A 61508-nucleotide genomic window follows, 5' to 3' on the forward strand; every position below is an offset into this window, starting at 1 on the left:
CACCCAGTGAGTCTGAAGCTCCTGCAGCATCTGGAGAGCTTGACGACTCTTATGAAGGTCAGCTGCAGATGGAATGGAAGGAGCAAAGCACTCATCAGGGTGAAGAAGTCAGGGAGGAGAAAGGTCACAGGGTTTCAATTGGAAATGAAGAAAAGCAGCTAGGGTCCCAAGAACCGCAGACCAAGACTGTGTTGAAGTTGTCTTTTAGCGAGGATCAGAGTTTCTCCAGAACACCTTTCGGTGAGGACCAGCGTGTGTCAGAGTTGCCTACAGGCGATGAGCAGAGCTTGCTAGAATCAACTCACCCAGAGCAGGTAAACATAAAAGAAACAGGTGAGGTTTCCAAAGTAACTGAACAGGGCAGCTCTGAGGTGTTTTCATTTGAAGAAGTCGAAGAGATTGATGGTTCTTCATACAGTGAAGAGGGTATTGAGCCCTCAACAGATGAGGAGTTAAGGTCATGGAGATATCCTAAAGATAAGGTGTGTAAGGAGGCGGAGTCTATCATAGATGAAGAACAGGAGGAAGGGCAGTTGGAATCATCCAGAGTGGAAAAAGCTGATGGAGGCAGTGTTGCAGATGACAGTGAACGCTCTGACATCCAGGATGGGGAATGTTATTCCGGTAATGTCTCTGCTGAGATTGCTGGCTCCTCTGAAATGCTGGAAGATAAGAAACCTAGACCCGAGGAGGACATTTTAGAGTCCGAGAGCTGGTTAGATGACTCTGTGAAAGACCAGTCTACTTTAAACAGAGACCAAGAGAACGTAGAGTCCTATGAAGGATGTTGTAAGGGAGCAGTTACAGGAGATATTTTTGCAATAAAACAAGACACAGAAGGATGTGCTCATGAGGACAATATATGTCAACAGTCAAAGGAGATCCAGACAATCAATATAAAAGAAGAAAACATGGATCTAGAGTCAGACAGAGGAGTAAAACAAACAGAGGCATCCCATTTTGCTCTGAAAGAAACACAGACTGGGTATACAGAGCTTGGAGGAAACACTGAAGATGTAGCGAAACCTGAGGTAGAGACTCGGAGTGACGGAGCCCAGTGTTTGACAGAGGTCCAGGCGTCCGATCCCCTTCTAGAGACGGAGGAAATGGAGCAAGATGCAATAGATGAAAGGCAGGGTGTTGTTTATGGGCTGACAGGAGAAAGCTCAAAGAAAGTCACCTTCATCCTGGAGCCTGAGCTAATTAATGACTCGACCCTGTCTGAGACCAATACCTCTATGGAGTCCAGGGCAGAGACCAGTATGTCAGGTGAGAACAGTAAGAAGATAGACGTGAGCACCTGGGCTGCCTGGACACCTTTTTCTTTTCTTTTTTTTTTTAAAGAAGTGGAGCACATGGGTGAAGTCATTTTGTTTGCAAGACAGAAATCACTGGTAAACTGCACCCACTGTGTTTTATATTAAGAGCAGCATGGTGCCTAAAGGTTTTCACACACACAAGCAAACATGCACAGGTGATGTTTGGATGACTTGTTTGATTTTGTGGGGCTGTTTTTGTCTTACTCGAAATTAAAACAGAAACATTCATGTGTGTCTTTGTAGAACTATGAAGTGACACAATACTTGACACAAGTAATAAGTAGAGAAACCAATATGGGGCCACAAGCACACAACTGGTATTGCACAGGTGCACTGTAAGCCTGAAACAAGATGGATGGTACCCATTTGTTGTGTGGTGGTGTTGTTTTTTGTTTTTTTTCACACTTCCTCACCAGCCATCTGCCTTTTGTTGAAATCGTAGTCCTTATTTGTTTCAGAAAGTTGACTTGACGCATATGTGAATGTTTGTAACCAAAGATGCTGAACTGAGCTCTCACGATGAGACCAACACCGCTGAGATAATCGACCAGATGTTTGAGGAGGTGCTGGAATATGCCGGAAGGATGGAGGAAGAGAGGGCGGATGATGAAGACACCGAGGACCACGACAGTGGCATTTGCGCCTGCTCTGGGGACAAAGACAAGATGGACACCGAGTCGGAGAAGGAGAAAAGTGAAGAAGAGGGGGAAGCCAAAGAAAAAGAGTGCGATGAAGGCAAGAGGCTCGAAAGCAACGGAGATGAGCTGCTGACCTTTCCTCCCAGCGGCATCCTCTCTCCCCTCAGCAAGTCTGTAGAGGCTGTGGTCACCCCGCTAGTAAGATTAAGTCATAATTTCAGCTGTTAATGCTTGACTTCCGTTAGGGGAGCGTTCTGGTTTAATAAGTTGTGGGAAAGCTGATAAATTCAGAACCTGGAATAATGTTTATTTTGTGTTAATGTTCCATATTCCACCAACAGCGATTGGCAGCGAGCCAGGAGTCCAATACTCCATCTCTGCTCCTGACTCCAGAAGAGACCACCACCACCACCACCCCTGCTGCTGAAACTGCACCTCTGTACAGGTATAGCTATAACGGTAGCAACATAGCCATTTGTACAGAAGGAAAAAAAAAGAAATTACAAGCCCAATGTTATATTTGTTTAAGTTTTTTTTTTTTACCATTTGAAATCTTCACACTTGTGACTTGACTAAGAAACTTAAAGACATATTTCAATCATGCAATTCTATGAACATGTCATATGGTTTGTTCTGTGATTGACAGTATTGATGCGTACCGCACACAAAGACAGAATAAGCTGCCCACCATTCAGAGTGTCACTCCTGGGGTTCAGAGACGAGCTCCAGAGAAGTCCCAACCCCAACCCTCTGTCAACACCAAGGAGAAAATCACGGTGTGTAGCACTGTTTTTAATTGAAGAAGGCCAACCCATGAACTCTTGTCATCGTTAATCAAATAATTTCACAGTAGGTCCGTCAGTATTCAGAATCACTCAGAATCTATTCATTCAGTCAGCTGTGAATGTAAACGGCTCCACAGCTGCCGAAACGTACCTCTTGTCGATTGCATTAAATCCAGTACAGACGTCGAGTAACCCTCAATCTTGCACGTCGTCCAGGCTCTTAATGACGACGCAGGGAAGCTGCAGACTGTGGTCAACCAGACCCTGCAGGCTCTGAGCTGCTGTACTGATGAGGAGCACGGACGAGGCTCGCTGGAGGAGGCTGAAGCTGAGAAACTGCTGTTGGTCTCCTGTATGTACACGTCACCATTTCTGGTTGAATAGTCCCGTCAGTGTAGCACAGATAAGAAACCGTGCTCACACCATTCTGTTCTCATAGAAAGTGCATTCTCTCTTCTTTCAGGTGAGAAACGCTCTGCCCTGCTGGCAGAGGTGGCCAGACTGAGGGCAGAGAGGAACTCCGAGTCAGGGGAGGACAGAGACTATGTTTCCCAGCAGCCCTGCAGAGGGACTGTCAGCATCACAAACATCCAGCTGCCTCTCAAGGTTGAATTCGTCTGCTCCTCATACAACCGCTCAGGTAGCACAGCAAGTAAACATTTCTACACGTTTTGGTTTGTTTTTTTTTAATTCATTTTCAAATGACTCATATTTAACATTATTAATGCGGAAAACCCTTAATTAACACAAATGCAGTTGGTTGACATCCACATTTGAAAGGACTGATTTTTGCCTGTGCACTCGTTTAGGTCGGCCAAGTCACTACTTCTTCGTCCTGATCCGCTACGGGCCCTGCAACATCGTCGCCACCCCGCTGGCCACGGCTGCTGACGCTCAGAACGGAGACACCATCTCCTTCCCTACTTCTGTCACTCTGTAAGCTGCAGCTGGGTTGCGGTTACTTCGTTTGACAAGTCTCATGTGCCGCTTTCTTGCACAAATTAGCTGTGTTTACATTTTCTTTCTTTCTTTCTTTCTTTCTTTTTTTTTTAAATTTCTGAATTGACTATGTGTTCCAGTGATGGACAAGTCTGATAGCCATGTTGGGACACTATTAGATCTTTTTGTTTCATGCTGAGGTTCTAAAAATCTGATTGCATTTGAAGAGCATTGTGACCATCAATGTGATCATGTCAGTGGGAACATACAGACTAATGCGTTGCTCGCTTTGTCTCCTCGGTGTTTCAGGAGGGATATTCGCTCATCCTTTGAGATTGATGTGGAAGTCTACAGCCTGGTGAGACAACATTTGACGCTTTGATTTGCTGTCGTTCTTTGTTACATATTAATTGAAATTAAATTAATAGAACAGCAAAGTGGTTTGGGCCGCAGCTTCTAGAAGTATTTCTCCCCATTGACACATGAGAGTATTTTAAATAACCTTCTGAAAGATCATGTTTATTCTGGCTATGACTGGTGATGTTATAGACAGAAGTGTACGGTGGTTGGCTGGCGTGTTTGGTGGGTCGATGGCAACATGCTAGTTAGCTTGACATATTGTTAGCCGGTGATTATGGCAGACAAAAGTGAATATAACGTGCTTCGGAGGGCTGTATTGAGTGTGTCGTGGGTCCAGCTCAACAAAACAGTAGTTATTGAGAGGGCGCCCACGCAGCCCACCTATAGACTTGCACTGCACTCTTACACGCAACCCCATATTGAAGCTAGGGCTGTCACAATCAACTTTAGTTGTATGTAATTGCGATTAATGATTTTATTTTTCCCTGTGCTGTTGTGTTTGGCTTTGCAAGTAGGCCTAAATCCATTGTTGTCCATTTCGACGGCTGCTCATCCAAACGGTGCAGTTGCAGCAAAGGAGTGCCAATTAATCCTTCAATTAATGTTTCACCTCTCGCTCTAGATTTATTTTAAACAGCTTGTTCTAAACCCGTTGTGTGGCTCACGTAATGTAACCAACAAGTGGTTCAAGACAGTTAATTAATGCAGAAGGACGCTTGATTTTATTTTCAAAAGTTAATATGCCACGGGGAAGCCATGTTTCCAGCCAAGCATTTTTATGCAAAAGATCTTATTAGAAAAGCTGGATAGAAGCGACAGTATTCCACAATATCACTAAAAATGTTTTACAGTCGCTTGAGGTGTTTGTGTTTTTTTTTTACTTTTGCCCATAAAGAGTTTATGCCACATGTAGGTGTTTGGTCTGTATGATCTCCAGCAGAACTTTCCCCAGAGCTGTCAAACGCACTGCTGCACCCGTAAGGGAGACTCACTATAAATCAAGAGACCTGTTATTGGCAGCTCTCTGTCGTCATCTTACTTCAGAAAGCAAGAAGTACGGTCTCATATGAGCTGAAACAAAAGAGCCTGTAGCAGTAAGGTCCAGACGGCAAACTTGTGCTCAGGTTAGACGGGTTTATTTGCCTCAACCCAGCTGATGAAAACCCACCAAAGGATCCACAAACTTAAAATAAAGCCAGTGGCGGCAGCTTATGCAGCCCAGCCAGATACAACGTACTTCTAACTACTAACGGGGCCTAATGACAGGTCAAAACATACATCATTTAACATGAATACTGGGCTTCCATAGGAATGTTCACCAGACTTTTGGCACATTTGAATGTGTATTGATGACTTGTCATTCTTCTCTCTTTTTTTTTATTTTTTTAATTTTGTTAACATAACTTTGTTTGTTTGTGCCATCTAGTCCCACACTTCGGGTAGTAACTGCAGCACGGACCGGACCACCACCAAGTCACGGGTAAGAGGGTGAGCCCAATAATGAACCAGGTGTATATTTCTCAATGAAAGTCTAATTCTTTTATGGTGTCTTTTACACATTCAGGTCACGCCAAGAAAGCTTCTGAATACTCTCACGGTGAGTATCCAGCTTTTAGTTCATGCCCAACTGTTACAGTGTGCCTTGTTTTTGTTTTGTTTTTTCACCTGCCATGGAAGCATTACCTAAACCTTTTTTTTTTTTTTTTTTTTTTCTTCTTTTTAACAGAGATCCAGTAACAGTCTGACATGTAAGTCGAATTTTATTTTCGTCAGTATTTATACATGTCAGAAAACATTTGGTTTACAAAAAAAATAAAATGTGAATCCGATATGGAGGTCATTCTCTTTTGCATCAAATAAACTAATGGTCATGTATATTGCTGACTGACCATTTCATGTCCTTCAGCTGCAGCTCTTCCCGCTCTCAACCCTCGTCGCTCCAGTAACTTCTGTCTGGTGGGCTCCCACAAGATTACCTTGGCCTCACTGGGACACAGCAAGTTCCCTCTGGATAAGGTAATAATCCGTCATGATATTGTTGGGAAGGACTGCTCACACTGTTTTTGGCACCAGTAGAATCTACAGGGAAGTTGCGAATTTTAGTTACATGAAACAGACCTTAGCTACATCAACTTGGATATCTTTGTCAGTTTGGCAAGTAAAAAAATAACATTTCATAAATGCAGTTTGGTAAATACTTTTTGTGGTAAGTATTAGTTGACCTCACAGCCACAGTGGCACAACTATGCATCCCTTTGGTGTTTTTTGTTTTTTTTCTGTTGGAAGTTTCTACACATGGGTGGGCTCACTGGTGATGTAACATGTCTGCCCCCCCCCCCCCCCCCCCCCTGTCTCGCTTCCCTCCATTCAGATGAAATTTGAAGGCAAAATCAGGAGGCTGCTGGGAGATGAATTTCAGGAAAAGGTTTCACTCTTTTTCACAACACTGTCAGCCTCTCACCTGTCACCACTTCCGTCTGCTCCTCTGCAAAAAACAAACCTGACTCATGATTTCACTCAGTCCTAATAGTATTAATAATAGTTGCAGTATAATTTCCTTTTGTTAGTTCAAGCTCTTTCACGTCTGATTTCAAAAATCGAAGACCGTATCTGTTATGTTAGTGCATTTGTTGTGAAATGACATGTTGCTTAAGGCCAAAATAATAAGAAAAATAATAATACAAATATATATATATATATATATATATATATATATATATATATATATGAAATGTTCTTGCATCATTTAATTTTGGATTACATGATATCTGGGAGGAAAACAACATAGAAACGACACTTTTAATCAAGTCACCATGTCATTTCACAAGAGTATATGTGTCTGTTAATTGTCTAATTATACAAGAAGACAATACTATATAGAAGAATTTCACTCCAAAATGCAGTGCGCTCCGTGGCTACTCATAATGGCACATTTAGTATATCTAACGGACACAAATGAAACCTCTGAAAAGTCACAAGTTGTGACCACATCTGGTCGCCGTTTTACAGGTTAGCTTTTCTTTACAGAAGCGGATGTTGGAATGAAATTCTTCAAAAGATTTGTTTTCAGCTTCTTGCTCCTCTACATGTCTTCCACATGGTACCAGTTTAACAGCGTGCCCCCCTCCCTCTTCCTCTCTGGACCACAGGTCCCTTTTCTCTCTCCTCTAGAGGGCAACGTCTACCTGCGACTGGACAGCGAAAGTCACTCTAACGTACAGCACCAAGGCTTCCTGGTCAGTGATGTGGTGGCGCTTATTTGCCAGGCAATGTAGCATCTTTAAGGTCTTTAAATCCTAAGATTCACAAAGTAAATTGGGTGAGAGAATTCCATTTTGTCATACTAGTTTAAAAACATCTTCTAAAACCACTCAGAGAAGAAGCAGATTTGCACTACACTCCGGCTAAATTCTACATATAGCAGACATGTATGTTTCCTAAAATGTTGCAAACACTTTTAAACTGCATTTTTTGTTGCATTAAATTCACTCTTCTCTCTTTCTGTGGTTCTCTTCCCAGACAATGTTTGAGTTGCTCAGTGGATATGGAGTGTGGCATCGCCGATATTTTGTCCTGGAAGGATGCAACATGTACTACTGGAACCACCCCAATGACAAAGAAACGAAGGTAATGGACAGACTTTCAGACTAAGTCACAAAGTGACTTCTTTTTTCTTTCTTTCTTTCTTTTTTTTACCGTTTTCTGTTTTTAACACACAACACAGGAAGCGGAGGGCAGCATTTCTCTGTCCAGCTCTCCCAGTCAGTGCGTCAGGCCTGTCAAGAGGGACTCGTGCGCGCGGCCTTTCACCTTTGAGCTGGTGAGCACCACCCAGCAGCAGCAGCAGCAGCAGCAGGACGACAGCCAGGACGCTTTGGCCAAGTAAGTTTGAGTAAAAAACTCACTTTTTTTTGTGTGTTCATGGATTGTAATCAAACCTACTTTCAGTGCGTGAATCCCAGACCTCCTGTCTTTAAGGCCGGGATCAGTGAAGTTGCCATTTCTCATGACAACCTATTCCAATGTAATTGCACTCTTGTTTACAGTAAGCTTATGGCTGCAGCCAACTATTGATGTCAGGGAGGGTGTTTTGACAGCTGATGGGGGAAACGCCTTCTGTGACATCAGTGATTGGGTTGTGCCTAGGAATGTATTTTGAGACCGTATAATAATTTTTTATTTTTTTTTTTTTTTAAAACATAGACTAACAGACTCTACACTTGTTTGTACATGTCACATTGTGTGCCACTGGGTGTGGTCTTGATTTGAAGGAAAAAGTCATAAAGTCCATGATTTTACAGGACGTTTACCAAAGTACAAGAATTACTTGAACTTTGATAGATAGTTTCAACTCAACGGCACCTTTTAACTGACACGTCTGACACTTCTTACAATGCTCCTATGACTGAAACTGATGGCTGTCGCTCCTGTTCAGGTGTTGGTTTTCAGCTGACACCAAACAGGAAAGACTGGACTGGATGGAGAAACTCAACCAAGCTCTTTTGGACTTCCACACATGGAACCGGACGTCAGCATCCCAAACGGAAAGCCAGCAGTCAAACGCGTCCAGCGGCGGGAACTTGAGGGAGAGCATTCTGTAACCACGGGGGAACCATGACAGCATCCCTGGAGGCGGCGTTTACGTGGCGGGTAGATGAGCTGACCTCAGGGGTTTAGATTCTTTATCTCAGAGCTGCAGGAGCTTCTTCTTTATAGGCCCCGCTTCCCTGTCGAAAGGAAACTGCCAAATTACAAACACATGGCAAGGAAAACGTTCCGCATCTCATGTTGATTTATCTTTGGGAGACATGGATTTGATTTTGATCGTTGTTGATTTCTTTTTAATCCGAACCCAATCATTACTGTTGGTTTTCACTTTTATTTGCCAAGTTCCAGTTGCCATTTGAATAGTTTTAGTTTTGTTTTGTTTTTTTCCTTTATCATGATTTTGTGGAAATGAGGTTTTATTTTGACTTGTTTTTCCGTGGCAATCAGCTGCTTTAGCCTTTGGTTGGCAATATTATTTGGTCCCTTTCAGTAGGGAAGGTGAAGCTTCTTTTGTAGCTTATATATTTTTGAAATAATTTACACATATATTTAGATTCATATTGTATTTTCGTATCATTTAAACTGGAAGGATAAACACATTTGTATAGATACACTAATAAATATTGAAGGATAAAGAACTATTAAACTCTACTAAACTAATCTAGGGTGAGAATGCATTTGAAATGGCAGGAAACACTACGTACATATTAAGATGGGGGGGGGGGGGGGGGGAGCTTTTCTTAGTCAGACATGCACTATCTGCTTTGGTCAAATAATACCTTTTGATCCATTCTCTTAAGTTAGTGCAGGTTTTTGTTCCACTGAATCAACAGATATTTGGCTGGTTTTGTTTTGGGGTTTGTTTGTTTTTTATTTACTAAAGAAAAAAAATAACCAGTCAAAGTCTCTTTTTGTCTGGCCTGACACTCGCTCATTCCTAAGTACACGATTTGTGTTACCGCACATAAACACACCCATATATTTCCATATTTAAACCCATATTCTACGTGTAATACAGCGGATGAGAGATCTGATGAGGGAAAAGAGGGGACTGTAGTGATGCTGCTACAATGAATGTAGTCTGTTCTGTCTGATGTCCTGTTCTTTTTCATGTATTTCCACCTATCAGTCCGTCACTTTGTTATGAATGTTATTCACGTGAACTCTCATTCTATGCACTTTGAAGGTACCAATAAAATGAATGGATTCGAAATTGCTACGAAAACAGTTGGTTTTTCTTTCTTTCTTTTCTTTCCAATGGAAAACGTTTTTAAAGTCAGTGCGGAGTGCTATTTCAAACAGATGTCCCAGACCGTGGTAGATTGTCCCGCACTCTTCTCCTGTACATACATACCATAGATCTGCTATATGTACGGAGCCTGAGAGAGTCTGGCAGGAAGGCCGATCAGGTCAGGAATGTCATACAGGAAGTGGTCTAGAATTAGACTTCCTGTTCGTCCCATGGCTCCTCTGGGTGGAGGCGCTGCTGGGTGTTACGGCGCTTAAGGTGATGACAACAACAAGGGGAGGGGGAGCACTTGATTCTGCTTTCAGGACACACACACACACACAACTGTGTTGAACAGCCAACGCTGGCTGTTTCAGCGTACTTGTACCCTGGTCAGTACAGTGAATTTCTATGGTTTTGTTAATTTCTACAGCTTTGACAGACTGTGGGGAATTTAACTTCAGTACATAAGGTTTGTGCAAATGGAAGCATGAAAGCATATTGATTTACAGATCTGTCCATGTGGAACGCATCAAAATGCGAGCAAACATTTTAGAAAATCGAACTAGTTTCTTGGCAGTTACATTTTGTTACGTCGTATGTACAATTTTAAAATGTTGGTCTTATGGTGGCGCTGGAGGAAAGGTCAGCGGGTCATCACGGTCTGGTGGACCAGGAACACCCACAGCAAATTTCATATCAACGTGACCAGTAGCTGGTGAAAGGTTTCGCTTCGGATCAAGTGTTTATAGGGTTAGGGGCGACTGCAGCGAGCCTCTCTGCCAGTGCGACAGGATTAAAGAACAGCAGGTCAGCGGCCTTGTTGTCCTTAGCAATGCGGTCCCACCCTGACAGGAATACATTCTGCACAACATCCTGGTGTGTCAACCTTGGCTCCATTCCTTAGATGGCTCTGGAGGAAATTGTTCCTGTGTGGCAAAGAGACAAGAGATGATACTAGTGTGACTAACAAACAAACAGACGGGCAACCACCTTGACAGAATGAGGGTTAGACGGATACAATACCAGTGTGGACATTTTTGGTCCGATTCCACACAACATCCTGTGGTCTAATGCTCTTACACAAGCAAGAGAATAAGGGACTGTATAAAAATTATCGGGAGGAGTCAGAGAAGGGGAACGGTATAGTAATTTTTCTTTTTGCTGAAAGGAATTCTCAAAGTCTGAGTTTCACTTTTTGCTTAAAGCAGCTATGTTCAATGTTTTAGAATAGCAACGGGTCTAATGGAATGCTTTGGTTTCACTGCTCAGCAGCTAGCTGTTCAGGAGTTGATGGAGACCAAAACAAAGCTAAAGGTAGGGTGAGTTTTGGACTTGAATTCATCAGGTGGCCAGAATCCAAACCGATGCTAATGTATCTCGACGTGTATGTGACGCGTAAGTTCGCCATATCAACTTTTAAGGTGATAAAATGTCCAGTGTTGTGTTCTCAGCTTGTTCCCACTGACTCCAAGTGGCCAAGACGTCCATCATTGTATATTTAGAAATTCTTTGTGCTTTTGTTATTTTGAAATATTGGGCGCAAGTCAAGGGGAGGGTCCAAAGAGGGTTTGTGGGAGGGTCTTGCTTTTTAAAAAAAAAAAGAAATCTGGTTCCCTATTTACCAAAGTAATTCTCATACAGTCCCTAACATTTCAGCCACCCACATTATAACAAAAATTGAAAAACAAGGTTCCCAATCCACCAAAAGAATTCCCATACAGTCCCTAACATTTCAGCAACCTATTGCTTCCTCAAAGTCAGTTCTTTCCCAGTTTTATCCTCTTGTTCAAAGTGAATTTGTTATCCAAAGACAACTCTCCCACGCACAGAGTTTAAAATTGCATGAGGAAATCTGAAGTGCGGCGCTGAAAGACGATGGGTCCCACGTTCCCCCTCAGATGGCGTGTTTGTGCTGGCTCCAGCCACGGGGGCCACTTGGCACAGCTCCTCGCTGTGTTCTTGAAGAGGTCCGGGAAGCTTGGAGGCGTAAACACGGCGGCGGTGGGGGCCAGAGGACTTGACTGGGCTGCAAATAAACAAACTTCCCTCAGTGGTGGTAGCTGGTGCGGGTCAAACAGCTGCAGAGGATCACGGAGGGTCAATGACACTGTGTTGTTGCTGTTGTTGTTGCTGTTGCAGTGGGGGGGGGGAATTCAACACATTTTGTTCAGCATCAACAATAGAGCCACAAAGATTACCGACCTGGTAATGAAAGAAGGTTAATGACTCACTTATGAAGTAATGAGAGTCATGATCGTCCACTGACACCTGTGAAGTGCCGTCCAATAGGAGAACAACAGCCATGGACTCCATTAGCTCGAGCTAATGACTTGTGCATTATACATTGTTTCTTCCTGTAACTCTGTGTTTAATAGGTTTTCCTTTATGAGTCAAGGAGACTCTCAGACTCCCCAGAGGTTTTGTAGAACACCAGGTCCACTTACTGCCCCACCCCACCCATTCTGCCACCATCTGGATTGTTTTCCTGGTCCCCTCCCCTCATCATTTCAGTCTTTGCTCTAAGCCAAGTTAACCGGCTGCTGGCAGTAACTTCATATTGAATGTACACTCATCTAACTATAAAGGGGAATAAGAATATTTCCCAAAATGCTGCACTATTCCTTTAAAAAAAAAAAAAAAAGTGTAAAAGTAGCTGAGCTATGCTTTCCAGAGCTTTCAGCGTGGTCTTGGTGATTGGGTGGAGTTTGCCCAGTTGCGGTGGAGATGGATCTGCTGACATGTAAGCTAGGTAGCTGTTTCATCCATGACAATTTGTTTTCAAGAAGACGTCTGAAAGCTAATAGTATTTACCATCCTCTCAACCGGCCCCTGAATGCAGCATATCTCCCTATACCCTCCCTGTCCCTGCCCCTTTCTCCCCTCACCCTACAGCATTAACCCCCCCCCCCCCCACACACACACACACACACACACACACACACACACCCCCACCACCAGCTCCCTCCCTTTCCTGCCGGCCTCTCAGCAGAGGATGTGTCTGGGAGCGAGAGTGTGTGTGAGGGAAAAGAGGAAAGCCGTCAGTAGAATGGATATGTGCCCTCTCTCCTCCACCTTTTCCTCTCCTCCTCCTCCTCCTCCTCCTTCTTCTTCTCCTCCGTCTCATCTCTGTCTGTCTTCGCCTTCCCCTGCCAGCGTTGCACCCGGGGCACCCTCAGTGCCGGCACACGGGGGGGGAAAAGGAGACTCGTCGGGAGGACGGGCTGCCGCAAACTGAACTTCAATGTCAGCAGGGGATCAGAAGAATGGTGGTGACAAACCAGAAGGTAACGAGACGCACACACACACACACACACACACACACACACACACACACTCAGTTTGCTGAAAGGCCAACACCCACTTCTAGAGAGACAAACAAAGCTGGGCATGGGATAAATGAATGAAATGAGTCATTCCAGTGTCCAGGTTTAGAGTGATGTCTCGACTCGTGGGCCATCACTCGCCTTTGGTCACATATTGAACATCTGCCAGTCATCTGTCAACCGCCCGTGGTGTGATGAAGGTTCCTCCTCCCCGATGACAGTAGCTGGGATCAGGCTGCAGTCCGAGAGTGTTTCGTGAAAGCTACGAATACTCCAAGTTCGTCCATCTGACTGAAAGCAGTGCAAAGTTTAGTGCCCCCCTGATGCAGCTTCAGATGCAGTTGGTGACACAGTTCCACCGCGAGGTCCATTGCCCAGCTGTCAAGGGAATGCATGTCGATGTTCACATTTCACCCTTTTTATGTGCACTTCCGAGGACAGCTGCTTGAATGAACCTTGGTGGTGAAGTTTTCTCAACGGCTGCTTCTAAGGTCGCGGGTGACATGTCAGCAATTTCAAATTGATCAGACAAGAATGAGGGAAACTGTGAGTATGTGTTCTTTTATTCATGTATTTAGGAATGAAAATGGCTTAACTTAAAGGGACAGTTTAGCGGGGCCATAGTGTGGGATCCTACACTTCCCATAATGCAACTCAGTGGCATCTTTTGTGCCCCTTTTTGAAAGACGCCGAGTATCTGCGTCAAAACACTGCATAGCGTTTTTCCTGCAGGTCTGTTTGTGAGGCTGTAGAATCTCCACCATGTGCCATCACGACCAGGGAGTCTGCCAGTCTCCATACCAGCCCGCCATTAAAGCAGCATCATGGTGCAAGTAATCAGTGAGCAACTGCTGTATTGTCCTCTGTGGGGCTGTGTTTGTGGAGCTCTAGTGGGTTCATTGTTTTGCAAGAGTCGCTGATGACGACGTTTCAGCGCTCAGGTTCAGTCCTGGTCGCAGAGTGTCCCATGACCTCCTCTGAGACGGAGACGGCCCTGTTTGCGTAATGGGTTACTTCACACAGAGTTGAGAGTGGCTATACTTACCAGGACCTCTCGCTGACAAAGCCCGAACTTTCAGCGCCGCATGCCTGGTCTGTGACTAGTTAGACAGACAGCTATTTTAACACAATCAACTAAGCTTTCAACCCCACAGTCACAGACAGACTGGTGACCTAGACCTAGCGTTGCTCTCTGCTGACTCACTAACCCGTGCATTATCCAATTGAGAGCCAATTAAGATGTGTAACTCAAATGGAAGCATTGTCCTGCGACTCTGAGCTGACTAACAGACGAGAAATGACATCCTGCCCACCGGACTTCTCTCGGCTATAAAAAGCTCATCTGCCCCAGGCTGCGGAGAAAGGTTGGACTCAGACTCTACAGCATATCCCATTCCCTAAACATCAATACTGGCTGCTGCTTAGCGTGCTCAAAATCGGCCCTTTTTTATGGTTGGCGGCTGCAGCGGGGGGAAGCATGGCAGCGCCGGGAGGACGTTTGGGGACAACGTCCGGGAGCTATGACGAAATGAAGGTGCACTTTTCTCGAGCTGGTGAGTGGGGCATTGAATACACAACAGGAACAAACCTTATCCCAGATCCTAGTTTTTTTCTGTCAAAGAAATACATACTACATAGAATACATACTGTAGCATTTGCAGTGGAACATCACCCCCCCCCCCCCCCCCCCCTCCTTTTTTCTTTTTATGACGTTAGCAAGGTATTAAGGAAGGAACTGCGGTCAAAATGCAACTAAGAGAGAGAAATTACTGGCCCGTAGTCTGGACGCTACAACCAATCGGAGCAACCGAACGTGTGACGTAGCCGTAGGCTGCTAGGCTAGGTAGCTACTTCCAACACACAAGACAAGTTCGGCATGACATGATTTAGAAGCCGACACTTAACGTTCGTACGTAGCGCTAACCGCCGCCCATTTCCTTTTAATGCTATAATTAACACGATACCGCATTCATCGTAGCGGCGGCAGCCATCTTGGTCGTTTTACGAAAAACGCCTCAGAGGCGATTAAACCCCGCCCCCACATTAGATAAAGGGATGTGATTGGCCTAAGAAATTGCACCACCTACATAGTAACTTGACCGCCAAGAGTTTGGTCAGAGATTTAGGCACTTTCTTAGATGTTGTGTGCCCCCCCCCAGCAGCCACAAAAGGCTTTATACAACTTTTCACACATCTACAGGAGTACTGACTAACCCCTGTAAGCGGACTTTGACGTTGTAAAATTGCTGTGAGTTCCCCTTTAAGTCAACAAATTGCAAAGTTGTGTCTTCAGAGGAGCTCCATCTCCCAGAAAAGCTTGTGAAATTAAACAGTGTGTCTTATTAGTTGGGGCTATCTCTAGATAGTTCTTTATCACTTTTGTAAAAATGACACAAAACTGAATTCCTCCCTCTTGTTCTGTCCACTTTTTCCCCGTCAGGTGCGCTTCCGGTGGCTGAGGTCTGGCCAGAGGTGGAGAGGGCCGAGTCTTTGGCCCGCGGCGCTGCCCTGAAGTGGGCGTCAGGTGTCTTCTGTCAACCTGAGCATCTGGAGCGCCTGAGCCAGTACAGGAAGAGAGAGAGCCAGAGGACCGCCTCCGTGCACACCAGACTCAAGGTGACATAACAGACACACGCACTGCACCTGCATGCACAACATGACGCCACATGGCCAAATAGTGACCTGCTGCGCTGCCGCATGTTCCTGCTGCTTTCCCTCTCCAGTCCATGGTCCAGTCGTACCTGGAGGGGGTAGGCTGGGGCCTGGAGCAGCTCCGGGAGGCCAGGGCCGAGCTGAGAGAGGTGTCGCATGCTCTGAAGAAAGCGGGACTGGAGTCCAGCGGAAACACAGAGGGGGTGAAGTCCCTGGAGAGGCTGAGAGAAGTGTCAGTCAACCACTGTCAGCTCCTCGCCGCCGTTAGCAACCTGCCTCGGCTTTACTCCGGTGAGATGCTGCTCTGTGGACACGCAGGCCTGAGGTCCTTCATTCATAATGAATCCAGCTTCCTTTTCAATTTACAGAAATGTGTTTTCTTTTTTTTCTTTTTTCCCATCCATGTACAACAACATATACAACAAAATAGGTTCTTTTGGGGAAATTACTACACTGAAATATGCCAATTCAGACTGTGACAGTTGGAGGAATCAAAGCTCTCCCTCCCTCTTCCCCGTCCTTGCCCTTTGCAGTGCGTAGCATGGTGTCGGAGACCGAGCGTCTGGTGGAGTCCCGGCGGCTCCTGGAGGCCCACGCCCGGCTGATGGATCTGGAGCGCTGGCAGGACGACATCCTCTGGCAGCTCCACGGGGTGCCAGGAAGTGCGCTCAGCACAGAGGACCAGGAGCTGGTGGCCAAATACTTCTCTGGGGTCGGGCAGCTGGTGGAGGCCCTGGGTAAAGAGATCTTATAGACAGTTTACTCACTTTTCAATTAGTCCTACTCATTCAAAAGCAAACATAGCACATGTGGACATTGTTGTATATTGTAGTTTAGTGCCCCAAATCTTTGTATGGATGAAGGTACAGTGTAAAAATCTATATGTGCCTATAATCTGTATGTGTACGATGTAAATGTTGTGTGTTCATTTACAAAGCAGATGGTGATGATATTGAAAACTATAGTGGCTAAAGACTGGCACTGAATCTTGATCAGTTTTGTTTTCTTCCTCTTTGCTTTAGACATTCCCTGACACCAGTAAATGCATATGACAAGTCTGTATTATTTAGTTAAGCGTGTAAAAGAAAAATACTTTCATTTCTTTCAAGTAAGGTATCAAAAAGAAAAAAAGTCACCGGAACTCAGGTGCTGGATTGGCAATAGGCCATGGCCCTGCTGGAGACAAAACAGAGGAAGAACAGCTGAAAAGATAAATTATACTATATGATCGTCGCATGTAACAGCTCATGAGTTTCTCAACTTGGAGGGAAAATGGTTCCTGAATGCTCCACAGATCAAATTCAGACTCATCCTGTGCTAAAAATATGGAGAACTCCGCTAACTCCAGTAAAAGTTAAAGCTGTATCAGTTGATTTCTTTTATTTTTTTTATTTCTTTCTTTCATTCTGGCCACTAGGGGGCAGCAGAACAAGTTCCTAACGCAGCAACGCTGACATATTTTCGCCTTATTCAGTAACATTAGCGTGTCATATAGAGTCACGTTTCTGGTCACACACCGATTCCCGAGGAAAATAGCTCTAATGTCTCTTCAGCTGCTAAATTCTCCAGTATGTCCAGCAGCCACAGCAGCTGCTGTGTCTGCTGGTTGCTTCTGGGCAGGTGGCGTACAATCAGTCAGTTCCTGCATCAGCGTCACGTGGGTGTCAGTGGGAGAAGTGAACGTGATTACACGGTTATGACCGATTATTTCACCCCCCTGGGCACCGAAGGAAATATTGGACCGACTTTTCCACAAGCCACAAATCTTCTGAACATTCTGACACTAAAATGGCGTTTTTCAGACGGACAAATCCGGAGAAAATCAACGTTGTTCGAGACCTGTCTGTCTGCACAGACATCACTTCTCTCTGCTGGTGCTGAACTGTCTGTGAATTAAGAGTTAAAACTGAAATGAAACATGAAGGGGGGGGGGGGTATTATTAGACAAATAAAACGAGCAAAACAAGGCGTCGGGGAGGCGACCGCGCCCCACTTAGGTGACAGGAAGTGTATACCATTTCATACCACTGGCATTGAACCATTGGTAATGCGTCATCTTCTCTTGTAGAGCATCTTTGGTAACGGTTTATCAGAGAACGCTAACCTCACTGCAGCAAGCAGTTGTTTGGAGGCCCGAAAACCAAAACAATGAGCTGAAAGAAAAGCAAACGGTCGGTCATTAATGTGAATGATGAGTGCCAGGCTGCAGCGTTTCTGATGAAAGCGTGCAGTCTGGTTGGAACCTAATGTCTCCGTTCTCAACATCCACCCTGTCACCGCAGGCAAGGAGCTGTGGGCGGTGGTGAGCAGTGCTCTGGCTCTGGCCCGACAGAACCCCACACCGTTTGTGTCAGCGGTGAGGATAGTGGAGCGGGAGGAGGCCCTGGACCGAGCCCTGCTGGAGGAGAGAGCGGGGACCAGGGGCAACGCCAGGCCCCTGCCCCCGGGACGACCCCGCTGCTGGAGAGCACGCTTCTTCCAGGTGCCAACGCAGCACCTCGCCTCCTTGCCAAGTTTCTCCTTTTTTAAAAATTCCTGATGGCATGTTACGGTCTGTCCTCTTTCAGGTACTAGAGGAGGCGGTCTCGGCGCGGTTTCGCAGCGTTTCCTACCTGCACACGCGCGGGCCCGGTCTGGCGGGCCACCTCTCTGCCCTCCAGCATGGCATTATGGCTGACCTGGCCACCGTACGCCACCTGCTGGAGCACTGCGTCCCGCCGCACTACCAGCTAACGGGGGCTTACCTGAGGGCCAGCCACCGCTGTTTACACGCTCACCTGGCACAGGTCAGTGACGTGAGAGAAACAAACCGATGCGGCGCCATGTTAAGCTTTTGTACGACTCCTCGCTTTGCAGACTACAAATACTACATATAATACAGTCAGAGCCGTGACACCTGAACATGGTCTTTTTAACCGACTGTGCTAAGTGAATTATATGCTTAATTAGCAGGTGTTTTCTCTAGTTTGCAGTTTGTAGATGAATCATAATCTTAAGCCACCATTTTGGTGAAAACCGGTGACGCCCTCACTATGCCCATGTAAGTGATACTTGTGGCCTAGGTTAGCAGCTGGGACCTGGAGAGCGGTGAAATCTTTGCTGTGCTCAACTGGGTGCTGCACATCTACAACAGGTGAGGTCTATGACCTGTGTTTTATTGTTTGTGTGCTTCTTTGTGTGTGTGTGTGTAATGTTTAAATTTGAGGTGACCCTGAGAGATGGAGGTTCATTGAACACACCTAAGCAAAGGACCAACTCCCAGTTTGTGTGAGCGGACGACCTTTCTTCACTTCGTGGACCTGAGCGTCGCTGTGGCTCAGTGGGACAACTCTTATTGCCTTTTAAAAACACACACACACACACACACACACACACACACACACACGTTCTCTCCCATATTTCCTACCTCCCTCCCTTTTTTAAATTTCATCAAATAACGTCATCCATCGCAGCTGCCGTCAGCCAGGGGTTTTCGAGCAGTCATTGTTAGTCTAAATGAGTGGTTCCCAACCCAGGTCGTCCGGACCCCCCCCCCCCCCCCCCCCCCCCAAGGTGTCGCAGGATGATTAACATGGTAGGAATGAAATGAAAGAATCTGAGAAGGGAACATCATCCTTTGGTTGAACAAGTCATAGGTCAAGGTCGCGAGAAGCCATTGTTTGGCTGTTTGGCTCTTTTTTTTTTCTTTTTTTTTTATGCTGTCAACCAATCAAAAGCTTTGCGAGTCTGACCATCTTGAATTTGGCAGCCCAGACATGATGGGTCACCCAGAGCTGGCGTCTGCGATGGAGAGAGAAGAACTAGGGCCTCTCATCTCCACCGAGGGACTGGAGCAGCTGCAGAACAAATACGTGCAGAGCGTTCGGGTGAGTCGACCCGGGAGTCCGGTCTAACACACAGGTTTGAATTAAAAAGATATCCATGATCCTTTTTTTGGACAGGGACGTGTCAGCTGTAAAAAGTATAAAGAGTTGTAAGTGTTGCCGTGTGCGTTAGCTGTGAGTCCGTGTTGCTGCTGTTGTAGAAGAGCGTGTCGGAGTGGATGCACAAAGCTCTGCAGGTGGAGCTGCAAGACTGGCAGAGAGACCAGGAGCCGGACACAGACCACGAGGGTTTCTACCAAACGAGCTTGCCCACTATCATCACACAGGTAAACATGCCACGCACATGCACAGTAAATACGAACCCACAGAGGGAATCTGCAGGCAGGAAGGCGGCACCCGACATACATTTCACGCCTTTAATTGAACCTTGCTTGTTTTGCGTGGACTGCGGGTAGATGCTGGAGGAGAATGCCCGGGTGGCCCTGATGATCAGAGAATCCCTACGAGATCAGACCATACAGATGGGACTGTACGAGATGGAGAACCTCCTGAACAGGTGCGCGTTCGTGCTGCTGCCTGTCGGCCATTTGTTATCATTCAGCGCCTGATTCAACCCTTTTCATTCACCTCCGTTTCTGTCGCCCCCCCCCCCTCCCCGCAGGTTTCGAGAAGCTCTGGTGGAATTCGGGAAGGAGCATCGCCGGGATCCGAGCCACAAAAGAAACAAGTTCTACCTCCACTACCTGCTGGCCTCCATCAGCAACTGCATCATCCTCAAGTGAGAGAGAACGAGAGAGATTTATTACACTAATGGTTTGGGCAAGATCATGTTGGCAAGAATCACAAGTGTTGTGTTTGTTTCATACTGATGATGGGTTTTTTTTTTTTTGGGGGGGGGGGGGGGGATGATAAATTCTCCCCTATGAATGGGAGATGTAGCTTTTGGTGTACACACTTTATTTCCAGTGGAGTCAGATACACAGTGTATAATATATATAATAGTGCAACACCCAAAAAGGGACCATTCCACGTGATTTTGATACATTTTGCTGACAACACTGCCGTATTTAAGTCTAATTTTTGAATGCTAGACTTGTTTGCGGCTTGTTTTTACATTGCTGTGTTGCCACTTTTACTCATGTAAAGGACCTGAACGCTTCTTGTATCATGTACTTACTCTTACTGCCACTCGAGTCATAACCATGTATACCCTTTCAGGTTTACCACATCACATGCACTACTTCCTATCGAAAATCGAAGACAGGCCTGAATGAATAATCCACTGTGTCCTTGTGTTTGATGCAGGAAGTCCACGGAGAGCCTGCAGCGGCAGCAGTCGTCCCGGTCGGCGGGGCAGTTCTCTCGGACTCCTCCCAACCCCCTGGCAGCTCTGGACCGGGCGGTGAGACGGGCATGTCGCCTGGTGATGGACCAGCTCCTGCTGGACCTTCAGCCGCTCCTCCCAGGCCTGCTGACCCGACCCTGGCTGGTCCAGGGAGACCCCACCCCTAAGCTCTGCCTCGTCCTGGAGCGTCACCTGGAGCTGTACGGCCGCGTTCGACCCCCCTGCCGACAGGTCTCAGCTCCGCTCCGTCTCTTTCGCCACTGTGAGGGTGGACACCTCAAAGAAACACATACACCTGCCACAGTCCAGCATCAAACCAGGAATCTATCTGAGGCCCACGTTTGCTTATGGCCCAGTGTCAGCTGGAATCATTGTGGAAGGCGAACCAATGCTTTCTGAATTTTCAGCAGTATTTCATATTTTGTGTGAATATTCAATATCTTTTTTTCAGAGCTGAAAAGAATTATAAGCGTGTTTTTTTTGTTGTTTTTTTCCCCCCAGAAAACCTTTTTAGAGCAAAGGGACAACACAGTTCTGAATCTGGTCTCCATGCTTCTGAGTTGAGGTCAAATATTTTTCGCAGTTCTCTCAGTTTCATCGATCTATTAGGTTTGTTAGAGTTGTATATTGAACTGTGGGATTATCAGGAAGTCTCTCCACTGAAACCTTATTGATCGATCAACTGCCTCACCCACAAGTTCAAACAGAGCCTTTACCCACTCCCCCACCAAACATCAGTCAGAACTCCACCAGAATTTGTAAGACCACTAAACACAGTGTCACGTACAGTAGCCCCGCGAGTGTTTTCCCCCCAAACCGGCTTGTGCGGCGTAATGTTTCGTGGCCAAACGTTCCACACCCTCCTGCGCTCCTTGTGTGCGTGCCCCACATGCCTGCTGAATCCTGCTCGTGTGTCCACAGCGGCTGCAGGAGGAGGCCCAGTGGCTGATGGTGGTGGAGTATGTCCGGGCTCTGATGCAGAAGAGGCTGGTGTGCCGCAGCACCGACGAGAGGAGGCAGCTCGCCCAGCAGATGGTCCAGGACGACCAGCAGCTTAGAGAAGTCTTCCACGGCCTGGTGAGCAGGGACTTCCACAATGTTCATTGATGCGCTTTAACACTTTGCAGTATCGTGGTGTTCCACAACGGATTTTCTGTCTTTATTTTACCTCCTGTATTTTAGTGAATAGTTCTAGCGTCCCATGACGGCTTAAAAGCTCTTTGAATGGGTTTCCCAACATTTTCCCGCTTCAGCCAAAAAGTACTGATGTCTGCATCAACATTCAAAGTCCCACATCAGTCATGTGTGTACCTGCCTGTAGGAGGGTGAGGGGTCAGCACCTGAAGTGAATCCTTTGGTCTTACTGCCCGTCCTGGCTGACTTCATCCGACTGAAAGACCCCGGCATGCTCACTCTGGAAGTTTCCGGACTCGCGGCCAAATACCCCGACATCAGGTGACCTGACCTCACTTGCTAATGGAGTAATGTTATTTTGAAGAGTTGCATGCCGACATTGAATATCTTCCTGTGTTTAAACGTGAATATTTTGTTGATAAGATAATCATTCGGGCTTTTTATGACCAGGCCAGGGATTGTATCTACGTGTTTTTCTGTTCCCCCAGTGAGGAGCATGTGTCCGTACTGCTGGACATCCGCGGCGACGTCTCCAGGGACATCAGAGGGGCTGTGCTTGACTTGCTGGAGCAGAGCGCCCCGCCTCTGCCAGCAGGGTACCGGCCCATCTTCACCGACATCCTGGTGCCCCCCTCCACCATGGCCTTCTGTCTGCCCACTGCCAAATGTGCGTGACGGGGGCCGAAACTGCCGCCCGAACTCGGGGTGGATCCGGCCCCTCGGGAAGATCGGCAAGCCGGGTGCTCGTCACACTGAAACATGCAGGGCTTCAAGTTTCAAGTTGTGCCCCTTTGTTATTCGTCCGGGGAGCATCAGCTGAGCTTCCATCTTCTTTCCTCAGCACCATCCTGCTTCTCACACTCACAACGTTACATACGTCATCCATACTGGGAGCTGGCAAGTGCCACCATCTCCGCCCTCTTTTGTTGCCCACCAAAGTGGGTTTGAGGGTTCAGGGCCTTGCTCAGGGCCTAACTTCAGTTGAAACTCATTTGTCTGTTAAAATGCTGAATCTACGAGCCACTGTGGCTAAATTGGTTACGAGGGCTGCTTTTGTATGTCTTCAAAATATCAACAGTGAAACAATATTTTGTCAGCACACAGATCCCTCTGTAACAGATTTCTCTGACAGCATCTTCTACCGAGCAAATACTTCCTGTCACCTTCACTGTGTTTGGGTCGCAGCAGACATTTTTAGAAGGAGGACATCTCGAAACCTTAGCACGCAAAAAACCCAAAGCTATTCGCACTGCTACATTTACTGCTGACTGTTAAGTGACGTCCATAACATGACACAAAATCACCTGTTGGAGATAATGAATCAGGAACTAGACCAAGCCACAGATGAGCTCTGAGATATGCAAGGTGTGCTCGTATGTATCATATTATTTCTGAATGGATTCCACTGCAAAGACCGGTAAAGAAACCAGCTGTTGGATTTTCCCATCAATTTGTTCACATGATGCAATGTTCGCGCTGAGCCTGGGAGTCAGTGGTTTCAAGTGAAATCCAAATAACACCTCATTTCAAACAACGGCCACAACGTGAAAACAGATTAAAGGATTAACATCAGTTACAACATACAGTATCTGGCTTTTAGAGTATAAAGAGCCTTTTATTAAAGCATCATCACATTCCAGTCTGGACTTAAGACATAATAAGTACATAATAAACATGTTTTTTTCAGTGAGGGCTCCTGGACTGTGAACCATTCTACCTGAGGAACATAGGCTGCTGATTCATTACTCTTAAATCACCTTTTAAAGCCACGTTTTCATTAACTCGTCTCCATATTTTTGTTATTTTGTTATTGTCAATTTTATCTCATATTGATGTTGGGTGTTTTTAATCTGTTTTTTTTTTCTACATATATATTTATTGTATTTATGTATTATTGTTCTGCTGTTTCCTTTTGAATAGTGTTTCCTGTTGTTATTTCAAACTCGTCCTGGTTCACCTCACAACCTCCTAAGGACATTGTAAACTCTGTCACATCAATGCTCAAATAAATGCTTTATAAAGTAAAGTTTCATCATTATTGTTATTATTACATGTAATTCCAACCGGAATATATATATATATATATATATATATATATATATATATATATATATATATAGATATAAAGATCTTGCCATTTCATTTTCAGATCAACATAACAAGCATATTTCAAAGTGTTACTATTATAATAAAAAGATTTTTTTAAAGAAGCATTTTTTATTTTTTTACTATTTCCCTTTTAATTAAAAAAAAAAAAAAAAAAAAAAAAGATTCACGATGCTAGTCACGTGACCCAGACAGTTTGTGACGTCGCAGGGAAAGATGGCCGCTCCCGTCGGAGCAACGCTGGTCCTGTAACCCAAGTTACTTTTAGACTTGTGTAGAATATTCTGGTAAAAAAAAAAAGGTTTTATTTAGCCGTACATCTTAGCGGAGTGTTGTAACACCTTTTGCAGGGATGAAGACCTTCTGTGGAAGAGCCAACCCGACCACTGGAGCTTTAGACTGGGTGGAGGAGAGTGAGGAGTACGACTACCACCAGGAGATAGCCAGGTAGCACCGAGTTTAGCATCACAGCAGCGGGGGAGAGAGAGAGAGGGAATGCATTATGGGCCCTCTGAAAACACGGCAAAAAAAAAATAATTTGACACACAATTAAAACGACGTTCCTTGTATTGTGCTGTCAGAAAGTGTTGAGCTTCGAAAGCCAGGAAAAATTCTTCGCATTATTACTAATAAAAAGCAAGCCAACTTTATTTCGACGATTTGCGTATGGAGTCTGGCATGCTGTGTCCTAGTCTCGCATAGCCATGCCTATCTAGTTGTGTCCTAACAAGAGAAGTCAAGCCCTGGTGCAAGTGTATGCTTTCACACATTACATGTTCGTGCAGTATTGATGTGGTCTTCATGTTTTATCACATTAACTACAGCCTGACGGATGAAGGATGTTTCAGTTTAGAAGATTTCTTGACATTAACAAACACTTCAGAGAAGGATCCTTTTAAATTCGGGGTTTTAAAAAGCTGTGACCGAGTTTTAACCTGGAAAACACAATTGTGGCAACCAGGTGAATCAGCCCCAATAAAGAGATTGTTAATTGCTTTTAAATTGAGACATCACATGCCGAATTCTCCCACAGACCGCAAGGACTCAGAAGAAGTTTAATTCTTATTAAGCACCAATAAACTGCAATATTGTTGTTGGAGTTAGGGTGTTCTTCGTCTTACAGAACACGGAGCTGGCTACTCAAACGAAAACCTCAATAGTACCCAAACACTGGTCCCTCTGAATCTCTGTCATCATCTTTCAGGTCCTGTTACGCAGACATGCTGCATGACCATGACAGGGTGAGTGTTGGAGAACACGACATCATCATCATCATCATAATCACCGTCAAATCTGATATGACCTAAGTTTGTAATGGAGCAGAGTTTAGTAATAGCATTTTTCTGATGAGATATTTGAGTTATTATCTATATAGAACAAACAAGTTGACTAAACTCCAAAGGAATGAAAAAAACAAACAAACACTGACTGAGTGAAATCTCACAACACTGACGCAGCTGATGTACTTTCTACCTCCCAGAATGAGAAGTATTACCAGGGCATCCGGGCAGCTGTAGCCAGAGTGAAGGCTCGCGGTGAGAGGGTCATTGTCCTGGACATCGGGACAGGAACGGGCCTGCTGTCCATGATGGCCGTCACTGCCGGAGCTGACTTTTGCTATGCTGTGGAGGTAGAGATGACGGCATGAGGGCCGTACCTTACCAGGGGCAGTCAGTCCTCTGTCTTGTCGCCAACTTACTCTGCACACCCGCCAGTCGTAAAATCCCGCGGCTCCGGGGTGACGCCTCTCCGTTTCCTTCCTGTCGGCAGGTTTTTAAGCCCATGGCCGAGGCGGCGCAGAGCATCGTGGAGAAGAACGGCTTCTCCGAAAAGATCAAGATCATTAACAGACACTCCACTGACGTCACCGTGGGGCCAGGTCAGAGAGAAACGCACACACACACACACACACACGAGAGGTCCGCAGACGAGAGCGTGATGTTTGTTAGTATGTCTGTGTTGACGAGATGCGTGTTGGGTTTGTGTCTTAAACAGATGGGGATATGCAGACGAAGGCCAATGTTCTGATCACGGAACTGTTTGATACAGAACTGATAGGCGAAGGAGCTCTGCCCAGCTATGAACATGCTCACCAAAATCTGGTCCAGGTGTGTGTGTGTGTGTGTGTCTGTGTGCGCATTTATATGTTAATGTCTGCAAGACTTTTCGTACCAGAAAAGTCAGTGCGGGTAAACATCCGTCCCCTCGTGTCCCTTCCACCCTGCAGGAGGGTTGTGAGGCGGTCCCTCACCGGGCCACCGTCTACGCCCAGCTGGTGGAGTCGGAGCTGCTGTGGAACTGGGCTCAGCTGCAGCCGGTGCAGGTGGAGGGGGCCCGCCTGGTCCCGCCGCCCGCCGTGGGCCGCTGTGCTGGAGCTCACTCGGTGTGCGACATCCAGCTGAGCCAGGTGTCCCCTCGCAGCTTCACCCCGCTGGGGCCTCTCCGCACCATGTTCAGGTATGAAAGTGACAAGCATGATCGTCCAGATTGTTTTCTCTGAAAATCAATCGCATATTTTTTTTTTTTTTTCATGTCTCACTTTCCGTCCCTCTGCACGCCGTCCTTCCCCTCTCAGTGTGGATTTCAGTAAGCCAGTAAGCAGCGCGTTCCAGTCCCACTCCTCCCGGTTTGTGGCTCAGTCTGGCGGTCGGGCCCAGGTCGTCCTGTCCTGGTGGGACCTCGACATGGATCCCAGTGGAAGTATCGTTTGCACCATGGCTCCCAGCTGGACATACCCACAGCCAGAGATGGCTCCGGTGAGTTACAGGGGCGCGAGGCGTCGTGACATTCTGAGTCAGGCTCCCACCAGCCCCCGCTGATCGCCGTGGTGTGTTTTCAGTGGCGGGACCACTGGATGCAGAGTGTGTACTTCCTGCCTGCGGAGAGCAGGGTGACAGAAGGAGAGGAGCTGAGTCTGACTGTCTGCCATGACGACTACAGTCTGTGGTACAGCCTGCGGTCTCCCAGGTAACAGCTCCGAGACAACATACTGTGTGTTTCCTGCTTTGCTTTAGAGCCCTGTTAGTGGTTCGCTCCATCCAAACATAACGGCAAGATCATTTTTCTATTCTCACGGTGCATTTGGATTGATGGCAAGAACATGTTTGCCGTGCTTTATTCCTCAAATCCCAACAACTCTGGAAAACCGCACCTTTTTTTTGGTTGAAGTTCAACACTTTCCACTTGATTTCACTTTGACATGATTTTCAGCTTGCTAGAAGCGCCAGAGGATTGGTCACAGGGTTATTAAAATCCTTTGTGCAAATGTCCTGTATGTGGATGTCCTCAGCCAGCCGGACTCGCAGACTGAGGCTCTTCACTCTCGGCCGTGCTGCACCTGCCAGGCTCACCTGGTTTGGACTCGGCCGCGTTTCGGCGAACTCAATGACCGGCGGCGCACGGAGAGCTACGTGAGCGCGCTGCGCGGCGTAAGTATGGACGAATGAACGGACGGCCGCCGTCAGAAGTGCCGACGCATTCGTGAGTGCGACTGTCCTCTGATCCGCTGCTGTGTTAACTCCAGGTTCTGAGGGAGGACAGTGTGTGTCTTAGCGTCAGTGACGGAAGTCTGCTCCCTGTGTTCGCTCACATGCTCGGAGCCAAGAAGGTACCCTGCGCGTTGACCATGTGGACACATGCCGTACCTTTTTTTACAAACCCGGACTCTGTTATTGACTTGTCTTTTCTATTCTCCTGGCCCCTGCTTAGGTCCACGCCTTGGAGAGCTCCAGAATATCTAAACAGGTCATTGAACAGGTAAATGAGAACTATCTCCATGTACCACCTCAACTGACAGATGACCCTTGATATTTTTACACTTTTAGGTTTATCATCACGAAGCTCCAGGGGTGGTTTATGAATGCACTGTTCTCTGCAGGTGTTGGAAGCCAACTCGATGAAAGGGGGCGTTGATCTGCTGGAGACCAGGCCTGAGCAGCTGACCAGTAATGACCTAGGAGGGGAACAGGTACCTTTGGAACGAGCCTTTAGTGGTGTGCTGGTGCGCTGTCTGCCGCAGTGTCTTTGGTTGTATTACCATTAGGGGGTAAAGTTGGAAATTCCATTCTTTACTCTCAAACTACAGGCTGTAACAATCAATGCTGCTAGCACGCCCACCATATCAACTTTTAAAAGATGATAATATGTCAATGTTGTGTTTACAGCTTGTTCTACTGCCCCCAAGTGGCCAAAAAAAAACAGTTACAGCTGCCTTAACTCTAGAATCGAACCCATCTAATAACATCTGAAGCCAAAAAATGTATTTTGTGCAATTTGGTAGTCTAACCAAAGGTCGGACATCATGTCTCCCACAGATCTCAGTCCTGATGGGGGAACCGTACTACAGCACCAGCCTCTTACCCTGGCACTCCCTCTTCTTCTGGTACAGTCGGACCGCCCTGGCGGGCCTCCTCCGGCCCAACGCCACCATCCTGCCCCGCTCTGCCACACTTCACATGGTGGCTGTAGAGTTCCAGGTGAGACCAATGGGAATGTTTTCATACATGTTTTTTTTTTTTTTTTTTTTTTTTAATGACCTCTTACATTTAACAAAAACACAAATGATCCATTATTGGCTTTTTTTTGTGGCATTTCAAGAAATGTTGATATCGTCTTCATCGGCAAGCCTCATTCAGGGTGCCCTTGACTTTTTTTTTTAAGACCCTTAATGCAAAGTCCTAAATGGCTAGATTCTCATTTTATATTAGAATAATATATTTATATACATATATATAATATATAAGTCTTTTCCGTGTTTGTTAGGATTTGTGGAGGATCAGAGCGCCGTCCGGAACATGTGAGGGCTTTGACGTCACACCCATGGATGAAATGGTCCAGGTAAAGTTTTTATGTATTCATTTTCATCACAGTCAATTTTTACATCCAGTGTTTGATATTTTCATTACGGAGAAGAAAATGCATGACACCTACATTCATTTTGAGTCTGTGTCGACGTTCTACTGTGTTTCTGAAATCATTTTATCTTTTTTTTTTTTTCTTTCTTTCTTTTTGGACATCTCGATTCTTCAGCGATCTCTGGATTTCCACGAGTCCCGTGAGGCGGAGCCCCACCCTCTCTGGGAGTACCCGTGCCGTGCTCTGACCCAGTCCTCAGCCGTCATGACCTTTGACTTCACACAGTGTGTCCCCCAACAACCAATCAGCAGCCAGGGCTCACTGCCTTTCATAAGGTACTGAGACTTAAAGGAACACGGTACTTTCACATTTCAAAACAGACGAGACAAGAACATAGATTGTGAGTGTTCACTGACTAAATATTCGATCACGGTTTACATATGAGAATAATTTTGGGGTAAACGGAATTTAAGGGTCAGTTTACCCCAAAATTTTCATTCATATATAAACCGCTATCATATACTGAAGTTAGGGGAAGGACCAAAATCAGTATAATGTCTCCTGTCTCATTAACAGGCTTGCTAAGAACCTAAACCAGAATTTTCTAAATAAATAATGCAGTCTGGTCTGATTAGCTTGTAGCCAAATGATTGCGTCCATATTGACCTCATCATTCGGAGTCTAAAAGAAGCAGTAGCTTTGTGGCACTGGGTTGAATCTGTTTAAAACTTGAGTTCTGATAGGCTCTGCAGGCCTGTCATTTGCTCACACTATTATTTCCTAAAAACAAATATAAACAGAATCGGATCGTAGCTCTGTTTCGGCACACAGAGGAAGGAATTGTTTCCTCCGTAAAGTTGGCATTTGAATAAAAGCACAAATGGTTGCAGCTAGCTACTCGCTACCACACAAATTTGCAAATGCAGAGTCTTAGTCTTGAACCTTTTCTGTTTATTTTCAATTTCCAAGCGGCATTATCAACGGATGCCGACCGAAATGCCTCTGGACGCTACAACCAATCGGAGCAACCAAACATGTGACTTAGCGGTAGGCTGCTAGGCTAGGTAGCTAGTGCCAACACACTGTCTGTCACAGTGTCTTTGGTTGTATTAATGTTGGAAATTCCATTCTTTAGTCTAAAACTACAGGCTGTAACAATCAATGCTGTTCAATCAATGCCACCATATAAACTTTTATAATTTTGTGTTTACAGCTTGTTCTGCTGCCCCCAAGTGGCCAAAAAAAACAGTTACAGCTGCTTTAACTCTTTGCAAACGTAGCGGTAGGCTGCTAGGCTAGGTAGCTAGTTCCAACATCCAGTTCATATGGCTTCTAGTTAATACACGGACGTTTGGCATGACATGATTTAGAAGCGAACACTTGACCATTTGTACGTTACGTGAACTAGCGTCCAGTTCCTGTAACACTGACAGCGGATTCAGAGTGCTTGCACATCAGCGGCAGCCATCTTGGTTGTTTTACGAAAATGAAGTGAACTCTTGTAAGCGGCACGTTCTCATTGCAGAAGCGTTGAAATGTCTGTTTCAGGATTGGCCGTTGCCACGGTGTCGCGCTGTGGATGGAATATCACCTAACCGATGACATCACTGTCAGCGCAGGTCTGACTGGACCAATCAGTGAGCAGGTATTACAGCCTTCACTCATCTTAACTTTTGTTGTCCGTTGCACTCACCTCACTATCTAATCAAAGTAACGGCGTTACAGCTGCAACTAACAATTATGCTGACTACAAAAGAATCTGTTCTTTTTCTCGATTTAATCATATTGTCTGTCGCTCACTTTGTCTACATTCAATACGCTGTAACGACAAAGCGAGAACAGGATTTCAGAATGACTTTGCAAATGTATTAAAAAGAAAAAATCTGAAATATGACATTGACACAAGTATTCAGACCCTTTGCTTTGACACTTGCTATTTATTATTCTACAGCGTGAGTGGAGAAATCCATCAAAGAGTCAAATTCAATTGATTTGGAAAGGCTTTAGCAATAAGCATCAACATGACAGAAAAAGAAGTGTTGACAGAAAAATCAAAATCAAAAGGAACCAGAAGCCGCAAAGAACGGCATGACGGATCCAAAACCTGCACAACTGCCTGGCTTTCCCTTAATGACTGACATATTATTTTGCTGTGCCTCCCTTACAGGGCGAGTGCGAGTGGAGTCGACACAGGAAACAGGGGGTGTATTTCTTCAGGTCGCCGTGGGAGAGCGCCGACGACGGCAGAGCCGCGGTGTCTTACAGCCTCACCTTTGAACCCAGCTTAGGAGACATCAAGATGGATTTCAGTGTCGAGTCTCAGTGACGTGGCGCGACCACTGACTTTTTTTTTTTTTTTTACCTCATGTCACGGTTTGCATCTACCATCTGCGGCTCAGCCAATATGGATTTATTGTTTCGACTGAAGCGGCCATAACTATAATATTTGCAAAAATTGTAATCATTCATATTAAGGGCTTACCAGAAGAAACAAGTGAAGTATTTAGCAACTCTACAATAAACACTCAAATCCATCGCACGTCGCTAACTGGCTGATGGATATTCACTGCAGTTAGGGATGCAAAATGGTATGCATTTAAGTAGTGTATTAGGGTCACTATGGCAACAAATTTTTTTTTATTGTGTACCAGAGACGACCATCGTTTTGGATGAAGAGGTCACTCGTCTAGCAAAGCCAAATGTGTTGTTCTAGACATGTTTTCTAAAGTTTTATATTGTCCAGTGTTTGCTGTCAGGTTTCGGTGACATCACTGCAGAGCTCTTCGAAAGCTGATATTATTTCAAATACTGTTGTTGACAGTTGCGTGGATTAATGTGCTGATATGTGTGAGAATGTACCAGATGATTATTGGCCACAGTCAGTGAAATAAATGGGATGCCTTTAAACAAATCTGGCTTAAGTTGTGTTAAATTGAAGCACAAAGGCCACGACGCGTCTTGTTGCCAAACTGTTTGCCTTCATATACATTGCTTAAATTGTGCTGGTGAGTAATTAGTTAGTGGTCAGACTTAAATAGAACTTCAAATGAAAGGAAGAAGAACAAATTCATTGCATGCATTTCAGTGCTTTTAAGTACTTCCGGGTCATTCTGACACCACAGTTTGCATAATAAACAACAAAACTGCTATAACCAGTGCATTTTTTTCCTTTTCTTTTAAATCTTGACTCTTGCTCACTGTCAAAGCTGCATTGCGAAACTCTCAAATGTAGAACGTGACTTGCTTTTGTCGGTTCATGAGGGCATCACTGTGGAAACAAAATGATGTGTGTTGTAATTTCAAAACACTCAGCCCTCTAACTGAGTGGACAAACAGGCATCGCATCTGCAGTGACATCCACCAACCCTGTTTTTACAGAGGGAATCGCGTCTCTCGGGCTGGATGGAAAAGAAGGGGAATGTAAATGTTTCGAAGCGTGAGCTGTCGGATGTGTGAAATCGGGCATTTCAAGCATCTGTCAGCGTGTTGCTGTCCAGCACAATCTTCTCGCCTGGCTTGAACGCCGGCATCCCCACGTACGGACAGCTGGCACATCGGAACGCATCGCCAAGGTAACACTGCCACAAATACAAATTGTCGGAATCAGTATTTCTTCACACTGTTAACAGAGGAAACGTGACAATATATAACTATCAACAATATACTCACACTTCCACAGGCAGATTTTGGTAGGTTAGTCTTCTGTTTTCCTGTACTCTCCTCCTCCAACTCCTCAGCAAGACCACATGAACTACACAAATATACAACATATTGTATCATGTCATGTTTAAAGGCTTTCCCGAAGCCCAGATAAATGTACAGTAAGTAACATTTCTGACAGGCCAGCCTCCTTCTGTTATAGATACCCACATGTTAGGTATGTCAGAGGTTTACAAACATTTGTGTGGCGGCCTCACCAGTTCTTGCAGGCTTTCTTCTTCTTGTCGGCTCCCTCTCCACAGATGGGGGCTTTAAGAGAAGCTGGGTCAGGCTTCTTCAAGTCGTCTTCATCCAGCAGAGCATCGGAGTCCACCAGGTCCTACAGAGGAAAGGGAATAGGAGGGACAAGAAGGACTTGCAGGAAGTACAGTGTGCAGAAAAACAGATATGTGTCCCTCCCTACCGAGCTGGCCAAACTTGTATTTAATGAGTCTTTACATTAGGACACAGGAAGATACAAAATCCACGACTCACCACATCGTCGTCATCTATGTCGTTGGCTGACAGCGTCCACATTTTCACAGTGTTGGGGTCCAGGGCAGGTTTCTCTGCTGAAACCACAGATGTTTGCAAATATTAGCTTCAGCTGGAGCTGACATGTTGGCCATGTATGCACCTGTGTATCAATGTCTGTTAATCTAACCTGCATCCAACAGTGTTTGAGATGTGGTTATCATGTTTTTCTTGACCTTTTGTGATAGTCAGGTCAGTCAGAGTGCGTTAGACCATTATGAGACACGTAACTTATAAACCTACCTGGCTTGGGCGTCTTTTTCCCAAATGACAGTTTAAGCTGGCTGGAAGATCCCAACTCAAAGGCGGGTTTGGAGGCAGATATGCGAACTCTAGACAGCGTGTTTCCCTGGTAACCAGTGGCCATCCTGAAGGAGCTCAACGCCCCGGGACTCAGTTCTGCTTTACTGACCTGGATGGAGAGCAAGCAAGAGGGTTAACAGGTCAAAAAGGATTTCACTGGCGCAGATGTTTACTCACACTGATACAAGATGTAATTTTATGTGGCTGACCACTGTATTAGGTGTCTCATAGTCTCGCCTGTGCATTGTGGTTCAGTGAGTGCAACACTTCACTCTGATGCACAATGTACAATTGTGCAACTGCAATTGCAGAAAACGAAAGTGATCATCTTTTTTTTTTAAACAATTAATTTAACAATTAAAATAATTTTAATAATAATTATTGTGCGTGAACCACCTCGCTCACCTCTGTCACTGACATGAAGCCTGACAACTTCAGAGCCGACATCAGCTTCTCAGCAGTCTTCACACTCTGCGCCTCTGCTCCTGGAACACAGAAGGAAACAAGTCAAACTAATTGTAACAGAATCGGAGCCACAACCTCATCTGTGACCTTGTGGATAAAGACACTTGACACATGATATAAAATTATACAAAGATTTATGGATGAGCAATGACAGGTGACTCCATCTTGGACTTCTCTTTCCTGGAATGACTTCAAATTACAACAACAACAACAACAAAAAAAAAAAGGTGCACATCATGTCATTTTCAGCCTTCAAACGTCTACGGGAAAAGAATTTAGGACGACACGTCTTTCCTCTCTCTCTCTCACCTGTAACTGCTTCATCCAGAACTAGCTTCCCGCCGGGTTTGAGCACTCTGGCCATTTCTGCCAGGGTCTCGGAGTCGTGGATGGAGGAGCTGTCAGTCAGAAGGCCGGACAGCACCCAGTCAAAGGTGGACGATGAATGGGAGGCTAAGAGGAGGAGAGGAGGGGATCATTTTACTCCTTACTATTAATTCATGCCCTCCCTGCGTGTAACTATACTTTGTGATTCAGGCTAATAAAGCAAGTGTTTTTTATTACTATTATTACATAAAAATATTATAGTGTAACTTAAAATCAGGTGAAGAGTCACTCACACAGCAACAATCTCTCCATGTTCTCCACTGACACTTTGCCAACTGCACCAACAATGGCACCCACTTCCTCTGCATGCTGCTTCAGGGCTGTCGGCGCTGAGGGCTGGGCCCAAACCAGCAGCACCGTGTGTCCTGCGTTGATGCCAATGTATGCCATGACCTCCTGGGGAAAAGTTACAGATTCATTGAAGGCAAAATGCTTCTGAAGTGAAGTGAAGACACGTGTCCGTCACTGGAGGCGATCCAGCCAGTCCAACGGAAGTGACCAAACTGATAACACAGCAACGTGACGACCATCCTGCTTGCTTACATACATAACTACATAATTATGACGATGACCACGATTTAAAAAGTTACCATAAACCCATAAAAAAAAATGACATGACCTTGAGATTATCGAATTAGCCGTGCGTCGCTAGCCCGTAGTAATAATGAATAGTGTTGCAACATTTTCAGAAAAGGGTGAAATTGTCTGGAAGCTTCTCTCTAGGCTTATTAGGCCAAGTCGTGCCTCTATATCGTTAACGCATAACTAGTCACGTCACGTCAAATGTGGTTATATACTGTATATTTCAGCATTAGTCTTAAAAATGTAAAAGCGGTTAACCCGGCTAAATACTAGTTAGCGGATTAGCTTGTTTGTTGACACAGGTGAAGAGCATAATGTTAGCTTTACATAAAGCAGAGAGGGTGACGCAGAAGACGCCGGTGCTTATCAAGTTCATAAAGCACGTTGTTAACGCCGGGAGAAACCAGTACACGGATAAAAACCCACGAATAAAATATACTCACGTTCATGTATGATTTTTCTTAAAAGCTTTTGGCGGTTAAATTACTGAAGGAACGATTCAACCAAGTGTGCTCGGTTACGCGTCTGATATCTTGGTGGAAGTTTCAGTGTCAGGTTACATAAAGTATGAAGCGAGAGTTCCGGTTTTGTATTTTCAAAATAAAATCATTGTTGAGGTGTCGAAACGTTTTGACCGTTCAAAGTATCAGGTGGATATGCCGTAGTAGGTTATATATTTAAGTAATTGAGATGGAAAAAAATATCGCATATCACAATTGCTGTTGTTTTTTTTAAATAAACAGTGGTTTCCTTGCGTTTAAGATTGAAGCATCCTGTTTTTTTCTGGTGTTATTCTTGCTAACTTGATTAGTTTGTATTTCTCAACTGAGTCGCGCTAAAGTGACGCAGCTTTGTCTAAAAAAAACAAAACACCTTTCAGTGCAGCTGAACATGGCGGCGCTGCTGAGAGGTCTCCGGGCTGGAAGGGCACTTCGGGGGCTGGGCAGCGGTAAGACAGGGAGTACTGAGTTGATGTCACTGTGTCGTGGAAACACCGCACAGCCGGGGAAACTGTTCCTGCAGTGTCCATTCCTTCGGTTATTTGTTGCGTGCCGTGGACACGAGCCAGTGTTGACGTTAGCTGTCCGCGCCAAAGTCATTTGTTGCAGACGGTTGTCGCGAAGGACAGAATTGGACAACATTACGTTGGCTGTGGCTTTTAAAACGAAATAATTAGCCGGAGAATTTTTGGTTTGACAACGTGTTTAGATTTGTCAGACTCCCAACATTTGAACATGCATTGCGTGGTGAACAAGTTCCTGCATCTTGGGGGCGTCTTCTCTCCGGTTATGCAAGCTGTCAGAGTATATATAGCTTAAGATTATGTGTTGCTGCCACTGAATCATAAGACGCCACCCTTTTGATATAGGGTAAAAGACACTACCCTCAAAAAAAAACTTTCCAAAAGTGAAGAGTCGTGGTCAAATATTGTTGACCTTAAAACTCTTTGGTATTTACATGCTCGTTTGGTTTCGCAGGGGAACAAAACAAAGCAACAGAAATCGTACAATGCAATGCACAGGACGATGTCGTTGGCACATTTAGACGTTGGAAGAAACACCTCTGGATATTCGTACTTAAACTCGCATGCGGTGTTTTTGCAGGTGTCTGCATTATTCTAAGGTTTTAAGTGTCCACTGCTCACCTGACTGAAATGCCATGCTATGCCCTCTAGGGACAACATCAAGTGGTACACACAAAAAAAAAAAAAAGAAGAACCTCCGCACACTAGAATCTTTACATATACAAGGCAAAAGGATGCCTGAAAAAGGTCTGCGACCAGAAACGTACGTGTGTGTGTGTGTGTGTGTGTGTGTAATACAGCATGCATACAGCAACCATTCTAAATAGAGAAGGGCTGAATCTTGAGCTCACTGTTGTGTTGCGTACAACACTGACCACAAAGAGAGGAGAAGAAATTGTAGCAAAGGACAAAAAAATGTCCCTTTCAGGAGCTTAATGTCGCGGCAGCCCCTCTACACAACGTTATCTACAATTTGAGGCATGTGGCTGCAAGAGAAAAGCTGACGAAAGATTACAGTCAAGTGGAAATGAGTGGCGGAGCGGGAGAGCCTGAGGCCACAGCCAGACAGATTCACACGAGGTGCAGCAGTTCCGAACTCGGCCGAAAGTGTGATCTAAAACATGTAATAAATTAGAAGTTTTAGGTAAAACACGTCATTTCTGTGAGATTCCCTTGAAGTGGCGTCGTGAAATTTGGAGCGCAGTTTGAACGTTTTTTTGGGTCTCTGCAGAAGGTCGTGGGTCCTCCAGCAGGAGAGCTCCGAGTAATTCAAGTCAAAACACCGGACTGTTGGCCAGTAATGAGTCTAAATCCAGTCGAACAGTAGGGAGAAGGCGTCCTTCGAAATTGAGAAGACTGGTCCAAACTGCCAGTAGAAAGGCGTATGCGATATCTCTAGTGCTGAATTGGAAAAACCAACCAGACCCCTTAGAAGCCAAGGAATGTGTTTCTCCCTACAGTGGTGGCCCCACCAACAGCGACAAGCCCCCAGTGCAGCAGCCTGACACGAGGCTTCCACCGCACCGCACCGAGGCTTCAGGATGAATCCAAATCTGACAAACCCCCCTCCTCATCCGCAACCTACCATGAGCACTACACGGCTAACTCCGCTGAACAGGACCCCGCAGCGGCCGAGGAGGCTTCCAGGCCAAACACCAGGTCAGTCTTCAAATCTCGAGACAGAAGAGTTGGCAGTGTAATTAAAGATGAAGATGTGTGCGTTAGCAGCGTGGGCAAAAAATGAAACATACACAATTACACAGTAAAAACCTCATGTGCACATGGCAGACACCCACAGTAAACCGTACACAATACTACACAGCGCTGGCCAGACCTGTAAGTATGAGTGTGGCGAGGCAATACAGCACAAGAAATATGCACTCATGCTGAAACGTCCCTCTTTGCGTGTCCGTGGAAAGCTACCAGGACCAGGGCGGAGAGCAGGGCGAGGAATACGAAACAGAGGAGCAGCTTCAAGCTCGAATCCTGACCGCCGCTCTGGAGTTCGTCCCGCTGCACGGCTGGTCGATGGAAGCCGTAGCGGCCGCCGCTGAGGTGAGCTGCAGTGCCCGAGTTCCAGGCGGGGACCCCCTCATAGCACGACAGCTCTCTGCTGCCCAGTCTAGACCTAATTGTGTTGTGAAATTGAGATTTCAGATTGTCTTATTACGCTTATGTTGCTTTGCCTGTGTGTGTGTGTTTGTTCGTTTGTTCTTGTTGTTGTTATTGTTGTTGTAGACACTGGGCCTGTCCTCTGCCTCCACCGGTATGTTCTATAACGGAGCTGGAGACTTGGTCCTACACTTCATCGCCCAGTGCAACTCACAGCTGATAGAGATCCTGGCTGAACAACACAACCAGGTTCAGCTGGGCCAGGCAGAGTATGTACACACACACACACACACACACACACACACACACCTGCAGTCTAATTGTATTGTTAAAATGTGAGTAAACTTAACCTCTTACAGCCTAAACAATGGTTTTCACTTAGAAGCTGTAAAGCCTCTGTTACACTTTGAGCTCCAAATGGGAAAAGTGCAGATTTCAGCTTTTAGCTTTGACAACTCGTGTTGTTGCTGCAGACCAAAGAAGACTGCTGACTTCCTAAGAGATGCTGTAGAGACCAGACTGAGGATGTACATCCCTTACATTGAATCATGGCCACAGGTATAGTGTGCATGATGATCATCAGCAACTTTTCTCTCTCTCTTTTTTTTTTTTCATTTGTTTATTCTCAATACTGTGTGTGTGTGTGTGTGTGTGTGTGTGTGTCCTCAGGCGATGAGCATCCTGCTCCTTCCTCACAACATCCCAGACAGCCTGAAGCACCTCTCCACCCTGGTGGACGACATCTGGTACTACGCCGGAGATCGATCCACAGACGTGAGTGGATCTTATCACCCTCGATCCCCTTCTTCTTCTTCTTCTGCTGCTGCTCATACCTTCCTGTCCCCCTTTCATCACCACCCCCACAATATCAGGCCTGCCACCTCCCAGGTTACTCCCCATCCCCTGACTCCCATGTTTATACCATGGCCATAGAAATTACTTGTTACTGATTAGCTGGCAGGTGCCCCTTTTTAAAAATGTATATCTGTGCGTCTTACAGCTCCAATCAAAAGTTTAATGATCGTTCAAAAATCCGCACTCGGTTTATATGAGACTGCCAGTAATCAGCGCAAAAATAGTGATGAATTTAAACTAACTAGGGGTTAAACCATGTACTCTCACCACAGTTTAATAGACGGACTGCTTGTCAGTTCTCCTGTTTTTTCTGGTTTAAGCATGATAATGCACTCTGAAATGTCTTTTAATATTGGGAAATAATGGACCTCAGCCTCATCCGTTATTATCTTGTATTGGGACGCCTCATCATAGATTATCCCTTGCATTATCTACTCTTGCTGTCTTTAGGGCCTGATAGTAACGTCAGTCGTGGTTGTCAGACAGTCTGCGTGACATCCGCTTTAATATGTACACTTATATATGAATACTTTAATAATTAAGTGATTGCCATATTTTAATTGCTTGCATTTGTGAAAAGTGTTGTTTTATTTCAGACAGCCAACATTCTAGATGATATAATGCTGTGACAAGAGATGGCACCCGATCAGCTGTGAGAATGTATCTGCGGATTGGTCGCTTGATTAATCGTTTGGTCCATAAATTGTCAGAAAATAGTGAAAAATGTCGGAAAAAACTTACGGCAGAGAATTTGGGGGGATTTGTGCTTTGAAAACAACAACAACAAACAATTCATCGATAATCAAAACAGTCGCAGATTCATTTTCGATCGATTAATTGACTAATCGTTGCAGCCATAAAGTGATGTGCCTCCTTGAAGGAGCTGAAATTCTTTCTCACTCTCTTATCTTTTGTTGCAGGTTGCACATCCTTGTATTGTAGTTAGTGTGTTCTTCTGCACATGTTGCTGTATGCGTTTTAACCTAAGGCACATTGAGTTTAACATTACGTTGCCTTGCCTCTTTCAAAAATGTGGGACGTGATCTTTCCATACCACCCCCTTTTTTTTTTCTTTTGTAGATGAACTGGTACACCAAACGGGCCGCGCTGACAGGCATCTATAACACCACAGAGCTGGTGATGCTCCAGGATTCCTCCCCAGACTTCCAGGACACCTGGAACTTCCTTGACAACCGGATTCAGGATGTGGTCAACATGGCCTCCTCCGCCAAACAGGTAGAGTGCACCGCATGAAGCATAGAGAAGCAAAGAGTCGAACAAAAGGGGCGACCAGGCGAAGTTTGGTCATTGAGGAGTCGCTTTAAGTCCCCCTTTTGATACTTATGTAGGAATACCCACCTCTCTGTGTTTCCTAACTTTACCCATCAGTGGAATAATTGCACCGCTCATTCTCCTCGCACTGCTCCTTGAGATGTCTGAGACTCAGATGGTACCCTGTATTTAGATGAGTGTGTTCCACTTTGTTCTGCAGGTGCAGTCGACTGGTGAGGCAGTGGTGCAGGGGCTCATGGGAGCTGCTTTTACAGTAAGTCTTTGCCTCATGTTCATCGTTTATACAAACCTGTGCATCTACATTAGCACTCATACCCCCCCCTGTCTTTTTTTTTTTAATCTATACACACAGTCCAGTAATCTATGCTCTTAATTTGAAACCTTTCCTCATAAATGCATGGATATCAGGCATGATATTCGTAACTGAAGATTTATATAAATCTTTTATATATTTATAAATCAGTGTATGCATTTGCAATATGCAAATGTCGCTGATTTGTTTGTCTTGTGTTTTACAGCTGAAGAACCTCACAGGAATGAACCAGAGGCGATGATGTCAAACACCTCACTCGCCCACACTGATCCTGAACCGTCTGGCTTGTGTCATGAGCTGAAGATCAATTCTCTTTCTGCTCTTATTCCTGATGAACCGTATGAGTCTGAAAGTATTGGGGTATGGCTTTTATTCAGCAAGGGAAAGCTATTATTTGTCACATGCCATAGGTCTCTCTTGCTGTTCACCTGCAGGACCAGTGGCTTTGTCTCCCCTCTCCCGCTCAGATCATATTTTCCCTTTGTATAAAAGGACACAAAGATCTGTCATTTTGTTGTTGGATCAAGACTTCAATAAAGTAGTTATTATTGTGTATTTAACATTTTTGTTTGTTTTGTCATTATCTGGTTGACATCAGAAATCATGTTCCCCACCATAAAGGTTGAGCTCAACACAACTCCAGGAGTACTGTTTTGCAATCTAAAGTCACTATTAAGTAAAGGTTTTGACTTGCTGTCAAAGAGACTAAATGTGGCAATAAAGCATAAACTGCAGCATTTTACTGGGGCAGTCAAATTTTTCTACAAACAAAAACCTGTGCAACGAGAATCAATGAAATATACTATAATTAAGTTCTTTATCTTTCTAAAAAGGGTAAACATGAACACTTTTATTTTGAAAAAAGGATGTCCAAGCATCCATGACCCGGATATTAAGTAAAGACCCGCCCCCTTGCCTCACTGAGACCAATCGTTAATCGGACTTCCATCTCCTGGCCAATCAGCGGGCAGTAAATAACTCCGTGGAGGTCTTCAAGCCGAAGTAGCGGTAGCAGAGTGTGTTGACGATTTTACAACGTTCATTTTAGGCTTATTTGACTCCAATAATGCCGTATGCTAACCAACCGACGGTGAAGATCACAGAGCTGACAGACGAAAATGTCAAGTTTGTCATTGAAAACACTGATTTGGCGTGAGTAATTGGCACCTATTTGTCCATTCAGTGTGTGAGGCAGTGAGCAGCCATTTTTCTTAGCACCAAAAGTGACATTATGTGCACCTAACACACGTTAAAAAAAAACTGCGCTAAGATACTACGCACTAAAATAATAATGCTATTTGTAACTGAGAATCTCCGTAACCTGAATTTGTGTTTATATTGAAGGTAACTGTAGCTAACGTAAGAGGTGGACACAGGGTCGTTTTGTTATTAGTGAAATGTTTCCCAGTCGGCAACATTAATGGAATTTAGTGTAAATTTATGTTACTTATGTTAACTTTAACCTTTAAAAACATGCGTCCGTTTCCGTTTCAGGGTCGCAAACTCTATCCGCCGGGTCTTCATGTCAGAAGTTGCCACTATAGGTATAGTAACTTTTTGTTCTGCCGGATTTTTAATTATTATTTTCATTGTGTGACAAAGTGCTGGGCTGTCGCTTTACATGACAGACTTGTGGTGGGATGATTCTTTGGTATTGTGTATGCTGGCTCACTGCTATGGCTTGCTGGGGCACTTAAAGTAGCTGAGCCATTGTTTAGGGAATTAGTTTCACCTGTACTTTTCCTGCGGTGACAAGTCCAAATGTCTGCCGTGAAAATGCTTTATACTGTGACCGTTTAGCAAAGGAAGCTCAGTGGTATTTAGCCACCAATACTCCTTCTTACAGCCGAGTGAGCTTTTCCTACTGCAACGTGTCTTCCGTTAAAATGCCTGTTTTCTCAAGGGAGCTCTGCCTGCCCTCGTGTACAGTCTTCTCTGTCGGTGCAGCAACCGTCCAAAAAGCAACTAATAGATACAGATGTGTATCATTTACCTGCATGAACCATACAGTACCCTGCTCACGCCCCGAAGTACGCTATTATTTGGGGTCACGTAGAAATGGCTCTGACAAAAGTTGAAGTTGAGATGGTTTTTGGAGATTTGTGAGACAAAAAAAAGCCTAACTTGAACTGGCATTACTTTCATTTGCAGCGATTGACTGGATCCAGATCGATGCCAATTCCTCAGTGCTGCATGATGAGTTTGTTGCACACCGAGTCGGTATGTATCGCCGTGCCTGTGATGAGCTCTCCATGGGACTTGATGATAGTGATGTAACATGATTGTTGCAGTATGACCAGGGAGGTCTGATGCCTGTTGCCTGTGTCGTTAGGTCTCATACCTCTCACGAGCGACGACATCGTGGACAAAATGCAGTATTCTAGGGTAAGTGCACTGTCGTATCAGTCATCAGTGAGGTAGCCCAGTGCAACTCCATTAATAATGGACCACTCCTGGTACTCCTGGTACTGAAACACAAGTTGGATTGTTCTACACTCTAAACTCAAGACTAAAAATCATTGGATTTTTGTCAGTAGTTTGTCAGTGTATGGTTGTAATGGGATCTTCTACATCCCAACAGATATGTGATATAGAAGAGGTGTTTTTAATCATATCTACGCACTCTCATTTTATATAAAATATAGTGTATTATAATGGGATATGATACCAATGTCCTGGCGGAGTTCGTTCCCTGGCTGTAACTGTGTTTACTGGAGGACAGACATCATTTTCTCTGCCTGTATCTGATCCTCCTGCAGGACTGTACCTGTGATGATTTTTGTCCAGAGTGCTCCGTTGAGTTGACGCTAGACGTTCGGTGCACTGAGGACCAGACGCGTCATGTCACCTCACGTGACCTGTTGTCCAACAACCCCAGAGTCATCCCGGTGAGTCGTTTCCTCCGTTTTATTGAAGTCATTCGAGGGGAGTGGCAGCAGGAAGGAAAACGCTGACGGTGTTTTCATTGGGCTTTCCAGGTGACTTCCAGGAGTCGAGACAACGACCCCAATGACTACGTTGAGCAAGATGGTAAGCTCGAAGCTGTCTTGAGGGGTAAACACTGGCTGTTATGGTCCTTGTTTGAACATTCAACTTTTCCTTCCCCTCTCCACTTCCTCATTTACTAACACGTCACAGACATTTTGCTGGTGAAGCTTCGTAAGGGTCAGGAACTGCGGCTCAGGGCATACGCCAAGAAAGGCTTTGGCAAGGAGCACGCCAAGTGGAACCCAACAGCGGGGGTTTCCTTCGAGTACGACCCAGACAACGCACTGCGGCACACAGTCTACCCGCGACCTGAGGAGTGGTATGTTTTCATTTCAGTACGGCGCATCGTACAGGATGAATGTTTAAATGTATAATATTGAACGGAATTGACGGACTGTCTCACTCCCAGGCCAAAGAGTGAATACTCAGAGATTGAGGAGGATGAGGTTCAGGCTCCCTATGACCCCAATGGAAAGCCAGAGAGGTGAGGAAAGAATCTTCCCTTAGACTTGAGACTTGAAAGTGGTGCAACAGTGTAATTATATGATACCAAATAGAACAGGCTTTGTGTCAAGAGTATTTTTGTATGTAGTATGTCTCTGCTTTGAATTAGTTTATAATCGACAAAAAATAAAGCAGAATGCCGAGTGTCACAAGTCCAGCAGCTCACCTGTGAGATTTCCCCGCCCAGGTTCTTTTACAACGTGGAGTCCTGCGGCTCCCTGCGACCAGAGACCATTGTCATGTCGGCGCTGGCCGTCCTCAAGAAGAAGCTGAGCGACCTGCAGACTCAGCTGAGCCACGAGATCCAGAGCGACGTGCTCACCATCAACTGAGGGGCCTCGCCGTCGCAGAGCTGGACCTGCATTTACACTCTGTAACGACCAGGACCAGGACTGATTTTAGGATTGCTGTTCAGGTCACATGGCACACGTGCAAATGTTGTCCTCCCTAGATCCTGGTCATCAAAGGCCAATCGGTGATTCTTGAGCTGTCATTTGGCCTGATTTCATTATTAGAAATCAATACTGATGAAAATTAAAAAAAACTGGACAAACAACTAAAGCATCCAATGCAAGGTCCGAGTCTGAAAGGGAGTTTACCCCAGAATGATGTAGTTTTGTTGTCGGCAGTGTAACTTTCACTGTTACATTAATATTTTGTTAATGTTACTTTTTAAATAAATCTGTTTAGAGGAACTTGGTCATCTTGTCATTTCACAGTGGGTTGAAGAGTTTTACTTTTAATGAAGTTTTTAGTTCTCTGTCTTTATAACAAACACAAATGCTCAAACACCTGTAACATTGGAAAAATGCAAACTAGCTCTGCAAAATAAACTCCTTTGCCCAGGACAAAAATTGCAGACAAGAGAAACCAATAAGTATGAGGGTTTTAAGGGATTTTCAAAAGAGAAAATGACTTTTTTTTTAAATTTAATTTCTAATCATAACTGTGCAGTATCAGGCATCTGGGTTGATGAAGTGGGAGCTGCACTTTGTAAAGGACCTCAAAGGTATTTTGGTTTTGTCAAGTTAGACAGAGACAGTCAGAGTAATACCAGAAGGAAGGTAGTGTGGCTTCAAAGTAAAAGCACACATCTTAAATCAAACTAGCCTTTAGTTGTTTGATTGAAACTGTTGTCTGCGGAGACATCCTACACCTATAAATACAACACCTGCATCATTATATCATTTACCGTGTGGAACAATAGATGAAGCAGGTTTATTTCACTTCATCTTCACGCTCTGTCATTAAGAAAGCCATACATGACCTGAATTCGATTCACTTAGAGCCAATATAAACATGTTCTAGGCTGGCTGATGGTCTTCTGCAGTAACGGATTTGTCAAGTGGCGTATTGCTTTAACAGTATGTCACTAAAAAATGAGCTAAAAATCACAGGATGAAATCCATGTGAAGACATGATGTACATACATTAGCAATAATAAAACACCTAAATCTGAAATAAAAAATGCATTTACGTAAATGGACGAAAAAATAATACAATAAAAAATATCTATATATGGTAGTGACCTCTGACGCATTTATTTTGGTTTTGAGGAGGCTTTTATTTTGAATGTTATTAGAAAAAGACGTTATATGCGTTCCAGTCCTCACGTGCGACACCGACCACATCACGTCCCCAGGTGGAACCAGAGGTCACACCGGCTGTGTGTCCACAAACATACCCAGACAGCGGGCCAATGAGCTGTGCGCGTTGCGGGACGTAGACTTCCTCTGGGGTCGACAACATGCCACAGAGGATGCTGCTGTGCTCTGATGACAAGGTAAGCCGTTTTCTGTCGTCAGAGAAGGTCACGCCGAGCTGCGTTCAGATTTCTGGCAATTCTCGGTTTCATTTCCTGGCAGCAAATCTTAACATGAAATATTCAAGTCACACAATAGGGGTTTTGAATTTGCTTCGAGCAGTTATTGAATTCGGCATACACGTGTTCCTACCAAGCATCAATGGGGGAAAAAATCGCTGTCATTGTCGTTATGATGTTATGAGATAGCGCCCACCTTGGTGGGAAGATGGTCGCTGGAATAACTGACATACCAAAACTAAAGGATGATTTTAGATTAAATAAATGGCACGTTTTTGGATAGCATGCATGCCGAATTTACCCAATGGAACTTTGGGCTCGGGTAAAGTCTGAAACGACGTCTTACGAGCTCTCTACCCCTGTAGATAAGCGAGACAGCGGTAAACTGCTAATTTACTAAATGGATTTGGTTAGAATTCCTTTGCATGTGGAGGACAGGAGGTAGCCTGCCATATCTGGCTTTCATGAAGATGCAGCTGGTGTATGTAAATGATCTACTGCTCTGTTCTCGGTCCAAGACACCCTAGGTCACCATTTCAAGAATGATAATGGTTACACATCACATACAATATGAAACATTACAGGAAACAGCAACACATATAACCCCCAAATTCTTTAGGGGACTGTAGACTAAACGTGCATATAAATCACAAATCCAGGTTTCTACTGTTCTGTATCAAAAGCAGAATAAATGACTATTGTTTGGTTGAGACAACATTTTGTTTGTGTTTTTCCCCTCTCACAAAATGCATTTGTAGCTTACGTGGTTACACAGGCTACATTCAAACTTTTTTTTTCCCCATTGACAAAAGAAGCAAAAGGGAATCTTCACAGTTTGGAACAGACCATTTTAGTCATTACAAATTATTTTTTATGTTTCAATAATTTGCTCAGCATATTCTGAGTTCTACTATATCCTGTCATGGCACCAGGTGAACAGGAAATGTACCTGAGGTAGAGGGAAAGAAATGTTGTGATTTTTTGTTTCTTCTCAAATTAAGGGTATCTTCACATTTCATCAGTGACGATCTGGTAAAACGGCGACGTCTCAGAGCAAAGCACACGATGAGCCCGTCTCTGGGGGTTTTTTCGTGAAGGGAATCCAACCGTCTCTGAACTCTCCCAAGCTTACCCCCCGTGGACAACCCCCTCAGACTCGGGGGAGATGGCCGCGATGAGGAAGAGGTTCTCCTCCGTCTGCTCCTCTTCCTCGGCCGAAGAAGACGGCGCAAGCCTCTATGACAGCGCTCCCGTTCCTGCCACTGATCCGCCCGGCGAACAAGAGCATCCCTACGCATCCCTGCTCTGGTAAGCTCCCTCTGCTGCCTCCGTCGCTTGTTCGTAGCTGTTGTCAACCGGGAGACACAAGACAAGGCAACGGAGGAGGACGGAATCGGACCTTACTCATAAAAGTTATGCATTGAAAATGTTATGTACAGCAATTATGTAAATATTATCAGCTAAATGTACATTGATTGTTGAAGGTGCGGTCACACTAGAACTGGCAGAAAAAAAAAGAAAGGTGACAATTAGACAAGCACTCAAAAACTGGTGGAAGAGGAGCCTCACACATGACTGTGTCTTTGTGTCTTTGTCCAGTTGCCATCGCGTCCAGGACTCTCTGCTGAGCTCCAACAGCAGCTTCACCGGATACCGAGGCATCCTCAACTGGATCATCATCCTCCTGGTCATTGTCCCCATTTCCTTCCCATTGATTTCATAGATCGATATTTATTCGGGGGGTTTTTTTATATACTTTCATTTTAGGGGGTCAGACCCTCTGACTTGTGACTTATTCTCATTCTCTCAGGTCCTGACTCATGCTCACTTGTTCTTGGAGAATTTCATACAGTGAGTAGAAACAGACGCAACCACGCATGCACACATTCTATGGGCGAAAAACCCCGTCTATTGTACATTTTCTACTGATATTGAATTTTGGTTTTTGATGCAGTTTAATAGATAGGTAGACGAAGACGTTTATGAGGATGACGTTCATGACCAAATGCCTGCGAGACTATTCACACTCCCGTCAGCGTCACCTCTACTCTTGTACACGTTTCGCAGTCACGTCAGCAGCATGAATTGGAGTTTTCCAACTAAAGTCGCTGGGCTTTAATCCATGATGGTGAAGACTGTGAGATGCGGTCAAAAGCGCAGCACTTTTTTGGTTTCTGGTCAAACCATGTGATTCAAACCTGTCTGTTAGACTTTTGTCCTTTTTGATTTCCTCCTCTTGACAGACACGGCTTTTTGATAGACGTCAAAAAGGTCTTGGAGCATCTCATCGAGGACAACTGCAACTGGCCATCTGTCAACCTCATACTGGGTGAGACACTCTTTTAGATGAGACCACAGATCTACATTACCCGCCGCAGTGCAACCTCGACCGCCGACATTTTGGCCGGAGATTCGAGTGTGCTATGCTAGTAGTGACATCACTTGAGGCCATTTATCAGATTTTGCGGCGCCCCCCCCCCCCCCCCCCCCCCTCCTCTGGAGCCACTTTGAGTAGTGTGTCTCCAAAGACCCGCAAACATTGACATTGTCGTGAGCTCTGGACTAACTAAAACCTTTGTATATCCTCTTAGCTGCCAACATGTTCGCCGTTGCAGCTTTGCTCCTTGAGAGGTCTCGGGAAAAGGTGAGACTGGTGCATTTTTTTCATTTTTCTTAATGTTGTTGGTTTTTTTTTGTTCTTTTTTAGAAAATGCATCAATTTTTGTTTTGAAAAACCCCATCTGAAGACATCATATCAAGCGATTTGGTAACTCAAAATAACTTGTCATTGAAAGGTCAACACTTCTATCCCATGTATTCCCGTCAGGGTGTGCTGTCCCCCGCCAACGCTCATCGTTTACATCTCACAAATCTGGGGCTGCTCCTGCTATTTCCTGCTGCGGTCATCGTGCATGAGCCCACAATATCAACAGGTAACGACTACAAAAGCGTGCGTCGCATTTACTGTGCTATGCAAATGTAGCGTGACAACTTTAATATTGTCAACAGCAAATGGATATCAGTTCAGTTATTGCACCCCCCCCCCCCCCTCCTCCCTTTTATCTACCTGTTTCAGCAAACGATCCAAGCTATATGACCGACACACCATTGTGTCAAATGCAAATATTCTAGATTCTGTGTGCATCATTTTTATACACTTTCTTCATGGCCCTAACATAAATCAAGTGTAGCTTGAAGCCCAAAATCCTTTTGTAATGTTCAGGTCTTTGCACTTTAAATGATCATTTCTGAGTCATTTCTGGGGGGGGGGGGGGGGTTTGTCCACCAGGTGGAGCATTCTTCTCTCTCTGGTTCTACACCGCTCTGGGGATGAAGCTTTACTCATACCAGGAAACAAACCGCTGGTACCGACAAGCTCATTTAACCGACGCAGGTATTTTTTTCGTCGCACTGATTTCATTTCAGAACAAAAAACACAAACTAATCAACTAACCAACAACTGCTGCTTTTCATGCCTGCGCGTTTTCAGAGACGGACAGGAACGTCTCGCAAAAAGCCCACAACCAGCATCTCACTCTCAAAGGTGAAACTGCTTCTCATTCATACGATTCATACTTGATCTCTTTACATTAACTCATTGTGATGCATTTTTGTCCTCTGTGACTCTGTCTTTGATTTCTCAGATCTGTATTATTTCCTATGTGCCCCCACTCTGTGCTACCAGAGAGACTTCCCATGTACCCCTAAGGTCCGCGTCAATAAGCTACTGCACAGGCTGCTGGAAATGGTGAGCTGAACAGTGGCACCATTGTCATTGATGGTGTTATGTAGGCAGTGGAAAAGAACAATATTGGCTCCTGTTATCTTCCAAAAATGAAGAAAAACCCCACATTACAGCCTTGTGGCTAGTATGATAATAGTTATAATAATTATAGCACAAATAGTTATCCTTTGGCCTAAGAGGATCTTCATTGCGGAAGACATAAAATAAATAAAAACGAATCGAACAAAGGAAAAAAAGTGAAATACAATAGTTGTTGTATTTCCTTTTTATGTCATAATTATATGAAATTATATGTCAAAAGGACAGTTATTTCGCTTGAGGTTCCGCCCCTAAACTGTGATTGGACAGTTGATTGTTTTTCATTTTGCTCTCCATCTCAAACATTAAATTGCAAATTGCAACCCCCCCCCCATGAAGACTGATGACTGTGCTTTTTTGTAATTAGTATTTCCAGGTCAACGCTGCTCTCTGCAGGATAACAGTGAAATGCAATAATGGAAACAACGGAAAACAATCCATTCAGCTATAAAAGACGATAAAATGCTCAGTTCGTCGACAGACATCTTTTCCTTCAGTTGTGACAGCAAAAAAAAAATTTCCCCTTATTTATTTGTTTTTATTTAGACATTTTAATTCTTCCGTAACCCACAAATGGTTTGCACCGCTGAAATAATGTAACATACATACATGATTTTGGGGCGTGATTGCTGTCATACAGGTAGAACATTGTTTTGCCACTCTGACCAAATGCACTGCGGTTGCTTGGTATTTCCATTTTGAACATGTGCGTAAATCATCACAGTTCACAAGTGTAAAGAGGTTGTATTTATCCCCGATAAAGCTATATGCTGCAGGTCTTATGGGTGGAAACACTGCAGCTTGTTAACTGTGGCATCTTTCTGCCTTCAGGTGGTCGTTATCCAGATCATGGTTGGGATTGTGCAGCAGGTACAGCCGCCGGTTAACGCTCCTCTTCCTGTCTCGTGCGGTGTGCTGCTGTGCATCTAGGAACTTACAGTGCACGATAATGTAGCGTAGCATAGCATAGTACGTCATGTGTGTTTGATGTGTTTACAGTGTGGTGCAAGATGTGTACAAATACATATACTGTGTGTGACAAGAAGGCAGTACGCAGCATATAATACCATGAATCCAACTTCCTCTCCGCTTTTAGATTGGGGGGGGGGGTAGTGCTCACCTACTTCTGATATTTAAAACTCTATGTCATTAGTGGTGTTAGACAGCCCCCACAAAGTGTCCTGTTGAATGCGTTTTTTGTGACATTACAAAATGTAAGCATAAGGGCCAAGCGGATGTAAACGCTTTTGAATTCATCCGGTGAAATATCTCAACATCCACTGGACATAGAATGTGTCACAGGCACCCATTATTTCCCAGAGGACATATCCTATTTGACTTTGACTTGCGCCGTCATCATGTCAAAATGTCCGTTTGTCCAATACTTTTGGTATTTTGTTGTTATTGAGCTGATTGGCAAACGCTGACACGCTAAACTAAGCCGGTGAACACGGTGAGCAACCATCAATGCGGAGATGATTTTGGCGCGCTGACATTGGTTTTTTAGTTCAAAGTAGCCTCTCTGAATATGTTAAATATGTACATTTACATGGAATGCTATTGCTGCCCCGTGACATGAGTCATTTCCTTTTTTTTTTCTTTTCCTCTCAGTGGATTGAGCCCATCTTCCAGAGATCAGAAAACTCCTTCTCTGTGAGTGAAGCACGGCCCCTCCCTCTCGACTGTGAACATCAGAACAAACACCACCTTCCACAGCTGTGTGGAATTCACTTTTTTTTAATTTATACTTCTTATACGTAGAGCATGGACATCACTATGAGAGTGGAGCACCTGGTGGGCCTGGTGGTGAGTGATTTCCATTTATTACTTTAGATATGTCCGTTTGGATTTCCCAGAAGTATAAAGCACTGGGCCAACGCAAGATGTCAGATGTGATCTCCCTAGATGGTGATGATGATGACGAGGATAAGGAGGTATGCCAAAACATACTCCTCGTATGTTCGGGCAAGATGATTAGAGATTGGAGATTAGTCATCCATGACACAATACAATACAGATAAGAGATCGGAGAGATTTACCAGATTGTTATTGGTATTGCTAACGCATATTTTCTTGGCAGGCACCAACCCACTTCCTGTGGCTCCTCTTCTTCTTCTTGAGTCACTCCTACCTGAACTTCTGCGCGGAGCTGCTGCGCTTCGGGGATCGCCATTTCTATGGAGACTGGTGGTCAGTTGCCCGAAGCAATTTCTGCACGCCGTGTCGCGGCGCATTCGTCACCGGCTCACGGGGGGCTCCTCTTTTGTTTACAGGAACGCTACGACTCTGGTCACCTTCTGGAGGAGCTGGAATATTCCCTTTCAGAAGTGGTGTCACAGGTATTTTTTTTTAGTGCGACGGAACTAAAACAGGCCTCAATTGGCTTCGCCGACACGGGCGCCAAAAAAATCGTTTCCCTTACCTTTTGCTTGCATCTCTTGCATGTCTTTGCTCCGTGTCTTCACTCGTATGAAGACATGTATACACGCGGCTGGTGGAGAAGAATGTGCCCCCATCACGAGCGGAGTTAATGGTCTACCTGATGTCTGCCGCTCTTTGTGAGGTACGGTCTGAGTCTACTGCATGAAGCGCATTTTACTCCTTATTGTAATTCATTTTGTTTGGTAGCAGAGGACATTGCAGAAGACACTGGCAATCGGGAAGGAATTGGGTTTTTGAGCTGAACACCAATACCTGTATTTAAATCAGGATAGCCAATTGTTTGTGCGATCAGGCATATTTAAATACACATAAAATAAATCGATGACCAGTGACCAACTTTGTGACCATACGACCACCTCGATGACGTAAACACTCTCAAGTTGTTGAAATGGGAATCTTTCCCATCTCTACCATCCAATATGACGGGCACGTGCCAAATGCTACGGTGCTAACAAACTCACAATGGCAATCCTAACGTGCCGTTGTTAAGCGCGTCTAGCGTTTGTCACGTTCACCGCGTCTTGGTTTAGCCTGTTGGCGAGACAGGATTTTATAATTAGCGCTAAACACACAGTAAGGATGGTGGGAATGTCATTAGTTCTGCAGGTATTTGGTCACAAAGCAATGTTGATGATCCCTTATCTAGCGTCATGATAATTCCAGTTCCATCCTGAGGGGGGGACGTGAATGTCGGCATCTAACTTCATCAACAGTCAAAGCATTTCACTCAGAACCATAAACGTCGACCTCATGGTGGCGAGAGAGGAAAAGTCGAGCCTTCTTTATGCTCGCATCCAGCTTCTGGCTATAACCAAAGACAGTAGGCTTTTTTTTTTTTTTTTATGTCTGGGAACCATGAACGTCGGCTTGTGCGGATCCATCTAGCAGATGTGGAGATATTTCAGTGGAAGTGACCTTCCGGTGGCGCTAGATGAGAAGTCAGGGGATCACCAAAGTCCTTGGGATTCATCCTTTGGGGAACCACGAATGCCTGTTCAAACATTTCATGGCAATCCAGTCAATAGTTGAAACATTTCAGTCTGGATCAAAGGGGACTGCCTGGCCGACACACCGACCATTGCCTCCCCTAGATCCTTCCACGCTAGTATGCCAAAAATATGTCCAAACTAATGATGCATCATCATGCATCAGTTCAGTTCAATTCAGTTTTATTTATATAGCGCCAAATCACAGCAGAAGTCGTCTCATGACGCTCCACAAATAGAGCAAAATAAATATTTAACAATAGAAGTGCATCATTTTCATTTTTAGTTTGCACAGATAGCAGCAGTGAAACAGAGTTTTGCAGTACATGAATATTACAGTATGGAGATTAGAGGGCTATTGGCCCAAAACAAGCATAATGCAATAACGACCTACTGTGATGTTGTTTCTCTCTTCTGCACAGTATATGATTGCTCTGCCCCTGCATAGCTGCCGTCTGTGGATCTTACTCATGATGGTGTTTGAGGTGAGACTATCACGTCCGTGGCAGCTGGCAGTGATGAGGCAGGACGGGACACCGACTAGCGATGCTGTTGTTGTTGTTGTTGTTGTTGTGGAGCGTTGTGCGCGAAGCTTTGGCCCCAGCTTTGGAATACTGTTTCATTTACTCAACAGTTGAATCAACTGCAGCCAATCACGCATGAATCCCGTTGTTTTATTGGTTTTGCCTTCTGTGCACCCACCCATCTGAGGACAAGACGAGAAACTAATGTATTTCAATTGTTAAGGGTATTATGTGATTTACTGTTGTACACTTGCACGCACATGTACTTATTAGTTGGGCAAGAGGAGAACTCTTTTTATTTAATGTTTCTTTAGCTAACGCTGTGTTTTCTGCTTCTAGCTTCTGCTTGCGGTATTCCTGGGAAACTACTTCCAGGGAAACTATGGCAACGGCTTAGTGTGGCTGTGCCTGCTGCTGGGCCCTCTTCTGGCTGTGATCACCTACTTTCACGACTACTACGTAAGCTTCCGTCCGCATCGTCGTCAGACATCCTCCTCGCCGCTGACATCAGGCCACCGTCTTCCCAGCGCGGTCTTCCTGCAGCCTCACTGATCAAGGAGAAGTCTCTGCCCTATTATACTGTATTTACAAGTAGACCAAGAGGATGCGACTGCGATCCAAAGCTCAGTGAAGGCTGCCCATGTCTGTCCAAGCATCCATTTTAATGTCTTTTGGAGTTATAATCCTTTACCCAGTTCAGCAATATACAGTATATATATATATATATACATATATATATGTTATGTAGACTAATTAGACTATTCCATACTGGAAAACAGTACTGACTTGCAAATTTGCTACGATACTTCCATATCTTACAAACATGTATGCAATAAACAACTGATTTAATTGATTGATTGATTTTTGTGTTGGTCAGCAAAGGCCTGTGTGATCATTCCTGTTACAATGAAGGGAGTCGGCAGCACAGAAGATAAGGCTCCTGCTCACACACTGCTGTGCCAACGTGTGGTTAAGGTAGCCTGTAATGAATAATATAGGCCTACGACTGATCAACACGTGGCGCACGGTCCGTCAGTGCTCCTGTTGTCGCTGGGGCAGCAAAACAAAAGGAGCCCAAATTGCTTTTGAATGGCCATGGCCAGATTAGCCCTCGAGGATATGTATGTAGCCTGCTTTCAAGCACCCTTCGAGCACAGTGCTTATGCCTGTACATGCATAATCATAAGTGACCCCTTAAGCAGAAGCCATCTGCCATGGACTCTGTCACATGGAAAACATTCATGAAACTTTAAGGTACCAAAAAATGTACACGTATCAATGGCTTTTTTTTTACCGCCAATGTGAGAAGATCCACAGAGCCTGGAGAAAATACAAAAAGTGTGCGAAAGGGAAAAGCGTGTATTTTCTGACAAACGGAGCCAATGGGCTTTCGGTCCGATGGGAAATATTTCGGACTATTGGGGTTTAGGAATAATGGCACGGCACCGACTGTGTGGCTGGTTGGAAAAGTTTACCATTTCGCCCAACCCGAGTGTATGACTAACGGTGGCTTTCTACTAGCCAAGAGCGACGCATGGCAAGGGGTGCACAACTCGCTAACTGTAACCTAAGCTAAGCTAAGCTAAGGTTCTCCAGCTAGCTTAGTAACTTAGCTCTGTGGCATGGATCTGGCTTTGGTGGCTCTTGCAAACGGTAAGCTAAAGTTTGTGTCACGCACGCGGTGGTCCAAATAGAATATAGGAACATTACAGATATGTGTGTGTGTTATTCTAAATACGATCGTAAATCACAGTAAATAAGTCAGGATGCTGACTGCAGTTCACTTCACGGCCACCGGTGTCACTAAAAACAACGGCTTTATGAAAACTCCATATTGAACCTTTAAGTAAAGTACTATACAAGTACCTCAAATTTGTAAAAGTGCAGTTATTAAGTAAATGTGCTTACATTCCACCAATGTGAGCTATTCAGAGGTGCAATGAACACAATGCAGCTACAAGGTTGCACATTTCAAGGTTATTTTCTGTGTGAGGGTCCACTGCACTCGCCTTTTTCAAGGAGGACCGCTCGGTATGAATCATTTCTCGTTGTAAGATGTTTGATACTCGAGTAGTCAGCACTGAGTGGTTTTCCCCGATCACAATCAGCTGTGGGGAAGCTCTTCATTGGAAGACATTGCTTACCTCACTTGCAGAATCCTGAGCCCAGGGTTGTAGAACACATTGTGGCATCATAAAGACTTCCAAATCCAGCACACTCTCAAGACACACGGTACGCTGCACAAGAAATAAAGCATCAGCATATCCGATATATTTGTTCAGACAAACATGGAGAGAAGCGACAGAAGAATGCAAGAGGTAAGAATTTAGAATTTGAACTTCTTGGACTCTTTATATTCCTGTCATGTGGGACAATCAACACAGTTTAATTTGACTTCTTTGATCGCCTCAGACTGGGGTCGAGGGGTCGAGGGATGAAATGTATCAGCATTTGAGCTGCATGTACAGTGACAAATCTTTCAATCACTTCTTCACTTCCCTGACTTTCTGACTGCTGCGCACCTGGAAAAGTGCATTGCGTTACTATGACTACTGCCAATCCTGACCCTAACCCTAGAATGACAAAATAGAGTTTTAAATATGGTGATTTAGATGTTTATTCTTCTGTTTTGATACATGTAAAATATGTACAGTGAACAAATGAATCTTGTGGCACCATTGGCCAAATCTCAAGACACCTCTGTGTGCCGCAGCACCCACTTTGGGAACCCCTGTTTTAGACATCCTCCGAACACTCAAAACCTCAAATGAAGAGGCACTAATGTCCTGCATCCACTTTTATCCTCTCAAACTGCAGCCTTTCCAGAGCGACTGTGCCCAGCGCATTTTTGGCTTGTGGCGTGCGCCAATATTTCCGCCCGCAGCCAGCGAAGATGGCGCAAAAGTGGTGCAGGGTCATGACAAGGGAGCACACCTCCCAAAGTCTCCCAAATCACTCGTGCACCCTCTCCATCGAGCCCTACTCTCAGCTCAGGACATGATCAAGAAGCTGACCTGTGAGAACGCCGCCCTGAGACGGGAGAACGCCAGGCTGACGCTGGAGGAGCTCAGCACCTCCGAAGCTCTGGAGGAGCTGAGGGGCCTTTACGCCCAGGCCAAGGACGAGAAGGAAGAGCTGGAGGCCAGGATAGAGAAGATGGAGGAGACCTTCCAGAACGAGCGCACGATCTGTCAAGACCTCAGCGGAGAACAGCTGGCAGAAATAAGTAGTTTAAAGATCAAGGCGTCAGTCGCTCAGTCACACAGCCACCGGATGGCGGAGGAGGTGAGAGAATCCAATAGAGAGCTCTATGAAGTCAGAAGACAACTCACCTCTCTGAAGGAATCCGAAAGAATGTGGCACAGGAGAGCGAGCCAGCTGGAGGAGGAGGTGAAGGAAAAGAGGAGCTTGGTCTCCAGCTTGATTGACCTCTTGAGCCAGAACCAGTCGGAGCCCTGCCAGAGCCAGAAGAAATGGGGAAGTGAGTACAGCGCTCTGGAAGAGAGCTACAGGAAGGAGCTGGCCGAAAAGGAGGAGAGCTGGCGGAGAAGAGTGCTGGAGACGGAGAGGAAGAACGAGCTGGAGAGGACGTGGCTCCAAAAAGAGACAGAGTGGAGACAGAAGACCAGCACACTGGAGGAGGAGATCAAATGTCTGACCAGAGAGCGCACCCAGCTTCAGGTAAACCGTCTCTACTGACATTTCTGCTTTGGATTCAATGAACAGTCCAACAATTTAAGGAAATGTTTTTGTTTGACCCAGAGTAAGACAAGAAGATAGATTTTGGTGAAATGTCCGCAACTTAAAGAAACATTTCAACAGTTTGGGAAATTAGCTTATTCACTCTCTCGAGTTAGATCATGAGCTTGACACCACTCTCATAGCCGCGTGTTAAGTTCGGAGCTAGAGCCGGGAGGCGATTAGCCTAGCTTAGCGTAAAAAAAACTAGAAGCAGAGGGAAGCGGCTAGCTTGGTTCTCTTCGAAAAACACCGAAGAGGTCAAAGCTCCAGCGACGCTTGTAGCAACACAGAACAACTTAATTGCCAGGCCGAAGCGTTTCGGCGCGTGGCCTTCATCAGGGTCATCGACTGGATGACGCTCATGTGGTGTTGTTCTTCCATCAGGGCCACAAGCTGAAATGCGTTGGTCTGGTTTTTCCCGTCTCCATGGGCCTTGGTAGTAGGTGATGTTGTGCAAGAAATCCCTACTCTCTAAAATACACCTCCAAAAAACAAAATACACCAACAAACGCCTCTAAAGTCTCGTAATTAACATGTAGTTTCTGTACAGATAAAACTTTTATCTTAGAGGCCCTGCTCCCAGTCTTTATGCTAAGCTAATCCCCCCTGCGGCAAAAAAAGCTAATGTTTTTCCCAAAATGTAAAGCTATTCCTTTAAAAAAAAAAAAAAATGGCATTCCACGTTAAATGACAAAATGGGTCACTTCCTTTGAAAACCAGCCGTATGAGCGTTTTCCGATCGGATGTCGGCAGGGGGGGGGGGCGTCATTTTTCAGTTCCTTCTTAAGCCATTAAACTCACTGTTCTTCTGTGGTTAAGGTTTGTTAGGTTTACTTGATCAAGGTTAGGGAACAGTCATAGCCACGGTTCAACGAAAACAAGGTTAACTGTTGGCAGGAGACAAGATGGAAAGAGTGGGCTCTCATGTCAAAGCCGCACGCTTTCTTCGCCGAGACGTCCACCCCGACTTCAGAGCAGTAAAATATAATGTCGCGTTACGTCTGCCTTTGCTCCTGACAAACAACAGTTATTATTTGCAGAGCCCTAGAGGTCCTGAGCCCTAGAGGTAAACAAAAGAAAAGGTAATTGTATGCACGTGAACAAACAACTAATGCTGTCGCTTTTCTGGGGTGGACAGTCTCATCTTGACGAACGAGCATATTTCCCTAAAATGGCGGGCTCTTCTTTCGATGGCCTGCTGTATTCTGAGTTTTAGATTGCTTCAAAATGTGCTTTCAAAGGAAGATAATATATATATATATATATATAAATATATATATATATTGGTGTTTTCAGGAGCTTGCTGGTAAAAAGAAGAAAAGGAAGCCGTGGTGGAAGAAACGCGTCAAGTTTAGAAGAAGGACACAGCGCGACACAGGTGGCGCGTCTGAGGAGACTGCTGTGCTTCTGGGTTCTGAGTCCAAAGAGAAGTAACACGTCCCTTAGAGTCTCCCCATGTCTCTCCTCCCCTCTCTGAATAAAATAAAGACTCTAGTCGGTTGTCGCTGAAAGCTTCATTGCATACTGCTGGGGAGAGTATCATGCAGCATGCAAATACACAATATTCTCCAAGGGGGGTTTTGGGGTGATGCTCACACACAAACACACACACACACACACACACACACATGCAGGCTAGCACCTGTCGACACCAGACCGATAACTGTGGAATGCTGGGTCACTGAGACAAAGGCTGAACAGAGCAACACTGAGAAATGGAAGAAAAATCAGTAAGAAGCTACATAGTGCATAATATGTGCGCACAGTCCTTAAAAAACGCATTCTCTCTAAGACTGACAAGAGAATGTCAACAAAGAATGTCTTCTGCAGTCAAGCTCGCTTGCTCATTGGTTCCCGGCGGTAGAGGTTGCCAGCACTTGATCTCCAGGAACATGAACATTGGAGGGTCCCCTGAAATGATGCTGAATGGCATTGAAGTGCTCGCAATATAATACAGAGAGAGAACCGCTGCCTTAGGTCAAAGTGAAAGATTGGAACACATGCCAAGTGTAATGCAAAGAGCCATTTATAATGAGTCCATAGCATAGCAAATGGTTGTGGCATTGTCAGAAAAAGTCAGAGGCTGGGCTGTCTGTAGTACTGTTTCTGTAGGTGTAGAAGTATTTAAGGCTTGACTGGGAATTAAAAAGTGGAGTTTATCAGTAGATCAATGCATGCCAGTCCAATGGGACTTGTAACCCAAAGGGAGGTGGCATTTTTGGTTATATCCGCATAAAGCGGGTATGTAAACACGCAGGCACTGTTTCCTAGAAAATTCTGTTGTGGCGTCGCCCCTCGATAGTGAGTGAAACAATGTTGTCTTATGGGTACACAGGCGAGGTTAAAGGCGGCAACTGGTTGTAGCGTCGCGGCTAGCATAGTCCCAATCTTGTACGATGACTGTGTTTGACTCACCGGATGTAGGCTGTTGGGATGCGTCTGCCATTGGCTCTCTATTTCAGTTGGCATTCTCCTCCTCTTCCTCCTCTTTCGCAAGGGGCGCCATTTGCTGCATCCTGGGCTCAAGACGATTGTGATTGGTTTAAAGAAGTACAAACAAGCAAGAGAGCTTTTTCCCCCTATCCCAGAATGATAATGGGCTGAGCCAGTCCTTTCCCCAAATACATCTGGCTATATGAGGCTGATGGCAATGTCATTAGTTTTGCAGGTTTTTACTCAAATTGATATTTCCACCTGACGGTAGCGCTAGATGAAAAGTTAAGCATCACCAAAGAGCTGTCGAGACATTTCGCTCAAAACCACAGATGTCAGCTTCATGGCAGTGCCACTATTAAATCAGTGGATCCCAAAAGTTAGGATACAACCCCTGGGAACCGCGTCTGTACAAACTTGTGCCAATCCATCTAGTACATATTTCACCGGATAAGTGAAAAGTTTTACATGCTGGGTGCGTTAGATGAAAAGTCGGGTGTCATTTAAAGGTGGTGCTAAAGGGTTAGGGTCAGGGGATCGCCAAAGCCGGTACGATTTCTCCTCTGAGGAAGTGGTGGACTGCCCGACTGACAGACCAACATTGCCATCCCTAGAGCCATGCTGCCAACGTGGCTATAAAAAAAAAATTCGACATCGCAATGGAAAGTTTTTAGTTTTACATATTTGTCTCATTATGATCTCTTATGTGACCTTGTCCTCATACAACCAAATGTTTTAGAACAGCTATTTGGTCGCATACCCCCAGCTACAGCCTTGGATCTGGGTTGTTTCACTGCTTATCTCACACAAGACTGCTCTCAGCACCTTTTCTCATCCACTCCTGCATTCCACTGAGGGACATAAATATCGCCCCATATGAAGTGCACCTTGTTCTACTCTCTGCAGACTGCCTGCACTCTGTCTGATTGTACAACCTCTTTGTGAAGAAGAAATACTTAGAAAGACACTCTGTGTTCAACTTCTTTATTTCAGATACTCCCATCAACTGAAAATTCCAAAACAACATCTCTGGCTAGAAACACTGTCCCTGTTACTGTGGATGATCTGAGCTACATCCTTCCTAGGTACAGTTTCTTCCCCTTTCCTCCTCACAGCCCTCCATGGCACTGTTTGGGGGGGGGGCTGGGTAGCAGTGGTGGGCAGGGTGGGTAGTGGGTAGTAGTGACATTTGAACATGCAATGCATTGCAGCATCAAAAGGCATCAAAGGGCATCAGGTCCCAGCTGGATGTCACTTGGCTGGGCACAGCACTTGAGCTCCCCAAATTGTTGACGTGTTTGTATTATGTTTTTAATTTGGTTGAAATTACAGTTATATCCAGCACACAAACTCTGACCTGTGAAAATGACAGCAGTCATTTGTAGCTCTCAAAGTTAGTTCATTCGTGAAACACATCCAACCACAGCAATAGGGTCAGACAAAGAGTTTCGTCTGTAACGGACTTTATATAAACCCGCCCAAAGTGCTTAGGCTACTCAAACTCTCTCATCATTTATGTCGTTGCTGGAAGGAAATAGTTCACCATTCTCCTCTCAGAGTGAAAAGGCTGCTCTAATCAATATCGTTATATTAGGACGTCGCAACTTTATAAGGTAATAA

General features: G+C 45.0%; 6 protein-coding genes across 6 annotated transcripts; 5 read left to right on the plus strand and 1 right to left on the minus strand.

The window, feature by feature from the left end:
* The first annotated feature begins 13024 nt into the window (after window positions 1–13024).
* exoc3l1 (exocyst complex component 3-like 1) lies at window positions 13025–22773 on the plus strand. Its single transcript, XM_070907981.1, has 15 exons — window positions 13025–13104; window positions 15584–15759; window positions 15867–16086; window positions 16329–16532; window positions 18078–18277; window positions 18363–18581; window positions 18858–18928; window positions 19544–19661; window positions 19820–19945; window positions 20075–20175; window positions 20281–20397; window positions 20925–21195; window positions 21886–22041; window positions 22286–22419; window positions 22587–22773. The coding sequence occupies exons 1-15, from the start codon at window positions 13062–13064 to the stop codon at window positions 22771–22773; spliced, it is 2343 nt and encodes a 780-aa protein (XP_070764082.1). The 5' UTR covers window positions 13025–13061.
* Window positions 22774–24547: 1774 nt separating this feature from the next.
* prmt7 (protein arginine methyltransferase 7) lies at window positions 24548–31969 on the plus strand. Its single transcript, XM_070907223.1, has 17 exons — window positions 24548–24651; window positions 25409–25445; window positions 25685–25834; window positions 25975–26083; window positions 26200–26312; window positions 26432–26661; window positions 26780–26960; window positions 27044–27171; window positions 27494–27632; window positions 27728–27811; window positions 27913–27960; window positions 28082–28171; window positions 28518–28679; window positions 28966–29040; window positions 29233–29393; window positions 30607–30703; window positions 31226–31969. The coding sequence occupies exons 1-17, from the start codon at window positions 24557–24559 to the stop codon at window positions 31382–31384; spliced, it is 2058 nt and encodes a 685-aa protein (XP_070763324.1). The 5' UTR covers window positions 24548–24556; the 3' UTR covers window positions 31385–31969.
* ciapin1 (cytokine induced apoptosis inhibitor 1) lies at window positions 30976–35577 on the minus strand. Its single transcript, XM_070907224.1, has 9 exons — window positions 35472–35577; window positions 34680–34842; window positions 34369–34512; window positions 34000–34079; window positions 33535–33703; window positions 33253–33329; window positions 32976–33097; window positions 32728–32809; window positions 30976–32636 (listed from the first exon to the last, which is right to left on the minus strand). Exons 1-9 carry the CDS (start codon window positions 35475–35477, stop codon window positions 32526–32528), a joined length of 954 nt encoding a protein of 317 aa, XP_070763325.1. The 5' UTR covers window positions 35478–35577; the 3' UTR covers window positions 30976–32525.
* Window positions 35578–35912: 335 nt separating this feature from the next.
* On the plus strand, window positions 35913–41180 carry coq9 (coenzyme Q9 homolog (S. cerevisiae)). Its single transcript, XM_070907516.1, has 9 exons — window positions 35913–35977; window positions 37513–37711; window positions 37972–38107; window positions 38291–38433; window positions 38638–38722; window positions 38834–38938; window positions 40100–40255; window positions 40512–40565; window positions 40831–41180. The coding sequence occupies exons 1-9, from the start codon at window positions 35920–35922 to the stop codon at window positions 40864–40866; spliced, it is 972 nt and encodes a 323-aa protein (XP_070763617.1). The 5' UTR covers window positions 35913–35919; the 3' UTR covers window positions 40867–41180.
* Window positions 41181–41621: 441 nt separating this feature from the next.
* polr2c (RNA polymerase II subunit C) lies at window positions 41622–44812 on the plus strand. The gene is made up of 9 exons (XM_070907557.1): window positions 41622–41777; window positions 42120–42169; window positions 42777–42845; window positions 42958–43010; window positions 43385–43513; window positions 43604–43655; window positions 43764–43932; window positions 44023–44097; window positions 44305–44812. Exons 1-9 carry the CDS (start codon window positions 41692–41694, stop codon window positions 44447–44449), a joined length of 828 nt encoding a protein of 275 aa, XP_070763658.1. The 5' UTR covers window positions 41622–41691; the 3' UTR covers window positions 44450–44812.
* Window positions 44813–47104: 2292 nt separating this feature from the next.
* On the plus strand, window positions 47105–54266 carry LOC139287186 (diacylglycerol O-acyltransferase 1-like). Its single transcript, XM_070908188.1, has 17 exons — window positions 47105–47247; window positions 47539–47626; window positions 47750–47790; window positions 48183–48268; window positions 48531–48583; window positions 48767–48872; window positions 49229–49333; window positions 49430–49483; window positions 49584–49687; window positions 50594–50632; window positions 51374–51415; window positions 51524–51568; window positions 51843–51952; window positions 52036–52101; window positions 52238–52325; window positions 53613–53675; window positions 54054–54266. Exons 1-17 carry the CDS (start codon window positions 47105–47107, stop codon window positions 54264–54266), a joined length of 1446 nt encoding a protein of 481 aa, XP_070764289.1.
* The last annotated feature ends 7242 nt before the right edge of the window (window positions 54267–61508 follow it).

Source organism: Enoplosus armatus, chromosome 6, assembly GCF_043641665.1.
Source record: "Enoplosus armatus isolate fEnoArm2 chromosome 6, fEnoArm2.hap1, whole genome shotgun sequence".
NCBI classification, from domain to species: domain Eukaryota; kingdom Metazoa; phylum Chordata; class Actinopteri; order Centrarchiformes; family Enoplosidae; genus Enoplosus; species Enoplosus armatus.

What these genes read in the sequence shown, in the direction of transcription:
- exoc3l1 (XM_070907981.1), top strand. Translation starts at nt 13,062, where the DNA reads ATGTCAGCAGGGGATCAGAAGAATGGTGGTGACAAACCAGAAG. An exon ending in ATGGAGAACCTCCTGAACAG is followed by an intron (nt 20,176 to 20,280) that starts GTGCGCGTTCGT and finishes CCCTCCCCGCAG; the next exon opens with GTTTCGAGAAGCTCTGGTGG. An exon ending in GAGAAGTCTTCCACGGCCTG is followed by an intron (nt 22,042 to 22,285) that starts GTGAGCAGGGAC and finishes ACCTGCCTGTAG; the next exon opens with GAGGGTGAGGGGTCAGCACC.
- prmt7 (XM_070907223.1), top strand. Translation starts at nt 24,557, where the DNA reads ATGAAGACCTTCTGTGGAAGAGCCAACCCGACCACTGGAGCTTTAGAC. An exon ending in TACCACCAGGAGATAGCCAG is followed by an intron (nt 24,652 to 25,408) that starts GTAGCACCGAGT and finishes ATCATCTTTCAG; the next exon opens with GTCCTGTTACGCAGACATGC. An exon ending in CTCACCAAAATCTGGTCCAG is followed by an intron (nt 26,313 to 26,431) that starts GTGTGTGTGTGT and finishes TCCACCCTGCAG; the next exon opens with GAGGGTTGTGAGGCGGTCCC.
- ciapin1 (XM_070907224.1), bottom strand. An exon ending in GCTTCATGTCAGTGACAGAG is followed by an intron (nt 33,704 to 33,999) that starts GTGAGCGAGGTG and finishes CTCTCCATCCAG; the next exon opens with GTCAGTAAAGCAGAACTGAG. An exon ending in ACATAGATGACGACGATGTG is followed by an intron (nt 33,098 to 33,252) that starts GTGAGTCGTGGA and finishes TTTCCTCTGTAG; the next exon opens with GACCTGGTGGACTCCGATGC.
- coq9 (XM_070907516.1), top strand. Translation starts at nt 35,920, where the DNA reads ATGGCGGCGCTGCTGAGAGGTCTCCGGGCTGGAAGGGCACTTCGGGGG. An exon ending in ACATTGAATCATGGCCACAG is followed by an intron (nt 38,723 to 38,833) that starts GTATAGTGTGCA and finishes GTGTGTCCTCAG; the next exon opens with GCGATGAGCATCCTGCTCCT. An exon ending in TCATGGGAGCTGCTTTTACA is followed by an intron (nt 40,566 to 40,830) that starts GTAAGTCTTTGC and finishes TGTGTTTTACAG; the next exon opens with CTGAAGAACCTCACAGGAAT.
- polr2c (XM_070907557.1), top strand. Translation starts at nt 41,692, where the DNA reads ATGCCGTATGCTAACCAACCGACGGTGAAGATCACAGAGCTGACAGAC. An exon ending in TGACTACGTTGAGCAAGATG is followed by an intron (nt 43,656 to 43,763) that starts GTAAGCTCGAAG and finishes AACACGTCACAG; the next exon opens with ACATTTTGCTGGTGAAGCTT. An exon ending in TACCCGCGACCTGAGGAGTG is followed by an intron (nt 43,933 to 44,022) that starts GTATGTTTTCAT and finishes TCTCACTCCCAG; the next exon opens with GCCAAAGAGTGAATACTCAG.
- LOC139287186 (XM_070908188.1), top strand. Translation starts at nt 47,105, where the DNA reads ATGGCCGCGATGAGGAAGAGGTTCTCCTCCGTCTGCTCCTCTTCCTCG. An exon ending in TGAGCCCACAATATCAACAG is followed by an intron (nt 48,873 to 49,228) that starts GTAACGACTACA and finishes TTTGTCCACCAG; the next exon opens with GTGGAGCATTCTTCTCTCTC. An exon ending in TACTCATGATGGTGTTTGAG is followed by an intron (nt 53,676 to 54,053) that starts GTGAGACTATCA and finishes TTCTGCTTCTAG; the next exon opens with CTTCTGCTTGCGGTATTCCT.